The 72,089-nt window shown below is 29.2% G+C and overlaps 4 protein-coding genes across 4 annotated transcripts; 3 read left to right on the top strand and 1 right to left on the bottom strand.

The window, feature by feature from the left end:
- The first annotated feature begins 12,161 nt into the window (after positions 1-12,161).
- On the top strand, positions 12,162-14,598 carry LOC127266286 (glucan endo-1,3-beta-glucosidase 13). The gene is made up of 4 exons (XM_051296476.1): positions 12,162-12,390; positions 12,740-14,008; positions 14,094-14,124; positions 14,215-14,598. Exons 1-4 carry the CDS (start codon positions 12,336-12,338, stop codon positions 14,336-14,338), a joined length of 1,479 nt encoding a protein of 492 aa, XP_051152433.1. The 5' UTR covers positions 12,162-12,335; the 3' UTR covers positions 14,339-14,598.
- Positions 14,423-16,421, bottom strand: LOC127266287 (profilin). The gene is made up of 4 exons (XM_051296478.1): positions 16,173-16,421; positions 15,151-15,288; positions 14,793-14,935; positions 14,423-14,697 (listed from the first exon to the last, which is right to left on the bottom strand). Exons 1-3 carry the CDS (start codon positions 16,293-16,295, stop codon positions 14,801-14,803), a joined length of 396 nt encoding a protein of 131 aa, XP_051152435.1. The 5' UTR covers positions 16,296-16,421; the 3' UTR covers positions 14,423-14,697; positions 14,793-14,800.
- Positions 16,422-29,756: 13,335 nt separating this feature from the next.
- Positions 29,757-31,293, top strand: LOC127266322 (profilin-2). The gene is made up of 3 exons (XM_051296533.1): positions 29,757-30,105; positions 30,582-30,719; positions 30,944-31,293. The coding sequence occupies exons 1-3, from the start codon at positions 29,977-29,979 to the stop codon at positions 31,076-31,078; spliced, it is 402 nt and encodes a 133-aa protein (XP_051152490.1). The 5' UTR covers positions 29,757-29,976; the 3' UTR covers positions 31,079-31,293.
- Positions 31,294-54,459: 23,166 nt separating this feature from the next.
- LOC127266334 (uncharacterized) lies at positions 54,460-57,824 on the top strand. The gene is made up of 2 exons (XM_051296547.1): positions 54,460-55,113; positions 57,102-57,824. The coding sequence occupies exons 1-2, from the start codon at positions 54,548-54,550 to the stop codon at positions 57,775-57,777; spliced, it is 1,242 nt and encodes a 413-aa protein (XP_051152504.1). The 5' UTR covers positions 54,460-54,547; the 3' UTR covers positions 57,778-57,824.
- The last annotated feature ends 14,265 nt before the right edge of the window (positions 57,825-72,089 follow it).

Genomic DNA, 72,089 nt, shown 5'->3' with positions numbered 1-72,089 from the left:
CAGTCGACGAATTCCTCGGCGGACTAACAGACAACGAAGGCGGTGGTTTGAACTCCGGCAGCGACGAACAGCTCCAGCGATTCCTCCGGCCATCCTCCTTAACCGTCCAGCCAGAATCTCCGGTAAGGCTTCTTCACCGGCGGCAATGCAACTCCGACGAACAGCGGGACAGCAACAACTCCCTCCGGTCATCTTCTCCGAGCAGCAACGTCCTCTTCTCCGGCCACAGCGACCTTCTCCAGAACAAACCCCGCGGCATCTGCACCATCTCCGGCAGCGGCAACGTCCTGCCACTCCGACGACGATTGTTTCTCGATCTTTCACCATTGAATGGACGATCAACCAAGGCTCAGAGTCCATGGTGCGAGAATGGCCCGAGGTAACCACACCTTAAGGTCGGAGGTCGGCTCTTCACTCCAAGCTTCGACACCCACCGAAATCGGCCATCGAAAAGAATCCCGAACCTCACCGGAAATTCACCGGAATCCTCTCGCGGCTTCTCTCCCTCTCTATCTCTAACTCTCGATCTCACTATCGGTTTTCTCTATCTCTAACTCTCGATCTCACTATCGGTTTTGGTATCTTACTATCTCTTAATTCACCCCTAAACCCACTCTTTTATATCTATCAAAACTAACTCACAATAACAAACTCACTTACGGTTATAACAAAATCAACGACCTAACTAATTGTGTTTAGGGTAAGATGAGTTTGGATAAATGAATTTGAGTTAAAGATTCTCGAAGCATAACCCAACATATATGTTGACTAGATCAGTATTTTTTATTTAATATACTGTCTCTGTCCAGTTATAAAGTATATATATTTATATTTTGGGACGTCCAATTACAAAGTAACTATTTCATTAAATATCCCATTTTTTCCACAAATACCCCTATTTTACATTACATCATTACTTGTATACCAAAAAGGTAAAGGCAAAAATGTCATTTTACTACTTTTACCTACTCACTATAATTAAAATACTATTATTCCTTAATCTCCGCGCCAAAAGTAATTGTATATTTTTAGCTTGGACGGAGGGAGTATTACAAAAGAATTATATTTTTTATTTAAAATATTATATTAAATATAATTTCAATTTAAATACTTTATTATTTTCAAATTCTTAACACAAATTCAAACCTTACGAAAACAGAGGTTCGATGGATTAAAATTGGAGTGTAGGAAAAGTATGATAGGCAGAGAAGAATAAAGTGAAAGATGGAGGGCTTATTCTCAATATCCAAGTAATATTGGGTGACGTGTGACGACCGTTGTGTTTATTTTGGCGTGTAGCCACAACGTGTAATTTCCAGGTTCCAAAAAGCACCAGAAACAGTAGTGGTCGAGTTAATGCACTCGGGCATATATTCCTCTGTCTCGATATATATACTCCATTCGTTTCATATATAATATTATTTTAGTTATTTTTATTTTATTTTTACTATATCTCAATATAATATTAATATTTCTAAAATTACGTATAAAAAGTAAATGAATATTTGGTTATGAGACGGAGGGAATATATAACTTTGTTTTGTATTTTGAATTTAAGGGTGTGTTTTTTTAGAGAGTTTGAGAAAATTTGAGTTTGAATTTGATTTTTAATTAAATTTTGAATTGAGTTTGAATTTTAACGGTTTTTTTTTTGTGTTTAGATTTGGTTGGAAGTTTGAGGAGTTTTAATATTATTAATTTGATGAGTAATAAATATAATAATATAAATGTATATTAATTTGTATAATTCAATTATAAATTTATATTATATCAATATATATATTTTTAAATTTTTTATTTACATGTATTATAAAATTTTTATTATTTACAAAATGACATATATATTGTATATATTTTACTTTTTTCGTCCCAAAACAATAGTCTTATTTACCATTATTATCCGTCTCAAAACATTAGCCTTATATAAAAAAATATAAAAAAAATAAATAGTAATATAAAAATAATATTTTATTTTAAATTGCATTTTTAAGTAATTAAAAAATATTATATAATACTTTTTTGTTTGCAAAAATTAATAAAAAAAATCGTAAAAATTAATGAAAAAAATAAATTATTTTTTATTTTTGCGGGCATAAAGAATATACGGTATCAATGTATATATATTGGGTTTTGTTATTAAATCTATTTTTTTTAATAAAATTTTTCATAAATATTAAACAAATATAATATATAAATATAAATCCAATATATATAATGTCCATATTCTATTTATATATATAAATTAATAATTTAATACAAAATATTTTTTTTAGTATCTATATAATTTTTTATATCTAATATAAAAAAATATATTTATACAAAAATATAAAATAATCACACTCAATATATGTTTGTAATATTAATAAAAAAATATGCCAAAAAATTTTATTTGAATAACACACTATATTTACTTTATATTATAGGATTATAAACTCCATTTCTCTATAATATTCATCTTACATATATAATTTTTTTACAATTGTTGATTAATTTTTTCAACAAAATAAAGTAAAATTCAAAAATACTATCGAACTTAATACTAAATAATTTATTTATAGCATAAAGCAGTAAAATACATGAAAATAAAAAGTGACCCCCAAAAAAAAATTTGCAATTAATTTGACCTTTTCTAAGAATTTGAAGATCTTTCCATAAACAGACCCAAATCTTTAAATATCCCCTAAAGAAACGTTTTAGAACCTTCGCCTGTTCGATTACAGCAACCGCCGTCAACCGCCCACTAATCCCTCATTTGACACGTGTTTTGATTGTTTTACCAACCGCCCGCCAATTCTAGAAACCAACTGTCTTGACCGACCGCATCTGGTACCTTAACTCCCTACACGGACAGCTAGTCCCGAATGACTATCCAACCACCCAACATGCTTTAATCAAACTGCGGACCGACCGACTGCCACGAAAAACCCCTTAGCCATTTGATGGGCCCAGGGACGGGCCCACATCTCTTCTTATTTTGGGTCATTTACCCTAATTATAAATTTCGTACGTAACAACAATATAAATTTAAAAGTACTTAAATATATATTTTATTTTTTAATCATATATATTAAATTTATTTTAAAACTATCAATTAATTACATTAAAAAATAATAAAATAATATTATATTTTACTATTATTATTTAGATTAAACATTATTATTTTAAATATTGTGTCCATAATGAAAAATGTCAATTATCTTATCAATGATGGAATATTACCAATAAATTTTTTAAAAATGAACATAAGTGATATGAGTATTTTTTATCTTTGAGTCAATACTACTAATTTCACATAAAATACTTTTTTCTGAAAAAAAACTCAATGCAAAAAACAAATAATTACTTTACTTCTTGATCTAACCGTGCTTTACTTCTTGTTCCAAACGGTTAGATGAATGCTTAGTGCGAGTGCACTAATATATTTTACTAATATATATGTTGAGTGAGAAAAAATTAATGTGTAGGATTTTCGAGAATGGACCTATAAAATTGAACTATGGATTGGTGTAGAGTCTAATAGGCCTGTCAATAGTAGTAAGACTTTAAAAATGGATCCAAATATAAGTCCAAACGCTATTAAGAGATAGGTTTCCTCGGGAGAAACCTGTGATTAAAAGGTCGTACAAGGAGATGACGGACGAAGAAGGAAAAACAATATGCACTCAGGTTAGGTGACATATAGATCGGGCAAAAGGAAGTCGGGCAAAAAATAAGACGGCCGATACAGAGATCAGACAAAGTGTAAGGCGGGCGAAAAGAGACGTAGTAGTGGATATGCAGGTCGGGCGAGAAGCAGTTTTAAGGTGGTTTGAAGAAGTTATGACTGGCGAGCGGATTTGGAGGCATGACCTAAACGTGGCGGTTGATATGAGTTTTAAATAGGTCATTTCACGACTTTGAGAAACCATCTTCAATCGACATCAAATTCAGTGAATTATTTTTGGGGATCACCATTTACTTTTGCACTCTTTAGTATTTATTTTCCTAGTTTTTCGTGCGGTGTCTAGGAATTCTTAAATCTCAGGCATTTTATTTTATCAAATTCGAAGATAATTTTTATTTTCGGGTTTTATTTTTCTTATTGAAAATCGACATCAACAATATATATACATATATTAGGGTACAGTATATTATTTATTTAGTACATTGTATTAATGATTATTTGTAGTAAAATTGTATAAAATTCAAATGTGATTTTACGAAATTGCATCAAATTATCCATATTTTCAAAGTTGCGTCATACTTCTTCATGGTCTTAAAAACTTTGCGTCTAATCCATTGGTCGTCCTTATTCAATGATATTTGACGTACATGCATCCAAACTGCGAATAAGTTTCAAAATTTTCATCTTTAAACATTTTAAATTAAAATATACTCATTATTATTAAATTTATCCTTAAGGAACAATAAATAAACTCAAAATTAGTTGTTTTTATCTGAGTTGAAGAGCTTCTTTTATTGTTATTTAAGGTTAAATATAAGAAAAATAAATATATTTTGAAATTCATTCGTAAGTTTGAATGCGTATAAGCCAAACACCGTTAAATAAGGACAATCGAGAGAATTAAATATGAAATTTATAAAACCTTGAGAGAGTCAGACGCAATTTGAAAAGTACGAGAGATTAATGCAATTTCGTGAAACCATTATATTATTTGTGCAATTTAGCTTTTATTTATTTATATTTTAATGTTCAATTTAATATTTATTTTTATTTAAAATTATATAATTTCATTTTAATTGGTTTTTTTTCTTTTTTTATTTAACTTCAATTAATATATTTATATTTTTGACAAAATTTATTAAATAGAAATATATATAATAAATATAAATTAATTTAAATAAATAAAAAATATGTTACTAATATAAAAAAATTTATTTGCGTATTTTTTATATGAGTTATAAAAAAGTATTTTAATAATATAAAAAATAATATTTTATATTAAAATTATTAATTTTTATATGAGTAAATATTTTTATAAAAAAGTATTTTAATAATATAAAAAATAATATTTTATATTAAAATTATTAATTTTTATATGAGTAAATATTTTTATAAAAAAGTATTTTAATAATATAAAAAATAATATTTTATATTAAAATTATTAATTTTTATATGAGTAAATAAAAAATATATTTTTTTTCAATCTCGAACAAATGTATTTAATTATTTTTTACATGTGAATTATTAGTATATTAGTATTTAATATGCAATAATTTTTAGTTTAATTAATTAATTACTCATATTTGAATTTTAATTATTTTTAAATTATTTTATATAATTAAATTAACACTAAATTGTGTCCATCACATTCAAAATATACATAAGAACGGACAGAAAAATCATGATGAACGGTTTTTTTTTTTTAATTATAAATACTCTCACATGCGGATTACTAAACCTACTCTCAGAAAATTAGAATACACCATCGCTATTTGAGAGCAAGGTTTGACAACATCTTCCTAAGGTTCCAGGGTTTGGCAATATCATCCTAGGATTCCAATGTTTGACAACATTTTCCCATGGTTCCAACCACTGATTGCTTGAAGAAGAAGATCTCAAAGACATATTTAAATTTTAGCAATGATTGGAAGTTTATTTAAATTACGTTATTCGCTTCCGCTAACATATTTGATTTGAGAATTATTTCTAACAATAATACCATAGAATGATAAAATAATAATTTACCCTCAAATTTATTTATTTTTAATGATATTATTTGTAATATTGTTTAAAATATATGAATAATTAGTTTTTATTAAAATAAAAAATAAAGTAATGACGTTTAACTAATTAATAATAATATTTTTTTATTATATTTTTTTATATAAGTAGTATTGTTAATAATTTTAAAATAAGAATTAATATATATAATTAAACCGTACAAATAAATAAAATGTATTATTTATTTAATTAATATAAATTAATTTTATAAAAAAATAAGAAGTTTTAAATATAGATAAAAATATTTTTTTATCGAAAATAAATAAAAATAAATAAATTTTGAATGTATCCTATTTGATGTATTGGTATATATTATTGTATATGTAATGAAATTAATTAAATTAATTTATATTTATTAAATATATACAGTTAAATACTAAAATATAAATATTTCAATTAAATGAAACAAACAAACAAAGAAAAATAAACCAATTAAAATGAGACTATATAATTTTTAAATATAAATAAATAGCAAATTTAATATTACCTCTTCGGGTTCTAAATACTTTATTTATTTTTTGTATGTTGATATTTAAATATTAATTATTATATTAAAATCTAGTATAAATTAAGAGAAAAGAACAAAAATATTTCAATTAGTATTTTATAATATTAATATAATCATAGTTGTACAAAAATTATATAAATATAAAAAAAAAATTAATGTTAATTAAATATAAAATGTAACTTTTGAAAACTGACGAAAAAATATTAAAATGTTAATACAATGTACTAAGGGTGTGTTTGTTTTGGGATTTAGATTTTGAGTTTGGAATTTGAATAGTAAAAATTTTAAATTTAAATAGATGTATAATGTGATATAAATAGATGTTGATGTAATATTTTAAATGTAAAATTGATTTTTAATATTATAATATAAAAAATAAAAAAATAAATGTTTGATTTAATTTTTTTTTTTTTAAAAAAATAGAATGAATAATATATTTAAAATTCAATCCTCAATCAAACACACCCTAAATAAATAATATAATTAATAATACCATATATATTATAACATATAAATGGAAGTTTTGTACCTTTGCCACTTGAATTGACAATGTTACCCTTCAACCTATAAAAAAATAACATATAAATGGAAGTTTTGCCGTGATCGCTCCGTTGCCGTTCATCCATCCTTTAACTTTTCACGTTATATACAAAATTTTAGTTTATAATTTAATTACGTTATAAAATTTAAAAATATTATAACTAATTATTAATTATAAAATACGTCCCACCATAATTGACACTATTTTCATTTTTGTCTGTCCCGTAATAATTGACACATTTCTATTTTTGGTAAAAATTATTAAATAAAAAACATATTTAACAAATATAAATCAACTTAATTAACTACATAACATATAACATCATAAATGACGTATGACCCACTCAAAACCCCTTTATTTCTATTTTTCTTTAAAAAATAAATATTTTTATCTATATTTCATTTTTGTCTATCCCGTAATAATTGACACATTTCTATTTTTGGTAAAAATTATTAAATAAAAAACATATTTAACAAATATAAATCAACTTAATTAATTACATAACATATAATATCATAAATGACGTATGACCCACTCAAAACCCCTTTATTTCTATTTTTCTTTAAAAAATAAATATTTTTATCTATATTTAAAACTACACATCTTTTATAAAATTGATTTATATTAATTATAAATAGAAAAATATTTTTGTATTTACTTATATTATAGAAAATTTTATTCTCTACAAAATGATATTTATATTACATATATATTTTAATTGTTATATAATTTTTAAATATTTAAACATATATTTTGATTTTTTTAATCATATATATTAAATTTACTTTAAAACTATAAATATTATTAATTATATAAAAAATAATATCATAACTAATTATTATTAACTAATTAAACATCCTTATCTTAAATAACATGTCCATAATCAAATGATTCAATTTCGGTGGGACGGACGGAGTATAATTTATGTATAATTAAATATAGATAAAGTAATACTCTCGTGGTCCAGTTAGAAAATATACATATTTCTATTTTTGGACGTCCAATTACAAAATAAATATTTTATTAAATACTTCACTTTTTTCCACAAATATCCTTACTTTACATCACATAATTACTTTTACACCAAAAAATAAGGGCAAAAAATGTCATTTTATTACTTTTAACTGCCCACTATAATTAAAATATTACTATTATTTCTTAAACACAACGCTAAAAGTAAATGTTTACTTTGCGTGTGGATGGAGGAAGTATATAATATTAGAAATATAATAGTAATTTTATAAATTAAAAACATAAACATATTTCATTTCCTTCAAAATTCCCCCAATTTTGACAGAAATAAGATAAAGTTCATTTTAATGAGCTTTGGTTGCAGATATGGATTCGTTGGCATCCACTTTACTCGAACCTTTGTCGAAGTTCTGGCTTCTGGTTCACGCTCACAATCTGTTCGACAAAATGACTCTTCATCTAAGTTTTTCCTTTCAACCCCATTTTTCACCCCACTGTCCACTTGTAACGGGTGGGATGGTTCCTCCTCGATCACCTTCCCGTCGGTCTAGCAATTCTTAGACTCCCTCGAGAACTCGCTAGTGCAGCCTCGTACACATCTCTAATGTACACTAAAGTAAGAACACTATAAATGCACCCGGCAAAATAGAATGTTTTATTAACTCTCAAAATTGAAATGAAGTACTATTTCTTATTTATAGCCTGGCGTAGCCTTCACAATATATAAGACAGTAGTCGCCAAGAATCAGCTATTGCTTTCAGATCATTGGCGAAATTTCTCACCTCCAAGATTGGCCCACCATCGCCTTCTCCCCCAAAGGAAACTTCAAGCCTTTATGCAGATTTCCGTTTCAATATTTTTTGTATAATTTACTTACGGTTATTGCTTTTGGGAATGAACGATCGATCAGGCAGATATGAGGAATAAGATAATCTAGAAGTGCAACGGATTGGCGATAGCTCAAATTTGGAATAATGGTTTTACTTTATTCTCAAATTTGATTACGCTAGCACTGGAGTGTGCTGTTGCTATTTTATTTTTAAATTCGATTACATTCAGGCCGGAGTTCAGAGGGTATGCTTGTGATTTTAAAATATTTTTCAGATTTTGAAGCATTTCGTTTTGCATTTTCATTGAACGTGTAATTTTGCACTTCATAACCTCACTAAATACTTACATTAAGAGCATACCATGTAATACTTACAATATATATATATATATTCCTATGCAGATTTTCTTTAGAACTATGTTTACATGTTAGTCAAAATTGATTTTTAAAGTATATTTTTATAAATAGTAATTTGCACTATGAAGGTGAACCATAGAAGGATGCGAGAAGATGAAGCGGGAGTATTTTCAGCAGCTTATTAATGTTTTTTCTATTGCCATAGCAGTCAACATGGGAGTCTTCTATAGATATATAAAGATAGTTCATGCGGCTGCTAACTTATTTCAGTAATACTTAAATTCATATGCTGAATCTTTCTAATGATTACCTTTGACGGTGCAGCCAGAAAACTTTTCTTTTGGATGCTGTTGGAAACTTCAAAGTTTCCGATTTCTGATTAAGCGTTTTGTCCAAACAAGTCAGGTTATATATATATATATATTTATATATCCAAATCTAAAAATTAGTTGAGTTTTATTTCTCACATATATTATGTCCCAAAAAGTTTCTTGGGTTGAATTTTATATTTTTGCCTAAGCAAACACACATATTTGTTATCGAACATTTACAATTTGTTTCATTTTTTCCTTATGTATACACACATTTAGGGGAAATGACATTTTTACCCGCAATACAATATCACACATCATAATGCAATAATATGCGAGTAATGGTGATTTTTCATCCATTGCATATATTGGTTATATTGCTTAATATTGAGAACAATACTAATTGCTAACATTGTTCTAAAGTTAAGTTTTTCAATATTTGAATTCACTTCCTAATGTTTCTCATATTGGTTACACCTCTTAAAATCTCAAGTTAAGGTTCTAGCTTTTCAAGTTCCAATCAAAGCGTATAAATTCCTATAGGAACAAGGCTATCTACCGCTTTTAACATCGAAAGGGACACTAATAATTTACGAGTGAGGATGACACCAACAAAAAAAGGCGATTCAAGAAAGAACTGATACCTTAACTTTATGAATAATACTTCTTTTAAGGTTGTATGTGTTTGTTAGTAATTTATATTTACTATGGTATTTTAACTGAGAAATGGTTTAAGTGGTTAGGTGAAATTGGTCTTATGCATTTTTGCCTTTTTTACTTACATGGTCAGTAACTAATTAATTTAAACCATAATATTTTTTTCTTACATGTAGTTGATTTAAATGAATATACATGCTTGTAGATGTTTCATTACTTACATTTGTGTTTGTTTGGGGGTTTGAATTTCGAGTTGGAATTTGAATAGTAAAAATTTTGAATTTTAATAGTTGTATGACGTGATATAAATAGGTGTTGATTTGATGTTTTAAATGTAAAATTGATTTTTAGTATAATATAAAAAATAAAAAATAGGTGTTTAATTTGATATTTTTTTTTTGGAAAATGGGATGAACAGTGGATTTAAAATCCAATCCCCAAACAAACGCACCTTAAAGAAGATTGGTAATAATCATATAACATATCTTCTTTTTGTGGAATTTACTAAAATATCATATCGTTGTCATCCGCATGTTTTAAATTTTTGGGAATAGAAGATGTCTGTCTTCCTATTTTACTTAGGGTGCGATTGGCAATTAGCAGATAGTTTTTAACTGCTTATTCAATTAGCTGTTAGCAGTTAGTTGATTCAATTAGCTGGTTTGACTAGCTGATTCAATTAGCGGTTTGTATTAAAATGTTTAATAAAATAACTGTTTGACATTAGTTGTTTATATATAAAATGACTATTAAGGACATTGATATGTTATTTTTTAAAATATTTAATTTTGTTCATTTTGATTTGAAATTTATGAGAATTTTTGTTATTAATTATTGAAAATTATAAAAATATTATAAAATATTTATTTTTATTTTTATTATTTAGATTTGAGAAAATTATTTTTACTAAAAAATAATAATTTTTTATTGAAATTATGTAAAATATAAAGTAATAAATCTTTCATATATATTTTTATTATGTTAAATTATTGTTTTAATATATATAAATAAATTAATAACCTTTATTTTTTTAATTTAATTTAGTTTTAAAAATTTATATATTTTACAAATAAAATAATTTATGTGTAATAATTAATAATAGTAATTATTTTAAATTTAAAAAATAAAAATATAATTTAATATTAAATATATTAAAATTAATTAATAAATACAGCTATAAAAATATATTTATATATATATAAAAAATAATTAAGTTTTAAAGGTAAATAAGGAATAACCAAAATTAAAATGAAAAATTCTTTCAAAAAGCTGGATGAATGAGTTTTTCAGAAATGAGCTTTTTGGATCCAAAAAGCTCTTTCAAAAAGCTAATTTGTCAAACACCTAAATTAGCTTTTTAACTGATCAAACAGCTAAAAGCTGTTAATAAGCTAAAAGCTATTAATAATCTAAAAGTTCTATTTCTCATACACCCTCTTAAGCTGAAATTATTTTATGGAAATGGGCGTCTATGGTTTAGGCTTAGCTTTCTTTACTTTCAATCTCACTTCCAGCCAATAGCACTCCTGATCTCTCCAAGTACAGTAAGTGACCTAAAATTTGCATCACGTTTTAAATTAAATGTTGAGGTTGTTTTACTTTGATTTTGTTGCAATCATATCGAACTTGTTTACTTGTTTTATATGTATATGTATATATTTTATACGAAATTATTTTTGTTGTACACACCGGCGCGGCATCGCGCGCGCCGGGTTCGTGTATATATATATATTAGTAAAATATACTGCTGGGTGGGCAACATCCACCAAACCGATCCAAACTGAAAGAAATACATTAGCGACTTTGGAGTATGTTTCTAATCTTTTAATTTGAAATAATTTTTATATAAAAAAAATAATAATATCGATAATATAAAAAATATATTTTATATTAAAAATTAATTTTTTTAAGAATATAAAAATTAGTATAAGAGAAATAATTAAACATTTTTATTATTATAAAGTAATTTATTTCAAAAAATATAAAATTATATATATATTTTTTATTTTAATATAATTTTACATTAAAATATATATTAATATTTGTTTACATAATATTAAATAATTATTTAAAGGTAAACCAACAAACAAACCCATCCTAAAAGAACACAACGTATATTTAAAAATAATATAGAAAAGGGATTCGGAATCAAGAAGCTCTCTTAACTGAAATTGACAAAGCTGTGTGAAATCCGTGTAGCTGTAGCCCTTCCAAACAGAACATAATAACACTAGTAATACCAATACCATTGTCTTGCAGCTGACACACACACACACACTCTCTCTCTCTCCCTCTCTCTCTTCTCCCGACACACTTCTCACTCTTCTCTCTCTCTCTCTCTCGGAGCTCGAGAGTAGTCTAAAATCTTACAGAAGATCCCTTTTCTTTTCGATTTCATTACAATTTCAATTTCAATTTCAATTTCTAGTGTTAAATGGGAACTGGGTTTGCCCTCATCTTTGCAGCCTTCCAGTTGCTAACATTTCTCGGTATGTCCTTATAAGTTTCTTGACTTGATTTGATTTGATGTTCTTTGATGTATGTATGTATGTATGAACTTGGATTGGAAGCACATTTGGGACTTACATAGATTGTCTGATCTTTGGCTTGTCACTGTTGGAAGAAAGAAACTAGGGATTTCTTTAGACCTGCTTCTTTTTATTTCAATTCCTTACCTTATTTCACTCATCTACTCTGTAATTTGATATATATATATATATATATAGTGTTGAGCTTGTCAATGAATGAGAAGAGCTTAAAAAAAGATGTGTTCAATGGCTGTTTGAGATTTGGCGAGTTTCTTACAACCCCTGAAGCAGTTCCATTCTTGCAAAACAGGTTCTTGCCGGAGCGGCGAAGTCGGAATATGCTACGGCCGGAACGCCGACGACCTCCCGCCGCCGGAAAAAGCCGTACAGCTGATCAAACAACACAACATCAAGTTCGTACGGATATACGACTCCAACATCCAAGTCCTAAAGGCTTTCGCCAACTCCGGCGTCGAGCTCATGCTCGGAATCCCCAACTCCGACCTCCTGCCCTTCTCCCAGTTCCAATCAAATGTCGACACGTGGCTCAAGAACATCATCCTTCCCTACTACCCCGCCGCCAAAATCGCCTACATTACCGTCGGTGCCGAGGTCACCGAAGCTCCCGGAAATGTCTCTGCCATGGTGGTTCCGGCAATGCGCAATGTCCTTACATCCCTTAAGAAGGCCGGACTTCATCGGAAAATCAAAGTCTCGAGCACGCATTCGTTGGGCGTCTTGTCCCGATCGTTCCCGCCGTCCGCCGGCGCTTTCAGCAGCCGATACGCTTCGTTCTTGAGACCAATGTTGGAGTTTCTCGCCGAGAACGAGTCGCCATTTATGGCAAATTTATATCCCTACTACGCATACCGTGATTCGTCGAGCAACATTTCGCTCGACTACGCCCTCTTCAAGTCGTCCTCCGAGGTCATCGATTCGAACACGGGTTTGCTATACACCAACATGTTCGACGCTCAAATCGACGCGATTAACTTCGCGCTCATGGCGTTGAATTTCCGGACGATTAGGGTAATGGTGACCGAGACCGGATGGCCTTCAAAAGGGTCCCCGAAGGAGACGGCTGCCACCGTCGACAACGCGCAGACGTACAACACGAATTTGATCCGCCATGTTGTAAACGATACGGGCACTCCGGCGAAGGCCGGGCAGGGAGTCGACGTCTACATATTCTCGTTGTTCAACGAGAATCGGAAACCGGGTCTCGAATCGGAGAGAAATTGGGGCCTGTTTTTCCCCGATCAGACGAGCGTTTACAGCCTCGACTTCACGGGGAGTGCTGTTGACGTTGCTGCGGGTTCGAACGCCACGAGCTCGAACGGGACTTGGTGCGTTGCGTCGAGCGCCGCAACCGAAGCTGATCTTCGAAATGGCATCAACTGGGCTTGCGGACCGGGAAATGTCGACTGCTCGGCGATCCAGCCGAGCCAGCCGTGCTTCCAACCGGATAACTTGGAATCCCACGCATCGTATGCGTTCAACAGTTATTACCAGCAGAACGGAGCCACGGACATCGCCTGCAGCTTCGGCGGAGCCGGGATCAGGACAAACAAAAATCCGAGTAAGTACATTGTCCGAATCCTCGAGTTTCTTGCTTCTTGATTACGAGTTTCGGCACTAATTGTTGTTTCATTTGACGGGCGCAGGCTATGACAATTGCTTGTACGCGACAAAAGGGTGGGTAACAAACACTATACTTTCCCGAGTCGAACATAATCGAAAAACTTACCTTTGTCTTTAACAGTTCATGTCGATCTTTGCCTGCAGGGCAAACAAAACTGCGGCAGCTAATGCAACGGTGACGCCTTCGAAATCTTTGTCGTCGGTATTGAGGGCATCCGTTTCCGTCGTCGTATGTTGCTTAGTTTCGGCTTCCTACGTACTGCACTAATGGCAACATTAGCTTAAGCTTATCCAAATTTTGGCCAAAACCGCTCTAGCTATGGTTGGAATGTTATTTGACAGGAGAATTGAATGATGCCTAAATCTACATTCATTCATTCATTATCGCATCGTATCGAAATGTCGAGCACAGGAAAAGCAGCAAAAGCCATATAAAAAAGAATCCAAATCACAACAGGAAATGCACACCAACCGACAGTTTCTCAAAACCAGAAAATGCAAAAGACAGCCATTTTTCGACTTTAGGCAGCACCACGACGACAGCCTTTCGGAAACACCAAACTCTTCTTGGCATGAATAAAAGAGAATCCCACAACTTCAAATATTGTAGAGTATAATAGATAACATCTGCAAATCATTCCACGGGTGGATGCAAGAACTTCTAAGTTAATTTATTGCCAACATGGTCAATAGTAAACATAGACAAAGAACAGAACCCGTACCGAGCACTTCAAAGGCCCTGGTCGATAAGATAATCACCAATCTTCTCGACAATCATGTTGCACTGCCCTGCAGTCATCGGCTCGTTATAGATGCCGATAACCAAGGCCAATGTAGTTTTCTTCACCGTAGCCCCACCAGATCCCTGAGGCAAAGTAATAGTATTAATGTGATGAAAGCAGATTATGGAGATCAGGCTGTCATTACAACTGCATTTGCTAGCTGGAAAATAACGATTTTTCGAAATTAAAATTGCTTCTTTTTTTCCTTGTATAGTTATGTTTCTATTCGAAGCAAAATTCTCGGGGGACCATGTCAACTCATCCATGAATAATAAACAGAGAGATTTGATGGCAATACCTTCTTCCCTCGGATGACAGCCCCAGGCTCACCTTGAATCACCATGTATTTAGTTCCTCCAATGTGCAATCCAGTAGGAGCTAACGAGCCCGGATTATCAAAGTCATTCATGATAGCAGTTACCTCCTCAGGCTTGAACTGCAACAGCAATTGTTTCAACCACAACATGATTATTCTTAATAACCTATAGCATAACGATGCAGGCGCAGGCACGGGTATTCAAATTTCTAGCTGTTAATGGTTGAGTAATTTCACTTCAAACTGTTGTCTCAATCGCAAAATATCATTTAACAGAAATCAATACACGGTTTTCTTTAGCAGCTATCGAACTTCATATGAAAAGTGGATTCTTTTTGGTAATACTTTTTTGACAGAGAGATTCATCAAAGAGGCTAAGGAAACCTTATGAAAACTTGTCCCTAACAATTCAATCATATATCAGCAATCCAATCAAGTAGAATATTAAATAAATATAAATAAACAAATAACAAGACGATAGCATAGCAAAAACAACAGAAAAATCATCTACGTGCCGGATCTAACCACACTGAGCACTAAACACAACGTTAAGCTAAAAATCGAATCACTAGTCTATAAACAAGAGTAACTTCCATTTAGATCAAAATAACAACCGCATCCAATCTAAGTAAAAGAAACTTATCCCCATCAGATCCGGATATTCTAACAAATAAAGTCAAAAGCAATCGATTAACACGATTTTCGAAGGCAATAGTTCAATTTAAAACCATGACTACAACTGATGCAGAAGCATCGCAAAACTCATCCAATAGCTGGATCAAGCCATTCCATGCACTAATCAGCGCCATACACAACAAAATCCTCAACAGAATCAAGTGCAAACTAACAGATCCCCTACTCACTTCAACTACAGACACTCTCAATCAAAATCGCGGCGAAACAAGCATCCATCCATCAGATCCGCAAATTCAAGCGCGCAAACAACAACAAATTAATAAAAAAAATCGTAAAAAAAAAAAAAAAAAACAACAACAAAACAATACCTGAGGGAAATTAGAGCTCTGCGCCCAAACGCTGCCATCATGACCAAGGATGGCGGCGGCAGTGAGATGACAGCCGTCGATGTCGGCCATCAAGTGATCGTCTATGTAGGTTTGCCACGACATCTTCTTCTCCCGGTAGCGAGAAACAGCAGAGACCAAAATATCTTGGTGCGCGTAGAATCAGAGAGGACTAAAGAAGATAGATGATAGCGTTGAAACAACGGAGATGAAGAAATGGTGCGATTGTCTTGCAACAATTACCACTTTTTATGCTTGCGGTCCCGAAGCTTCCAGATATGTGAAATGTCCTTTATACCCCTTCAGGGTTTAACCTTCCTTCTGTAATTCATTCCGCTCTTAATCCCTTTTAATTTGTAGATTGTTCGTGGTGCATTTGACTGAGGGTTTTACTGTAATTTGGTTTGTATAATATGGTGTGATAATATTCATGGGTGAGTTATGTTTTTTTAAAGAAAAATATGTTTAAAAATAGAAATAATTATTGAATATTATATTTTAAATAAATATATATAAAGTAATTAGTAATTTAGATAATTTGAATTTAGTTTGAAACCATAAATTATTTAAAACAGTTAAATTTGTAAAAAAAATAATAATAATTATTGAATTTTATATTTTAAATAAATATATATAATTAATTAGTAATTTAGATAATTTGAATTGATTTTGAAACCATAAATTATTTAAAACAGTTAAATTTGTAAAAAAAAAATATTATTGAATTTTATATTTTAAATAAATATATATAAGTAATTAGTAATTTAGATAATTTGAATTTAGTTTGAAACCATAAATTATTTAAAAAAGTTAAATTTGTAAAAAAATAATAATAAAAGTATATATATTATATTTAAGAAATTGAGTTTGTCTAATAAAAAGATAAAAAAAAACACACACACACACACACAAATTTTCTCAAGTCTACTTGCAAAATATACAAATTTTTAATTTACATTTCCATTACAAAATAAATATTTTAAAAATACATATATTTTATCACTATATTATTATTTTTACAATAAAAAATAATGATAAAATTATTTTATATTATTTTTAATTATTCATTATAATTAAAATACTCTTGTTTTTAAATTGCGAAAAAAAAAGAAAAGAAAAACTCTATTATTTTCAAATTTGACAGTGTATTTTCAACTTGTTGCCTTGAAATATTAAGGTTGTGTTTCTTTTGATGAGTTTGGAAAAAATTAATTTGGATTTGGTATGAAAATAATATTTGATGGAATATTTTGTAATAGAAAAAAATATTTTTTTTTTGAAAAACACATAATCAAATAATAAAATTTGGGAAAAATTAACTAAATAAAACATACTAATATTTTATATAATATTTGTATAATTTATAATTTATTATTAGTTATACAATCTTTTTATAATTTATTATGTCACAAACAAACCTCTGGTAATATTAGCCGTTAATTATTACTCCCTCCGTCTAGCTATAAAGTATACATGTTTCTATTTTGGGACGTCCAATTACAAAGTAACCATTTTATTAAATACCCCATTTTTTTAACAAATACTCCTACTTTACATCCAGGGATGGCAATGGGTCCGAGTAGACCCGAGACCCTACCCGGACCCGACCCATTTATTTGAAATCGGGTCCAATTATACAGGCATCGAGTCCGGATCCGAGTCGGGTATTGTGTACCCTTATCGGGTCCGGGTCCGGGTCCGGGTCTCGGGTCCAATGGTGGACCCAGACCCGACTCAGACCCGACTAATATATTACTAATATATTAATTATATATATAAATTAATTTTTAATAATATAAATTATATTAGAAATACGTTTTTTAGTTTTATTTATTTATTTTTTATTATTTTATTATAAAATTTTTGAATAAAATATATAAATTTTAATATATGTTGGTCTGGATCCGGGTTCGGGTCCAATTTTAAGTTAAATTTTAAAAATTAAAAAAAACAATTTCGGGTCTGTCGGGTCCATCGGATCTTGTCGGGTGTTATTCGGGTCGGGTCCGGGTATAATCGGGTCCAGTTCGGATCTCGGATCCAACCATGTGTATTCGGGTCGGGTCTCGGGTCCAGCTGGATCCGACCCATACCCGACCCATTGTCATCCCTATTTGCATCACATTATTACTTTTATACCAAAAAGGTAAGGTCAAAAATGTCATTTTACTACTTTTACCTACCCACTATAATTAAAATATTATTATTCCTTAATCTCCACGCCAAAAGTAATTGTATACTTTTAGCTTGGACGGAGGGAGTAATATATTTAAGCTTTACAAGGATTTTATACTCCCTCTGTCTCATGTAATATGATCATGTTACTATAGATATATGAATTTAGATAAAATATAATTAATAAATAATTAAAAAATATATTAATAAAAGTAATTATTGTATAGTAAAAATAATTGTAGATTAAGATTGAAAAAATATATATTTTTTTTTATAGATAAATTGATTTTTTTAGTATCGTAACTAGATTCCAAAAATTTTTAAAAAAATTTTTTTATGGGTAAATTGGTTTTTTTGTCTTTGTAACTAGAGTCTATCGCTAACTAATTTCATAAGTGGAAAACATTCGCGCTTTTAGTCCTTGGGCGCCAGAGATGTTTGCATAGCACCTGTGTGGCTCGCCGAAGCACAAGTGTACGCCTAGCGATACCTGACGTACACGTAGAATTTTTTTTAATTATTTTTTTTAAAATTAATTTATTTATTTTGTCTTTTTGTAAAAATTACTCCTTCCGTCCCATGTAATATGAGTATGTTACTGTAGATACGAGAATTTAGGTAAAGTATAATCAGTAAGTAATTAAAAAATGTATTATTATAAATAATTATTATATAGTAAATAATTATAGATTAAAATAACTAAATAGTTTAATTAAAATTTAAAAAAATATAAATTTTAAAATGTGATTAAAGTGTATAATTATATTTCATAAAAGAAGGACATGATGTGGGGCAGACGAAAATAAAAAAATATGCACAAATTATGTGAGATAGATGGAGTAAAATTTTTCAAGAAAAAAGAAATCAAAATTCACGTATCCGCCATATGTCGTTGACTTAGCGGACACGTGTCATCCGGTGAGTTACATGAGTGCTACCTAGGCATCTCCAACAATAAATGACTAAAATTGCCAAAATTGTACACTTAGGGAACTAATTTGAGACATACTCCAACTGCGTGACTAAAATAATAAAATTATTCAATTACGAGACTAAATAATCAATTTATCATCTTTTTATTTATAAAATAATTTATTTTATTATAAAATAACAAATTAAAACAACATTAATAACTACGCATTATGACTATATATATTCTAAATATTTAATTTTATATTTTTAAAATATAAAATAAAAAATAAGATAATTTTTTATTAAAATAATAATTCAAAATAAAATATTATTATAATTATTGTTATTAATTACTTATTTTAAACATCATTTATTTATATATATATTCTTTAAATAAACAATAAAATAAAATAAGGGAGGGTGGAATGGGGTGGGGGAGGCAAGGATGGGCTGTTCCTTCCCCTTGAATATTTTATAAAATTGTTTTTTTAGTTTCGTATCTGACTTTCTTTATCATTCTAGAATTTTAAGTAGATCATAACTAAAATATTTTCGCTAAAATAATTCTTCAGTGCCGGAATTGTTAATGTGATTAACATATCATCGCTACATAGATGCCACATCAGTGACACGTAATTTTTTTTTTTTTTATAAAATATCTTAGTAAATTATTTTTTATTCTCGCATATGATCTTTTTTATCATTTTTAAAACATTTGAATGAACTATGTCTCAAAATAGTCTTGCAAGTAAATTGTTTTTCTTTAAATGGTCCTTTGACATGGCATGTACGTGGCGATGACATGTCAACCGCATCAACGCCATGTTAGCAGTGGCTGCCAGTGTGGTGAGTCCGGCACCGAAGGACCATTTTAGCGAAAAAAGTTTTACTTACGAGACTATTTTCAAACATAATTCACTTAAAGTTCTAAAATGACAAAAAGTCGGAACTAAAATGACAATTTACCCATATTTTTATGAATAAATATGTAGTTAGATATAATATATTCATCAATAAATGTGTATATAAATTTAATTAAAATCTTTTAAGTTATATAATAAAAAAAAAATTAAAAGAAAATAGCCATTGTGTTCACGGTTATATACATTGAACTGAAAATATTTATTAATACATTATTGTACTATAATTAGGGTTTGTTTTTTTAGTCACCAAATCTCATATTTCTACTATTTGGACTCTGCGTTTTTTGAAAAAAATATATATATTTTTTCATAAAATATCTCATCATACATTATTTTAATACAAAATCAAACTAAATTTTCACAAATTTATCAAAAGAAACATACCCCACATATCGTATACTAAAAAATATATATATTTAACTACATTAAAGATGACCAATTTTTATTTTTAGTGAATTTATTCATTATATTTAACAATTATAAATCAATGTAATTAAATTTCTAATCTCTTACACACGATCCGCAGAAAACTCCTTTATTTCTATCTCTCCTCAATAAATAAATATTTTTATTTATATTTAAAACTTATTATTTGTTATATATTTTGGCCCGTGATAATTGAGGCCTAGAATGCACACAACCAACCCGCCCAAATTGAAGCCCGGACCCGGCAACCCACTACCCGACCCAATCTTTTGAGAGACTCGTCGGTTCGCAAGCTGCCTGGCTTTGATCCGGGCTGGACCGGTTTGAACCGGTCTGGACCGCTGGTCTGTTCTGTCCTATATATATAGGCTGATCCATTGAACCGGTTCACACTTCATTCCAGAACATACGATACATAACAGAACCTTCTCGCGATTCTTCTCTCATGCCCTAGGCGATTCCTTCGTCATCGCGTCTGCCTTCTCCGGTGAATCTGTCCGGCGAGTTGGGAGTTCCTCTTCCCCGTTGATGCGCGCCTCTTCCCTCGGTGTTTCTACGGTTTGGTTTAATCGATTTGTGCCTTTATGTGTGTCTCGCGATGTATATGCTGTTCGCGGTGTGATAGGCTTGAAATCGATTGTGTTTCCGTAGATAAGGGTTCGGGTTTGTGTGTTTGTTGCGTTTCCGTGGCGTGTCGTTTGTAGTTGGGTCTTGGATGTGTGATTGATGTCGGTTGGTTTGATATTAGGGTAAACTGAGTTTGAACTGTTGCTTCCGTAATAAATCAAAGTTTTCTTTAAGTTTTCTTCGATGTTAATTTGATTTCGAGAGAATATAGCCTATTGGATCTTGGATTAGTAGTAACAAGTGGTATCAGAGCTTTTAGGTGGCTAACTCACTGTTTCTTTCGAAATTGAGAAATCTCGGTTTGTTTTTGTTTTGGATAAAACTTGAAACCGTGGTTTGTTTTCTATTTTTTGTGAAAACTTGAGTCAAGTCCTTATAAACTGTTTTTTTTTTTTTTTTTTTAAGGATTGAAACTGTATTTTTCCCAAATCTTGAAAACGCGAGTTGTTCTCTGTTATGTTGAAAGGATTGAATCTGAGTTGATTATGTTCTCTAGTTTTGTCGAAAAATTGACAATAGTCCACTGTTTTTCGAAATCTTGAACTGGATTGGTGTTAACAAGACTGTTACTTGCGTTGTTTGATATGTTGTGATCTGTTTTGTACAAATTCATTGATTATAGTGGGTTGATGTTTCAATTGTTCAATCCTGTAGTTTTGAAATACAATCTGAGAATTGTGCGATTGTTACTTTGAGTGTTTGGAACTTGAATACTATAATTGTGATCACATTGGCCTTAAAGTGAAACCGAAAATTGTGTTTCTTGTAGAAGTCTGTCTTACCTGTGACATTCTTGGTTGATTAGGCTGTTGGTTAGTATAGTCCTGTATTGTGCCATCCAAACTATACTAATTTGTGTATTGAGTGCGCAGTTTAAAAGGTGTAACAGGTTGACATCGGAAAAGATTCTAATAGACAGTCAAACAACTGTTGCGGAGCTAGGAGTGGGTAACGAATAGCTTATCCCTCTATTTTTGAAGTAGTAACTGTTTTGTGTTCTACTTGTGTTGTTTGCTATCTCTTTTTGGGTTGTGCAGTAACTGATTTGTGTGTTACTTGCCTAATTGTCAAATCTATTTTGGTGAAGCCTTGGTTGTGAAAATAGATTGTTGAACAATTGATGCTTTGCCTTATTTCTGATTGTATTGCCTTTGGTCGGTTTTAGATTTAAAAGATTTTTCAATTATTTTGAAAGTTTGTTAAAATCTTTTAAGAATTGTAAAACAACCATTGTTCTTGGTTTTGAAATTGTTTGGAACCGCCACTGTTTTGGTTATATTTGAGAAAATCATAGCTGGTTTGATTGAGAATTGTTAAAATCAAAACTGTTTTTTATTAAAATCAGTTAAGTTGAGTTGCTGTATTTTCTCTTTGTACTTGTACCATTCTTTCTTGTGCTTTATATCCCGTGAGTATATTAAGTGGTCTGTTTTTCCCATTGGCTAATCCCTTATCTCGAAAGAGAAATAGGTTTTCTGTATTTTCCCTTGTTGTTTTTTGTAGGAAAAATTGTTGCTGTGCTTCGAGGGTAAATTCTAAATCCCTTGCCTATTGTGTGCAATTTTCTGTGGTTGTTTGCTTTTGGTTTGATTGTGTTTGTTTTTTAAACAAACTGTTTTTCCAAAAATCTTTCAAAACAAACTGTTTTCCGAAGCTGATTTAGCAAGTAAGTGTGTTAGCCAATATGACAGTTCTTGAGGGAAAGTTAGGGGATATATTTGCTGTTAGGTCTAATTGTTTACCTATGTTAGAAAATGAATGGTTGATTGATTCGGCTTGTTCTTATCACATGACTCCATTAAGATCAATTTTCTGTGAATACAAAATGTTAGAAAATTGCACTGTTGTTATGGCTAATAATCATGTGTGCAATGTGCTTGGAATTGGTAGCATAAATTTGAAATTTAATTCTGGTTTTGTATTGAAATTAAATAATGTGAGGCATGTTCCAGAATTGTCAAGTAATATGTTGTCTTGTGCATCCTTAGGCGAATTAGGTCTTGAGGGTAAATGGGGGCCTGATTTTATGAAAGTTATAAAAGGATCTTTAGTTGTTTTTAAAGCTGAAAGGAAAAATAATTTCTATGTGACCCAAGCTGATCCTATGATTATGCCTGCTTGTTCCATTAATTCTATTTCTGAAAATAAAATGTTTTTGTGGCATAAAAGGTTAGGTCATTTAAGCAATAGAGGTTTAGAAATATTGCAAAAATCTGGATATTTTGGCAATGATATGTTTTCAGCTGTGCAATATTGTGAAAATTGTGTTGATAATAAACAAACTAAAGTCCATTTTTCCTTACCCCATGTTGAAAAACGTGAATGCTCTAAATATATCTTGGAATATATATATTGTGATTTGTGGGGTCCCTCTTGTGAGTCCACTTTTGGTGGTTCTAGATATTTTTTAACCATTGTTGATGATTTTTCAAGAAAAACTTGGGTTTTCTTAATGAAAAATAAATCTGAAGTTTTTGGGTTTTTTAAGAATTGGAAAATTCAAGTTGAAACTGAAACGGGCAGAAAAATGAAATGTCTTCAAACTGAAAATAGTTTAAACTTTTGTAACACCTGGTTTGATAACTTTTGTGTGCAAAATAGTATTAAAATGATTAAAACAGTCCCCATGGCACCCCAATTCAGTGGGGTGGCCGAGAGGATGAGCTGGACCCTTTTGGAAAGGGTTAGAAGTCTTTTGACTTCATCCGGCTTACCCGAAATGTTTTGGGGTGAAGCTGTAGTTACAGCAACATATTTGATAAATAGATCACCCTCTATCCCCCTTAAAGGTGTATGTCCCGAAAGTAAATGGTTGGGTAGAAGAGTCGACATTTCTAATGTTCGTGTATTTGGGTGTTCTGCTTTAATACATGTTTGCAATGATGGTTTTGATTTGAAAACTGAAAATTGTGTTTTCTTAGGTTATGGTGTTATGGGGTATAGATTGTGGCTTTGTTCTAGACCCGGATTTAAAACTATTTTTAGAAATAATGTGACATTCAATGAATGTGAAATGCCATGTTTGAATGTAGAAAAATCTGAATTTGAATATGTTGTTTCTGATTTTAGTGAAATAAACACTGATTGTTATAATACTCGAAATAAGGTGGAGCATGATAAAGTTGAGATAGAAGAGGGAGAAAATGAACACTTTAATTCTAATTTTTGTTCTGTCAAACAGCAGATTAGGAGTGAATCTGAAAGTATACAATTTGATAATTCTGAAATTGTTGATATGGATTCTGAAATTGATTCTTGTGTTTGTTCTGCTGCTGAAACACAAACTGTTTTTAAAAACAGAAAAGTTGATGTTGAGGACAAAAATGTTTCTGTATTTTGTGCTAAGCCTGCTGTAATTCATGAATTTAATTTTGAAGAAATGCAGTCTTGTGATGTAAATACAGTTGATACTGATTGTGAATCAGAAAATGTGCATTTTGATGATTTAAATAATGCTGATACTGATTCTGAATGTGCACTGAATGTGCAATTTGTTGCTGAAATGCATGTTGTAAGTGAAGAAGTATGTTCTTGTGATGATAAACCTCTTAATATTGATCTTGAATCTGAAATTCGTGCTAAATCTGTTGATACTGTGCAAATTGATGTTGAATTTGATTATGAGGTTGAAAAGAATAACACTGATTTTCTTTGCAAGTCTTTTGAAAGTCAAAAAGTTGTTGTTGATTACAAATATGTGCAGTTTTGTGAAATACATGTAGATAATACTTGTTGTGAATCAGATTGTGTGCATTATGACATTTTAGTTAATGCTGATATGATTTCTGATTCTGTTTTGTGTGTGAAAACTGCTGCTGAGCAACACTTTGATTCTTTAAACGAAAATGTTGTTATTGCTGATTTTGACAATTGTGGTCAAAATATGGTGGAGTTAGATAGAAACAGTGAAACTGAAATCTTTGTTGATGATTTTCAAATTGGTGTTGCTGCTGGGCAGCATATTAAGGAAAATTTTGAAAATTCAGTTTCTGAAATTGAAAGCAATGTTGGAACTGATTTAAATGAGAAAGATGAGATTGAAAATTACCTATTTGTTAGAGATGGAGTTAGGAAGAGTCCTATATTGTTCTCTATGTTTGGTAATTTGAAGTTATCTTCTTTAGCTTGTTGTATGTTTGATGACTTACATGTGAATGAACCTATGATTGTTAGGGAGACAAGTAATTCTTGGTATAAGTGTCAATGTTTTGAAGCTTTAAAAGAAGATATGAACTCATTACTTAAGAATGAAAATTTGAATGTAGTTCCTAAACATTATGATTGCTTTGGTGGTGATTTGTTATCATTGATTGTAAATGATATGTGCTCTAGAAAGCTTGCTGTTTTTCGTGTTTGTATATTGTGTGATGCATGTTCTTGTTGTAAGACACAATTACAATGTTTAGTAGCTTTGTTAATTGTTGAATTTGAGTATAATCCTATTGGTGAAGATACAATGCTTTGGAAAGTTGATATGTTTGTATCTTGTGTGAAAATTGTATGCTTTGATACATTTGATTAGCCGGTGCTACTTGTGTGTAGCTGTAGGTTTTATTATGTATCATATTAGGTTTTCATATTGTCTTAAACCTAACTTGATTTCAATTTTCTTTGTGCAGGAGAGTAATTCAACAATAGGCTAAAATGAACTGTTTTTTAAAATGAACTAAAATATAAGGAAGCAATGAAAGTTCGGACCGTGATGACACCCGAGAAAACAATCTTCCACGCCCAAAATAAGGTGGAGATTTGTTATATATTTTGGCCCGTGATAATTGAGGCCTAGAATGCACACAACCAACCCGCCCAAATTGAAGCCCGGACCCGGCAACCCACTACCCGACCCAATCTTTTGAGAGACTCGTCGGTTCGCAAGCTGCCTGGCTTTGATCCGGGCTGGACCGGTTTGAACCGGTCTGGACCGCTGGTCTGTTCTGTCCTATATATATAGGCTGATCCATTGAACCGGTTCACACTTCATTCCAGAACATACGATACATAACAGAACCTTCTCGCGATTCTTCTCTCATGCCCTAGGCGATTCCTTCGTCATCGCGTCTGCCTTCTCCGGTGAATCTGTCCGGCGAGTTGGGAGTTCCTCTTCCCCGTTGATGCGCGCCTCTTCCCTCGGTGTTTCTACGGTTTGGTTTAATCGATTTGTGCCTTTATGTGTGTCTCGCGATGTATATGCTGTTCGCGGTGTGATAGGCTTGAAATCGATTGTGTTTCCGTAGATAAGGGTTCGGGTTTGTGTGTTTGTTGCGTTTCCGTGGCGTGTCGTTTGTAGTTGGGTCTTGGATGTGTGATTGATGTCGGTTGGTTTGATATTAGGGTAAACTGAGTTTGAACTGTTGCTTCCGTAATAAATCAAAGTTTTCTTTAAGTTTTCTTCGATGTTAATTTGATTTCGAGAGAATATAGCCTATTGGATCTTGGATTAGTAGTAACATTATTTTTAATAAAATTAGTTTTAAGTTAATTATAAATAAATAAATAAATTTTTTTATTTATCTGTATTATATAAAATTTTATTCTCTACAAAATAATAACCATATTGTACATATTTTATTGATATATAAATAAAAATATTTAAAATGCCAACAACACTACTCATATAAAAATAATAAAATAATACCATGACTTATTATTAATAACTTATTAATCTATACCTAAAATACCGTGTCCTTAAATAAATGAGTCATCTTGGCCGGGACGGAGGGAGTATTAGTAACCGTTAATCTGTAAAATCGTATTTGTATCAACATTTTTTTTTTCTAATATAATTATTAATTATTAGTTCCATCGCATTAAATTATGATTTTCTCAAATCTATTTTTGTAACTCACACGTGCTTGTGTTTTATTTACAGATATATATATATATATATATATATTTAAAAAGTTGTCTATTTCGTTCTTTTTCTTTTTCTACGCTCTTTCATTGTAAAGATGTTTCTTTGATCTTCCTTTTTTCTCTTTAATAAAAGAATAATTATTTAATGTTTCAATAATAATAATAGACGAGAAAGAAAAAAGACGTAACTTAAAAAAAAAAAAATAGATGCCATTGCTTTAATTCAATTTCGTAAATTTATTGTTATAAAAAATATTATTATTAGGAAAAAAATAAATTTTGGTCCCAATGTAATCAAAACTCATCATTTTTTGTCCAAATATAATTTTTTTTTTTTTTTTATCAATTTTAGTCTTAATATAATAAAAAATCATTATTTTTTTGTGTTAATATAATCAAACTTTATTTTTTTGGTCCAAATATAATCAAACATTATTTTTGGTCTTACACCGTCAACAAACCGACGGAAAATGCTGACGTGAAAAGAAATCAAATCTTATACTTATATTTGAAGAAATTGCACAATCTTGCAGCATTTTTCGTCAGTTTGTTGACGGTGGGACCAAAAAAGATAAAGTTTGATTATATTAAGACAAAAAATGATGAGTTTTAGTTATATTGGGACTAAAATTAATAAAAATTTTATATTGGGACAAAAAATGATGAGTTTTAGTTATATTGAGACAAAAAATGATAGAGTTTTGGCTATATTATGACCAAAATTGATAAATTTTGATTATATTTGATCTAAAAATAATTTTTTCCATTATTATTATTATTACTGAGGTTTCTTATATATAATTCAAATAAATAGAAAAAATATTATATATATTGTAAATTTTGATTAGTTAAACAATTTATTTATTTATTTTTACTATTTAAACTTGATGTAATTCATTCATTAATAATAACATATTGCTATTATTATAACGGTGTAATAATTGTGATTAAATATATGTAATTGATGCTTTGAGATAAATTATAGGTATTATAGCATTATTATTTTATTAATGATACATTAAATATTATATATTTTATTTAGTGTATACAGTGTTCTTTTGTTAACATGGGGTGTTTTGTCTATGAATATTGATTTATGTTAATTATAAATAAACAAAAATATTTTTTTATTTACTTGGATTTTAAAATATTTTATTCTCTACAAAATGATATCTGTATTGCATATATATTTTTTAATTGCTATATAATTTTTAAATATTTAAACATATGTTTTAATTTTTTTAATCATATATATTAAATTTATTTTAAAACTATAAATATTATTAATTATATAAAAAATAATATAATAATATTATAACTAAATATTATTAACCAATTAAATATTATTACCTTAAATACCGTATCCCTAATCAAAGGTTCAATTCTGATGGGATGAAGAGAGTATATAGAAACATTATAAGTTAATTTACATAAAAATAGCCCATGGATTAGGTGCTCTAAATTTTTTTTTAACACCCATGCTACAAACTCTATAATTTTTTAATATTAATTTATATTATTAAATTATATTTTAAATATATTAAAATATTTAATATTTTAACTCAACGCATGATCTATGCCGTAAAAAATTATGTTGATTTTATATTGAAAGTTCTACCGTAATATAAATATCTGATTGTAATGCTTCATTTTGAATAACAAGTTTGTTTGGTTGTATAAATTGGTTGAAATAAATGTTTTTTTAATAATATTTTAAATAATATTTTGATATAATATTATATAAAAGAAAATAAATTATAATCCTTCAGTTGCAACTTAATTAATAATTTTATAATTTTCATTTATATTATTAAAAGATATCATATTTTTTATTCTAGTAAAAATAATTATATTTAAGTATCACAATACCTCTAATTTTTTAAAAATTTTTATTTTTTTATTTTTAAGACACAAATATACAAATAATTTTACAAAATTCCACTAATCAATTAAAAAGTACATTAAACCATAATACAAAATAATCGATATATATATATATATATATATATTATTTTATTAAAAAAAATTGGCTCTCTTTAAACAATGTTTTAGATGAATTGATTTTTAATGTGTGGTATAGAGAATTGTATCAAAAGTATTACATACTCCTCCGTCCAATATAAAATGTAACGTTTGTTTTTTACACGTAAATTTTTTAATATTAATATTATATTGGATTGTAATAAAAAAGACAAAAATACTCTTATTAGTATTGTGTAATATAAATGTGGTGACATTTGTCTAATATGTTGTAAATTAAAAAGATATTTATCAGTACAATTACTAAATTAGGAAATAATATCTTTATTTTGAGATTTTCGAAAATAGAACCCTTCTTATGGGACAAAGGAAATATATTATTTTAAGCTGAATATTTGAAATTTTTTTTTTTATCTTTTTTTAATAAGTATTTGGATTTTTTTTTGATTTTTGTAAAAGAAATTATATTATTTATTATTATTTTTAAGAATTTAAAAAATTAATGTTGACAGAACATAGCGATTCTAATGAATGATATTAATTTAAATTTAAAATGACACTAATAAGCCATCCTATTACGTTAATTATGCAAATTAAAATATAGTAATAAGGAAATGTATGGATTCAAACAAACAAATGGATGTCAAAACGCAGGAAATTCGGTGAACATTGTTCCTCCATAAATGGCGGAGGCTTAAGGGGACGCCATTGGAAGCCGATGGAGACCAGCTCTGGATCCTCCGTCCATTCAGTGCCTTCCTCTCTCTGCTTCAAATACTCCTCCATCTCACCGCATCTCCCATTGCATCGCGCACTATTGCCATTGCTATTCTCTGTTGTAGTTTTTCTGTTTCCATTTTTTGTTCGTCCGTCGCAGTTTCCGATCCACAATGTCGTGGCAGACGTACGTCGACGATCATTTGATGTGCGACATCGACGGCACCGGCCACCAACTCGGCGCCGCAGCTATTCTCGGCCACGACGGCGTCGTCTGGGCGAAGAGCGCCGCATTTCCTGACGTCCGTACCTTTTTTTATATTACGCAGTTGCGAATCTCTGATGAAGATTTTGTTTATTATTTTCTGTTTTACGATTGAAAACCTAATTTCGTGTTGCTCTGAATCACTGGATCTGAACTCTGAAGTTCAGCTTTCGATTGAGTGTTATCTATATCGATTCTTATCTGCTTAGAACAATTCCATAGGTTTTTGCCGTTTCCCCTAAATTGCTGTTGAATTCCCCAATTTCTAATCTGCTTAATATCCAGGAATAATTCTAACAACATTGCTTCTGTTTTTGTTGATACAATTGTGAATCTGTAGACCTGAGAAATTTATCTGATTTGATTGATAAGCAGCAAGTCAGTTCTTAAGCATGATTTCGTGTTCGAGCAAATCATTAGCCATCACATTCCACATCTGCATTTTTTTCCACACATAGTTTGCAATTTGTGTTCACAATGTGCATCTTTAATCCAATTCTATTACATTTGCAGCTCAAACCAGATGAAATCAACGGTATACTGACTGATTTCAACGAGCCAGGACATCTCGCCCCAACCGGTCTGTTCTTCGGCGGCGCAAAATACATGGTGATCCAAGGCGAACCAGGCGCCGTCATCCGTGGAAAGAAGGTATACATAAATATTTAACCCCCCCAAAAGCTTGTGTGAAAATTACATTTACAACTCATACAATGTAGATAGATTATTACCAAAGTTATTGATCGAATCTTGCTGGTTTTGATCTTCCTAATTTGATCAAGAACACTCTCTTATCATTGTAGCGAACCTCCCATAAGTTAGATGAGTGCTAAAACATTCCACAAAACTTTATTTACGAGTTTGAATTTTGGCAGGGGTCGGGAGGGATAACCATCAAGAAGACGGGGCAAGCGCTAGTTTTTGGTGTGTATGAGGAGCCGGTGACGCCGGGACAATGCAACATGGTTGTGGAGAGGCTGGCGGATTATCTGATCGACCAGGGGATGTAGGGCGATTTGTCTTGTCGAGGAAAAGCTTATGGGCAGGGGAGTTTAGTGATATGATATGTGTATTTGCATTTGGTGTTTTAGCTATAGCTAGGATTCGAAAAAGGTATGAAATTAGGACAAATAATTGAGCACCCTTTGTTGGTGATTTTGGAATTCAGACACAAAACTATGTTACTTCTACTTATATCATAGATGCTTACATATATCTTAATACATATTTATTTGTTCCTAGTTTTCTCTTGTAACTGTTTTATGAATTTGATTCCTCAGCTTGTCTTCGGCATGTTTTTTTCTTAATTGTTGCAAAGAACATTTTGATCTTTATTTTATTAATCATTACATATATAATCCGTACAGTCCGCTTAACATGTCCATATTGTCATTTTTTTTTGACATATTTTAATCTTAATTTATAATTATTTATCCTTATTATACTTATTATATATTCTTGATTATTTACTAATTATACTTATTTTAAATTAACATGTTTACAGTAACCTGGACATGAGAACGGATATGTACGCATATATAATGTGTATGTATATGTGCATGTATGCATATATATATATATATATATACACACACGGTGGTAAGGCAATTTCCTTCCAATTTTATTTCTCATCATTTTCATGGAAATTACTACTGCTACAATAAAGATATCAAGCCGAAATTTTGATTACAATACAAGCCCCCTTTGTCGGAAAATTGGAGAAAAAAATTATAAAAAACAATGAATTTTTGAATGAGAATTATTTTTAATTTTTTCCACTCCAATTTGAACAGTATAATTACTTTGGATAATTAACAATAAAGACCTATCATAAAACTATTTCCAATGATATTTATTTTGTAAGAGATGTTCAATATTTTTTCATGAAAATGACAAATTGAGTATTCTCTAACACCCCTCCTTAATTTGTAAATTTCAAGCCTTTTTTTATCTCCTTGAATTTCTTTGCAAACCTGACTTTGGTAAGGAAATCCATAGACTGCTTGATAGTTAGAAATCGCATGCGTTTTATATTCATATCATATGCGATATTTGGATGATTTTGATTGGATTCTACCTAATTTATATGCGAATTGTTTATTTGCTGTGTGCAGAGGGCAAATATTAAATTTGACATAATTGACAGAAAAAAGAAAATAAAATTAATTAAAGGCCCAAAAGCCCATTTGCAAAATAATTAGGGCAAACATTAAATAAAATGAGGGATCACACGTTTCAAAAGAAGATAACGGCTAGGACAAAAAAAAACGCACAGGAGCGCGCAGGAGCAAATCGACAGAGAAGATTCCCCCTCCCGCTATGACTTTATCTTTCTCTTTTGTTCTTTGTTATTTGATTATGGAGTAGATACTTTTCTGGTTTGAGGGGTGATAATGTTTTGGTTCTTTTGTTTTGGAGATTCTTGATTTTCTTTATAAAAGTTCTTTTTTATTATCAATATTTGTCTAATTCTGAGAATAGCGTTTGTGATGTTAGATTGATTGAATATTTAGGTACCGATATTTAAATTAGTTTGATAATCTAAAGTCAATTTAGGTAGGATATCCGTAATTGTGTTCGCACTTGAATAGGTGACAACCGGGTTGAATAGTTCCTTCCCGGGGATTAGACAATCAAATCTAATTGCTCCTCTTAGGTAGTAATTATTTTGAATTGGGTTTTTCTAGATTACAATGCGGTTAGGCAATATTCTTATGGGCGCACCTAGGTTTGTTTGCTTAACTATGGGTAGTTAACGGTCGTACCTTAATTACCTACACTGTAAGGAAAAATTGGTTGTCAGAGCTTGTTGATAACTATAACCAATTTATTGATACTTTAATAAGAATTAATTTTATTGAATTAATGATAAAACACAAGTGCCATAACTGCATCATCCCTTGAGCCAGACATCCCCTTGATAGTCAGTTCCCCTTAATTTAATTGCTTTGTTATTTTATTTTCATTAGATACTAAAAGAAAATTCCCTCTTTATTTACTGCATTAGAACACGAAAGAGTGAATCACACAATCCATGTTGAGACGATCCCTTCCCCTATATTACATTAAATTGTGATCACGGAGTAGGTGAAATATTTGATTGATCGCGCGACAAGTCACTGCTCTTTAGTGCTAAAAAATGTTAGAAAAATATTTTCTATATCTAAATATAGACGAATAATGTATGATTATATTAGCTATTTTGATTGACTTAGATTACATAATCTAATTATAGAAATAATCAATAATTTATTTGATTGACTTAGATTATGAGATTTGATTATAGAAACAATCAATTATTTATTTGATTAACTTAAATTAGGTGATCTAATTATGAAATAAATCAATTACTACCTTATTGATATATGATAAATTGAGCAGATACCAAATAGCTAATCAATTAGGTGATTATGGGCGGCCTATTGATCACTATATAAAAGACATTCGGTTATGGTCCCCAATACACCAAATCAATCATTGTTCTCTATTCTCCCTATCGGAATTGACTACGAATGACTCATTAGGCGATTTAGTTGAGGAGTGCCATAATACCAACTGTTCGAGTTCTCAATTCCGCATTAAGGAACTCGATAGATCCAAGTATGTTAATAATGTGGTTTTTATCATATAAATCGCTATAGGATATATGGTTTGAAGATATGTCGATTGCATTATTAATGAAATTTTCCATCAACAAATTCCACCATGATTTTTTCCTTGTTCACCATGTCGCGAATAAAGTGACAACGTAGCTCGATGTGCTTCATTCTAGAATGAAACACAAGATTCTTGGTCATAGCAATCGCTGACTTATTGTCACAATTAATAATAAGTGGCCCTTTTTGAGTTTGATGAAGATCAACAAACAACCTTCTCAACCAGACAGCTTCGCACGTAGCTCCGTTACCGAAATACATTCCGCTTCAAATGATGATGCCACTGATTTTTGCTTCTTGGAACTACATGATATCACATAAGAACCAATGCAAAATATGTCACCGGGGGTAATTTTTTATCATCTGACTAACCTGCTGACCACTATCATTGAAACCGACCAAATTGAAATTATTTCCTTTACCATATTTGATTCATATTTGCTTGCTTCCTTGAGGATATCTCAGTACTCTTTTCGAAGCTGCAAAGTGTCTTTCACTTGGGTCGCTCATAAACCTTGAGATTATGCCAACCACATGCACAATATCTAGACTTGTGTTTGAAAGATAAATCAGAGAACCAAAGAGAGTTCTAAATATTGTACTGCCACTTTTCTTGTACTATCATCAATTATAAATTTTTTGCTTCTAAATTTTGTACTAGCCACCTTCCTTGCACCATCATCAATTACAAATTTTTCATTCGCCTTGGGAGTAGAGACTGGATTGCAATTCTCTATGTGAAACCTCTTTGAAAGATCTTCAGTATATTTTTCTTGAGAAATGAAAACTTCACCATTTTATTGCTTTACTTGAATCTGAAAGAAGTGTTTCATTAATTCCAAATCTTTCGTTTTCAAAATCTTTAGGGTGTGTTTGTTTGTGGGTTTTAGTTTTTGGATTTGGATTTTTTAATAATAAAAAGTTGAATTTGAATAGTTGTTTGATGTGATATAAATAAAAGTTGATGTGATGTTTTGAATGTAAAATAAATTTGCAGTGGAATATAAAAAAATACAAATAATAGTTTGATTTGATACTTTTAGAGGGAAAAAAGAATTTGCATAGTAAAAATATTTGGTAAAATCCACAAAAGAACACAAAATTAGTGTTTTGCTTGAAGGATTCAACTGTTGATGTCGATGTTCCAATGTAGATGGGATCATCGACATAAATGCAAACGATTAAAAAATCATTGCCTTCTCTTTTCACATAAAGAGACAGATCATTTGGGCTTTGCTTAAGTCCTTACCTGAAAAACAATGAATTTTATTGTCCTAGGCTCTTGGAGCTTGCTTTAATCCGTAAAGCGCTTTCCGAAGATGATAGACTTTGTCCTCCTTATCTCTCACCTTGAATCCAAGAGGCTGCTCAACGTACACTTCTTCTTCAAGATCTTCATTGAGGAATGCTAATTTTACATCCTATTGATATACTTGAAGTTTGAGCTGGGCAGCAAATGAGAGGATGACTCGAATGGTTTCCATTCTTACCACAGGTGCGAATATTTCGGTAAAGCTTGTCCTGGGTTGCTACGAATAGAATTTTGCTACAAGTCTCGCTTTACGTTTTTGGAAGCTTTCGTCTTTGTTGAACTTTGTTTGATAAATTCACTTCATTCCAACAACATCTTTGTGCTTTGGATGATCCATCAATTCTCGTGTTTCATTTTTTTCCAATCATGTTGATTTCTTCTTTCACCGCTTTCCTCCATACATCCTCATTGATTGCATCTTCATAACTTTTAGGGTCACCACAGAAAAATACAACATCACAATTCTCATAAACATCTTATAATGAACGAGATTTTAGTACCGGAGAATCGGGATTGAAACTGGAATTAATTATGCCTTGTTCCCTTAGTATCGGTTTTTGCTCGTCAATTGCTGCTGGCTCCTCAAAAAATTCTCCCATGTTGGAAGGTTGTGATGTATTCACCATCCAATTCTATGTTGTCATTTCGTAAAAAATTATATCTCTAGAGACAAAAGCTTCCGGTTGCAGGACTGTAAAGGCGAAACACTTTTGATTTATCATTGTACCCAATAAATATAGGTTTTTTTTTTTTTTTCACTTTTCTTATCAAACTTATCTTTTTTTTTTTTGGTAGGAATGTGCGAGTAGGCAATGCTACCACAAATCCTGATATGATCCATGGCCGGTTTCTTTCTATGCCACGCTTCGAAAGGGGTTCAATCTTGGACTGCTTTTTTTGGGCAACGATTCAGGATATATACTGCCGTATGAATAGCTTTAGCCCAAAAAATTTTGGGTAGCCTTTTCCTTATCAACATACTTATTTCTATTTCCACAATCGTCTGATTTATTCTCTCGGCGACACAATTTTGTTGCAGGCTTCTTCAAATAGTGAGTTGCCTTTGAATTCCTTTATCCTTGCAGTAGTTCATAATGGTGTATAGATGAACTCACCACCATGGTCTATTCGAAGATTTTTTATTTTACGGCCACTCTGATTTTTCACAAGTGCTCTAAACTTGATGAATGAAGGAAAAACTTCGAATTATGCTTCAAGAGAGTAGTAGACCCACATAATTTTCCTACAGTCATCAATAAATAAAATGAAGTACCTCTTATTTCCAAGAGAATCAATTCTCGAAGGTCCCTCGATATCCACGTGCAGAAAGTAGACCCATATCATTTTGCACTATTCACAAATTTTAGCTTTCGTATCAACTTTTGAAAGTCCAACAACCATACCCTTTTTCTTGAGAAGGTGCAACCTTTTGCTAAATACATACTCATATCTCAAGTGCCATAATTAAGATCGATCAATGTTTTCTCCTTGATAAGTCATTTCTACACTGGGCAATATCATTAAGGGAAACGCTCTATTAGAACACATCTAGATAGAATCAATGGTGTTATTTCTTCTCTTGTCAATAATTTTTTGCACATTTGATCATCAAATTATAGCAAATATCCTTTCTGCAGTAGTTGGCCGATGCTCAATAAATTTCTTGTCAAGTTTGATACTTAGAGAACATTTAAAATGAATTTTTGAGCTGCTCATTAGGTTTGCACTGCGACATGTTTCTATCCTTCTTTTTTGTGCATTCACCCATCACCAAGTTTAACTTCATAAGTGGCACTTTGGTCAAGTTCGACAAAAATGCTCTTGTCTCCCATCATGTGGCTGCTACGTCCGCTATCAACATACCAGACCTTTTGTGATTGTTGTTGGCTGGACATGCAAGAGAACAATTTTTCTCCTTCCTCATTTGTGAAATTTGCATCCTCCTTGTATGGTTGTACCTTGTACCAACAATCCCATGAAGAGTGATTCGCATTTCGGCATTTCTTGGATTTGAGCTAGCAATCCTTCGTGTCATAATTTGTCTTTTTGCAAATTTTTTAGCAAGTTTCAAATTTTTTTAGACATGTGTGGGATATTGATTACGATTTTTGTAATATTGACAATTTTGTCTTACCACTATTTTGAAAGAATCATATGTGCTGTATATTTAATTGAAAGATTGAAAGTTGTATTGTGTTTCTGATGAAACTTGAAACTACATTCTCTATATTTATACACCATTTTATCTAATTCCTAAAAAGTTGTCAAATTAAATGGCGGAATTGGTGGGAATGCAGCGACATTTCAGTGGTAGCAAACATCGAAAGAAAAATACACCCGTTAAGAACTTGAAAGAAATAATTAAAGCGGTAGATGGAGCCATTGTGCCAAGAGGATATCTGGAACGCATATCTCATTGGAGTTTCATCTGCACGCAGAGGATAGTCCAAGTCTGCATACAACATTGATGCAATTCACTTGCTTGAATTAACGATAAATGCTTTCTCGTATTGTTAAACATAATATTGCCAGGTTCTTTCTCAATGAAAGCCAAGAGAATATCTCAAGTCCATAAATCTATAGATTTCACTTAACTCTCATCTCTTGAGCTTTTTTTTTTTTTATTTTTTTTTATTTTATTTTTTCATTTCAGGCATGTTATAGTGAATTAAATGATACTTCAAAATATTATTTCTATCTAATCATCTTAGGTATTGTATTTAAACTTTTCAAAATTTATTTGGAAACCTTTATGTAATTAATGGGATGAAATTCTCCTATCTTGATTATTAATAGTATTTATTATTGTTTATTTGCAATTTGAATCATACGTATGATCTTTTTAGTAGTGTGAAGTCATTTGATCTTTTTTACTATTTTTGTGGTCAATGAATATTTCAAGAAATCAAAGTAATTTGGTACTTGTTCAAAGTGATGTTATTTATTTTTTTTTGATATTTTTATTAAATTTTTATATTCTTTCTACTAGTTTTGAAAATGCCTAATTCTAAATATGTCCAATAACTAATTGTTTTTTTTAATTATTATTTTTACACAAATAAGTTTCATTATCCATAAATAAATTATTTTTAATAAGAAAAAAGTATAATTAGTACTCTCATCATAACCATATATATATTATACGGCGCACGTAAAGCATGCTAGCCAAGCACATGTATATATATAAATCTTCTAAGAATTATGTATGTCATGGCACTTTAAACATGATTGAACTATTTTTTTTTAATCAATAATTTAACAGTTCCAAACTGCATCTAGTGAATGAATAAATCACTCTAAGGGTGTGTTTGTTCGGGGATTGGATTATATTTTTACTATTCATCAAACTTTTTTTCTCAAAAATATCAAATCAAACACTTATTTTTCATTTTTTATATTATACTAAAAAATCAATTTTACTTTTAAAACATCAATGACTTACCATTTCATATAATGAAGGCCTGTAATTCTTAATTGTCTTTGTTAAGACAATTGTTCAAGAAATTTTTTTATATCTTAATATGTAATGCTAATATCCAAATATGAACTACATATTTAAATATAATAATATATTATTAATTTATTATTTCTATTTAATGTGTTGTTGTAATTGAAAATATATAATAATTAGATAATAAAAATACAATAATAATTAATTTATTCGAACTTGAGATCGGGTGTGTTGCATAGAAGGGGATTGCATCACGCAACTCGTCCATGTTCGCACATATGAATCTTGTGACTAATGCGGCGCAATGTCTTCCTTGCTAACCAATAATTTAGATAGTTTATATATGATATTATATATATATATATATACACTAATTTATATTAAATTATATAATCTCTATAAAAAATTTAAAAGAAAATAAATAAATTATATTCTATTTCATTACTCAACGTGATGAAATATAATAAATAACATCTAATTAAAATTAATAGAATTTGAATATATAAATTATATTTCCTATAAAGCCAAATAAAAATATATTTAGTTTTGAATTGCATCATTTTAGGAATAATAAATATTACGAATTAAATTTTAATTAAATCTATTTATCCATACATAAACCTAAGTTCAAATATATTTAAATTGCACAAAAACATCTTATAGAAAAATATAGTGGACACTCCCATTTACTTTTATTCACAATCACATCTACTCACCCACCTATTTTAGAAAACTCACTTGTCAAATTGCGCTACTGCAAAATATCTCTGTTGTCAGACCACCTTGCTCCTCCCGCCGGAGAATCTTGTTGTCATCATTGGATCCATCATTGACACCGCCAGAACGACCACCGTTTGCAATCGTAATATCTTATATTAAAAATAATTTATTTTTTATTTCAATTTAATCCAATTTCAGAAAATGGCATAAATTAATTACTCTTGCATTAGCCTGTTTTATATTGCTAATTCGGTCGATTTTCTCTTGCTTAATTGATTGAGTAGAGACAAATGATATTCTTCTTATTTACCACACCAAACTTTATAAACGATTTTGTTGCACTGATATGAATTTTCTTTTCTTTTTTTTTTTTTTTTTTTTTTTTTATTGCATACCTGATTCAACTGGAGTTCTAAAATTATGCGTTTTCATTTTTTTTTTATCTGCAATTTTTTTGCAGTTTTATTAGGATACTCCATACATTGGAATAGGCAATGGATGTGGATTTGGAAAAAGGGATTGTGCTGACTATATAATTTGATAGAATATTTAAATTGGAAATCGCTCATATCCGTAGAGGTTTATCACATCCTCATTCATGTAAATGCTGCAGGATTTATTATTATTATTATTATTATTATTATTATTATTATTATTATTATTATTATTATTATTTTGTCGCAGCGGCAGAATTTTAGTAATTAGTTAGGTAAATATAGAACACATATCGTATAATAATTACTTAATATTTTTAAGTGATTTATCTCTTCGCTGTTTGCTCGATATGAAAAATCGACCGCCACTATTTTCGAATAATAATCCGAGTGATGCTCCGAATGATAGTAATAGAAATGATCCATCTATCACTCTTCATCCGGATAATGAAGTTATCATTCAATGATGAACGCACTCTTATTGGTCCATTGGTATTTGAGTAAGAATATCTATTTGTATATATATAATTCTTTTTTACAATTCCAAACTTTCTTATAGATATTTGACATGCCAATACATTTTATCATAAGTCATTTCACTTCTTATGAACTAACAAGAATATATATATTTTTATATAATAGTGCTATCAATGGTTTGATTGGTCGAATACAAAGCATTATGATCTCAAATTGCAATCTCGTGGATCTTTTATTCAGATATCCTAAATTGGAAAATGGATAGTGATTCATATTTTTAAGGTAATATCTTTTATCGTTTGGATTACATTTCAAATTTTTTTTGTATTTTTTTTATTAATTACATTTTTTTAAGCATTTCTTTCGTTAAAAAATTGTTCATGAACATGCAATTCGTGAATAATTCAATAATAAGTGTTCAGACGCAGGCCCGGCCCTGAGCCAGGGCCCATTCCCTCTAGGGGCCCATAAAGGGCCAATAATATATATACTCCTATATATTAATATATATTATTATTATTATTTTTTGTAGAATGTATAAAATAAAATTTAAATAAAAAATTTATTTTATAATTATTTTTTAAATAAATAATTTTTACATTAATTTTTAAATTATTTATTTGTATGTTTTAGTGTGTTAATTTAATGGTATGATTTTATATTTTTTGTGAATTATGTAAAATTAAAAAGATATGATAGAGTAATATTTTTGTATTCTTATTATTTTTATTTTTATATTTATATGTTTAAATTTGTATATTTTATTATATTTTTTAGTAGTAGTTTTAAAAATATATGTATTATATAAACATTGAGTTTGTTTATTTATGGCGTGTTTGGCAATTAGCTTTATGGCGTGTTTGGCAATTAGCTGATAGCTGTTAGCTGTTAGCTGATTCAATTAGCTGTTAGCTGATTCAATTAGCTGGTTTGACTAGCTGATTCGATTAGCTATTTGTATCAAAATGTTTGGTAAAAAAACTGTTTGATATTAGCTGTTTATACGTAAAATGACAATTGAGGACATTTCTACTTTATTTTTGTTTCTAATATATTCAATTATGTTCTTTTGAGTTTAAAATATTTAAAAAATTTTGTTATTAGTTATTGAAAATTGTAATAATGTTATAAAAGTATTTATTTTTATTACAGTTAGATTTAAAAAATAATATATTTTTATTAAAATATATAAATAGTTTTTCTATTGAAAATGATGTAAAATATAAAATAATAAATTTTTCGTGTATATATTTATTATGTTAGTTATCGATTAGTTCATTATATTTATAATTTTCAATAAATTTAATTTATTTAATTTATTTTTAGTATAAAATTTATATAATGTAATTTTAATATAAAAATAAATTATTAATATTTATATTTTCTATTTTATGTTGATTATAATAAATTTATATATTTTACAATTAAAATAATTTTTATATAAAAATTAATTATTTTAAATTTATAAAAGTAAAACTATAATATAATAAAATATTATAATATAATTAATAAATAATCAAAATATATTTATTTGTGTAAAATGCATAATAAATTTTTAAGGGCATATAAGGAATAAAAAAAATTTTACTTTTCAGAAATTAGCTTTTTAAGTCCAAAAAACTATTCCAAAAAGCTAATTTACCAAACACCTAAATTAGCTTTTTCACAGGTCAAACAGCTAAAAGTTGTTCAATAAGCTAAAAGCTCTTCAAAAAACTATTTGCCAAACACCCCATTAATCTAAACTTTCTAATTTTTACTATTAGGTCTATGCGTTTCTCTCTCACAAATATTTCATCAAACATTATTTTAATATCAAATTCAAACAAAATTTTTCCCTAAACCAATCAAAAGAAACAAACCCTTTATAAATATTTTTGTTTGAAAATTTTCTTTTAAAGACTTTTGATTGTTTATAAAAATATTCTTTAAAAAATATTAAATCAAATATATATTTTTTTTAACTTTTTATCTTATACTAAATATGTCACATTAATTTTATATTTATATTTTGATCTTTTAATATATAAAAAAATATTTTATTAATACATTTATATTAATATATATATTATATTATTATTATTATTATTATTATTATTATATAAGAAATATATTTAAGGGCCCAATATTTTAATTTTGTCCCGGGTCTAATAAAGGTCAAGAACGGGCCTGCTCAGACGTATTACAAAGTGCTTTAAAGTTGCCACAATCAGAGAAGTAAGTCCCGCAATGGTTAAATCCCATTTACTTTCGTGACATGATAAAGCAATGAGAATCACAGAATTATCGCAAACTTAAAAAAGAAAATAGTGACAACCGTAATAAAAATCTTGACGTAAAACTAAATTAATACCGCAGTAGATGCTTGTTAACCGGTCTCGTTAGGAAAAAAATGGTATTGTAATTCATATATCAATGCATTTTTATTTTCTAATATTCATTATGTTTACATAATAATTTAGTATGAATCTTATTTTTATTTGAATATGACACATTGAAATATTAGTTTTTATAAACTTCTATGACCTTACACTATGTTTAGATTTGTATTTATATCTCGAATGCATGGTATAATTATAAATGGTTATATATATATATGTGCCGAAATAATTTAATGATGATATATGTAGTAGGATTCATACACATTCGGCCGATTTTTATTTTTTTTATGTGCTGCATTTTCTTTATACGTTGCATACTTCTCTTTCTTTATTATTATTATTTTTTTAAAAATGCTGTAGAATTTATATATGTGTTGCACGATTTATATGCATGTGATTCATCCTATTATATATATATATATGATGTGGAACTATTGGAATGTTAATATCCTAAATGTTATATAGTTATTTTTATAAAAAAACTTGATGAATTTTTGTTGGTCAAACAATTGATAGTGAACATCAGCTTCTGTTTTTTTTTTAGATTTTTTTTTTTGATTTTGTGTAAAGTTTGTAGTTAAAGAATTAGCAAAGCTGTATAAGATATAATCACTAATTATTGTAATGATTGAGTTCTATACAATTTATTTGAACACATCAATGTATGATTTTGCTAATTGTAATTACAAATATGAATTGGACTTAGGCCGAATACCCAGAGCTTGAAATGTACCAAAAATGTTGGCGAAAACCCGATGACACATATGCACCAAATCGGCGGCTGAAGTCGATGTAACTTATTCACTTAGTAATTTCATTACATTGCACAATTTTATATATTTTTCGTAATATTTTCTTCTACATATGGAGAACTCTTATTAATTCCACTCAAGGTATCCAAAATAGCTTTGTTCAAGCATCTCCAAAGAATCTTGTTGATGCATACGGGGGATTAATCTTAAAGGTCCCGTGTCAGGGTTAGGATCACGTGGAAAGACGGCTAGGGTGGTGATTCGTAGTTCCCGTTCTCAAAGTGAGAGGTCAATTATAATAGTTAGAAATTGCTATATTAACAACTAATAGGATATATAACGATTATGCCGAAATACCGAAATTTAAACGGTATCAATTTATACCGTATTATACCGAAATATCAAAATTTAAACGATATCGATATATATCGTATTATACCAAAATACCGAAATTTAAACGGTATTGATATATACCGTATTATACCGAAATTTAAACAATCTTGGTATATACCGCATTATACCGAAATACAACTTAAAACAGTAAGTCAATAACATATACCGTACCATACAAAATAATAACATATTGTTTATTAAATTTTGTATTTGAGACAGTCCTATATCGAAAATACCAGAATATAAAAAATAATTCGCGGTATATGCCGAAATACCGAAAATATCGAAAAATCGAAAATGCATACCGTTACCGTACCGAATATTTTCGGTACGGGATCTACTGATGTCACGTGCCATATCTCACCGTCCTTTGTCTGCAACGGTGTTTTCGGGTGATAACCGATCCCAAACAGGTGTCTTCTTCGAAAGGTCGCTATTCTGGCCGAGCCTCTTGAATACGGTTCTTCGAGGCGCCTTTTGGATATCTCCAAGCTGCTAACCAAACCAAGCTACTCAAATAGAACAAGGAGCTCCACTAAGAAGAGGTATTTTCACTGTTGCTGCCATCAGGCTATATAACTCATATTGTACCGAAATTTACGGTATGCTGAAAATTCGATATTGTCGGTATATTTTCGGTACGATATATGCGGTATGTCGGTATTTCGACATATTTTCCCACCCCTATTCCTACAAATTAGGTGCACCAAATTATCTGCCACCTCCTTCCACGGATCATTTAAATGAAATTTTCTCGACACAAAATAAGTTGGCTGAGACAAAAAAAACACTCGAGGAGCTTAGTTTCATATCAAATAACTCATTTGATTATTTTGTATTTCATTTTTATAAGATTTTATTAGTAACTTTTTCATAATTAAACAGATGGTGAAACAAATTAAGGCTCTATCTTGATGGGTTATGAATATTTATAATCCTCATATCCATTTTAGCGAAGACATTGCTCTTTTTCAACAGCTGATGCAAGCCTGAAGCCATATGAAAGATTTACCACTTTTAGATGAGAATGAACATATTGGATTTATTCCAACATATTAACAAGATAATGAGGAAGAGGATGGTGATGATGAGGAGACAATAAATGGCTCTGCGTCGCACTATGAGTGATGGTTTCTAATTGCACTCATTACAAATTTAATACGTTTCTATTGTTTTATTTTTTATACTTATTACCATGACAATTTATAGTTTTATTTTGATGTGTGATAGAATAATTTTAGATATTGGTTTTATTTATTATATTCATATGCATTCATTTTGGTGAAAATATCGTGGGAAATGAACTAATCTAATTAATTAATTTGTTTTTGTATTAGATTGTGCACAACGTAATTTCATATGTTGTTACAATTATTTTGAAATGAAATATAGTACACGATTTCAGTTATTGTCATGATTGTTCGAGACAACATATCGTCTCAAAAATATAGTCTTGGAAATTATGGTAGAAAATATAGTCTTGATAATTGTCATTGCATTTTGAGGCAATATTTAATCTCGAAATTTGGAGATAAAATATTGTCTCAAAATGTCACGGCGGTTCAAGACAACACATGGTCTCGGTTGTTGTCATAATTGTTTGAGACAAACTAAAGTTTCAAAAATTGTCACGACTGTAGATGACAAAATGTAGTCTCGGATGTATTCACGGTTGTTGAAGACAATTTAAGGTCATGAAAATTGTCACGAGCGTTAGAGTCAAAATATAGTCTCAAATGTTGTCATGGTTGTTCATGATAAAATAGAGTCTCGAATGTTATCATGGTTGTTCATGAAAAAATATAGTCCCGGATGTTGTCATGGTTGTTCAAGACAAAGTATATTCTCGATGGAGTTTGCAGGAATTTTTGAGATAATCTCTCAGTCAACTTGACGAAACAATATGTCTTGTTATTTTGTGACTTTCCATATTGTCACGAGCAAATGACCACGACATTTATTTTAAGACAATTGTCGAGATTATTCAATTAATTGTTCCGTATTTATAAAAATTTCGATATAATTTTTCTGAGACAATTTTCTATTATTATAACAGTGTTAATCAACCAACAAATTCCAAACTCTATGTAGAGGTTTTTTTTTGTACCGGTGATATAGAAATCTATACCTGAATTATGTAGGGTAGACAAAAACTAAAAGCATAAAAAATTATGATCACATATTTACTCAACATGGCTATGTCATCGTCTATAAGAAAACCACAGTTTGTTTGTTTTCTGTTTTGATTAGAGAGATTTTTATTTATTTTTAATATAAAATCTAAAAAATTATGTTGATAATATAAAATATTAAATGTATATAATATGTTAATTTTTTTAAAAAAATACATTAAGAAAAAATTTCATAAAGCAAACAAAGCCCATCTTTGCATTAGAAAAATAAAACTATGGAACAATTGTGTTTTGAGTGCTGTTTCCACTTAAACACTATTATTTAATAATCTCTATTAAAAATATCACATTGACATATTTGTTTTAATTTTAAAATTAATTATTTGTTAAAATATTATTATTATTATTATTATATTAAATAATTGTTTCAATTTAAAATTTATTATTTCAAAATTTCAAATTTAACTCCTAAATTACAACTAAATAAGAAAATTACATATTAATGTCTGTTTACTTGTGTGTTTTTCACATTAATTTTACTATAAAACTTTTTTTATCTTAAAAAATATCAAATCAAACACATATTATTTATTTATTATATTACATTAAAATTTTATTTTACATTCAAAATATTACATCAATACATATTTATATCGCATCAAATAATTATTTCAATTCAAAATTTTACTATTTAAAACCAAAATTCAAAATCAAAATCTTTCGAATAAATATTATGCAAATTAAATCAATATATAAGTTTATTATAAAAAATTATCACGCTTAATATATTTTTTATTTAAATTACTATAAAAACTAGATGGATTTGTTTTGTATTTAGGTTTGAAGTATATATTTTTATATGTAATAAAAAAAAATTATGCAGTGAATATAAAAATAATATTTTATAATAAATATTGATATTTTTCAAATGATTAAATATAAAGTATATATTATATTTATTAACAAACATTTTATATACTTATTCCAAACACTACATTTAATTATTCTCTTTAAAAATATAATATTTTCTCCGTCCTTTAACAATCTATCTATTTTTTTATTTTGGTCTGTCCTATTACAAAGTATTTATTTTTTTTTAGTAATTGTATTATCTATCTAATATTACAAATATCCTTCTAATTTACAATATATTATACAATTGTCATTAACTTTATATCATACAATACTGATAGGGTTAATTTAGCTTTTTTACATTTATTTCTACTTTATCCCAATATAATACTAATATTTCTAAAAGTCCGTGAAAAAAAATAAATGGATATATAGATATGAGATAGAGGGAGTATATTGAATTTTACTACTCCCTCCGTCCCAATACAATAGTCTTGTTTACTATTTTTGTCCGTCTTAAAACAATAGTCTTGTTTACTATTTTTGTCCGTCTTAAAACAATAGTCTTATGTCTATAAATAATCATATCATTGTATAACTACCCTTATTCTTTCATTATTATTATACAATTGTCACTACATTTTACACTAATACACTCACAAGGGCAAAAATGTATTTTACCTATATTTTTTATCCACTATCAATATAATATCAATATTTTTTAAATCTCATGCACAACACAATCAGACTATTGTTCCGGAACGGAGTCAGTATTATTTAATTGTTTTCTCAATTAAACAATATATATAAAAATGTCCGAAAATACGAACCCCAAATAATTAATGATGCAGACATGTGCATAATGATGATTAATTATATATAGGGAAAGACAGGATTTAACATCATTAATTTGTTGACAATGGAAAGTGCATTCACACTTACTTCTAAATAAATAATAAGGCCAGTTTAATGACCTCTTAAATTAATTAATTAATTGTGCTTAACATGATGAGTTTGTTTGTTTGTTTGTTTTTTTTTTTTTTTTTAGACGTGGGAATTCGCAGCCGCTACCCGAAACTGCGCATTGGGTAAACCTTCGGCCGAATCTAATGCGCTGCAAATCAGGTTCGACAGAAAAGTCACGCTAGACGAACTATGTGTTTTGATTTTGGTTTGAAAGTCCTAGGTAATTATATAATTAATATAAAAATAATAAATATATATAATATTATTTTTTTAAGAAATGTATTAGGTATTTTTGACCAAACAAAAACATACACGCACATCATGAAATCCTTATATTTGGATTTTTAGAATCTGGTGTATTAAATTCAGACTTTTAAAATTCGAAAGTATTCAATTCTGAAAAGTTTTTAAAATATCGGTGTATTCAATTCAAAACTTTTAAAAGTCTTTTCAAATAATGAGGTATTCAACCATCTATATACTTTTAAAGTGATTTTATTGGATTTTGCTAGACAATTATGAAAAATTTGTACAATAAAAAATCTCTCCTGAAAAAAAAGATTTTGATGGATTTTTAAAATTATTATTATTATTATTATTGCTGTTGTTAATGATGATGATATACAAGCTATAAATAATATGATAATATTTATTAATAATTATAGATATTTAATAAAAAAATAATTTAAAATTTAAAAATATTAGCAAATTATTATTAACATTTTTTTTGAAAATATATATTTTTATATTATAAAATAATATTTAAAAAATACTACTCCCTGTCCAGCTAGAAAGTATACACATTTTTATTTTGAAAAATCCAATTACAAAGGAAACATTTCATTACATATCTTACTTTTTTCCACAAATACCCTACTTTATATAAAAAAACAAGGGCAAAAATGTCATTACACTACTTTTAACTACCCAGTATAATTAAAATACTATTATTTTTTAAACACTGCGCCAAAAGTAAATGTATAATTTATCCGTTGACGGAGGGAGTATTATTATAATAGATGTATTACATTTTTTTTTAATTTTCATTTATCGAATATACTACTCCTCCGTCCCATGTAATATAGATGTATTACTGTAGACACGGAAATTTAGGTAAAGTATAATTAGTAAGTAATTAAGAAATGTATTAGTAAAAATAATTATTATTTAGTAAAAATAATTATAGATTAAGATTAAAATAAGTAAATAATTTAATTAAAATTAAGAAAAGTATAAAATTTAAAATGCGATTAAAGTGCATAATTATATTTCCAAAAATAAAAAGGACAAGTTATGTGAGACGGATGAAAATAGAAAATAGAGACAAATTATGTGGGACGGAGGGAGTATATTATCGGTAAAGTTAATTAGATATACATATATTTTTTTTCTTTCAACCGTTACTTATATTTATTTACTTTTTAATTTTTTATTTCATTTTTTTTCAAAAATTGTAAATGCAATTTTTTATTTTATCAATATATTTATTTTTACGTAAATAATAATAATAATAATAAATTGATATATTGAAGATAATATAATAAAAGTTATAAAATTAAAAATATTAATATACAAAATAATAGTATTATATATGTTACAATATTTCTACATCATTAATATTTATATATCCTTTGTCCCTTAACAATTTATCTATTTTTGTATTTTAGTCCGTATCGTAACAAAGCATCAATTTCTTTTTTAGTAACTGTATTATCTACCTAATATTACAAATACCCTTCCAATTTATAATATATTATACAAATGTCATTACCTTTATACCATACAATACTAATAAGGGCAATTTAGTCTTTTTATCTTTACTTCTACTGCATTCCAATATAATACTAATATTCCTAAAACTCCGTGTAAATTGTAAATTGATATATAGATACAGGACGGAGGGAGTATTACTTACACAATTCTCTATACATCACATAAAAAAAATATCTATTCAATCTCACTAAATAAACACACGTAAGATAATAAAGGGTAAACTATTTTTGTAGTCTTATAATTAATCTTCTTTATCATTTTAGTTCTGTAATCGGAGCTTGTTTTGAAAGTCATATAAGTGAAAAATTTTCGCACATATGGTTCTCCGACGAAAGAGATACATGCGTTGCACGTCAGACGACATGTGTCTACCATGTAAATGCTATATAGCGGACACATGAAATTTTTTTATTTATTTTTTATTTTTTTCTAAAAGACATAAATTTTGGAAAATATATTTATTAATATATACTCTTTTCGTTCTAATTCAAAATCTATTTTTACTATTTTCGTCCATCTTACTAAAAAATACTATTTTTTTAAGTAAAAGTAATTATACAATAGTACCAAAATATCCTTAACTCTTATCTAAATTACAAACATACCATCACATATATAATTACTTTATACAAAAATTTAAATGACAAATGTCTTACATACTTCCACTTACCAATAAAATACTATTATCTCTTAATCTACTGCAAAAACCCCAAATGACTCTTTTCAAAAAGGACATAAAGAGTATTATTTTTTATATTTTGTATTTTATATATTTTTTAAATACATCAATTTACAAAAAATAAATAAATAAATTTTCCATGCGTCCATTAGGTGAGGCTTACTAGACGGGCACGTGTCATCCAGCGTGCCACGCGGATGCCATGCAGATATTTTCGGTGTCTTATGATCAAATGTACGAAAATTTTCTATTTACGGAGAACTATTTCAAGATAAACTCTCTAGTTATGAAACTAAAATGATAAGTGAGAGTATCAAATAAAAATAAATAAATAAATAATTTGCCCAATAAGAAATATATCCGCTTAGACAAAGGTTTTTGAAAAGTTTTGAAATTTTGAAAGTTTGGAAAAAGAAAAAAGATTGGTATTTGATTTGATATTTTGTGAGAAAAAATATATTTGATGTGATATTTTTTTTAAAAATAAATAGTATTAAATGAGTGAAAAATTGTTAAGTAAACAAAGCTTGAAAATTGTAAAAGAAAAAAAGAAAAAAAAAACCAAAAAAATTAATATAATATTTACAATTTCGTATAAATATACAATATTTTTCTAATAAAATATAACACATATTTATTTATTTATTTTAAAAAAACACCATATCTTAGTAACTTTAAAAGTAATAATTAATAAATCCAAACCACGTCAAATTATGCTTTATTTTCATAACACATTTTCACTCATTTAATATTATTTATTTTTAAAAGAAGACCACATCAAATATATATTTTCTTTCACAAAATATTAAATTAAATACTAACTTTTTATTTTTTTTTCAAACTTTCAAATTTTCATAAACCTCAAAAAACTTCTCTATAAACAATATAACTCATGACGCTATTAATCAATATATATATATATATAATTTAAATTTAAATAATCTTTTAATATAATATTTTAAAAATAAATAAATATATTTTTATTAAAAATGATATAGATTGAATTATAATAATTTTAATTTAAAATTAAAATAAAAACATCTTGCAAAGAATCAAAATCAGATTTATTTAATTACAATTTTGAACTTAAATAAAAAGAATCCTTTAATTTTTCACAAAAATTAAAATAAAATATTATTTAAACAAATATTCAAATCAATTATTTCATTCCACATCAATCTCCAACCATAATCAAACAAATTAATTTTTTTTTTAAAAGAAATATTTAGATCGAAGTTTAGATATTTAAAATTTTTAATTTTTTAAAATAGTAAACAAATTGAATATTCAATTTCTATAAAAATACACATTTAATATTATACATAAAATTTTAATATTAATAAATAATGTTAAATTTTTTTAAAAAATACTCTTGCTTTTGCTAATTTTAGTCTCATTTCATTAACCGATAAAAAATAAAGAGAGTATATTTGTGAGGTTTTTGTTTTGAGTTTTGATTTTGAATAGTAAAATTTTGAATTGAAATACTCCATTTGTCTCAATACAATAGTCATATTTACTATTTTTGTTCGTCCCAAAATAATAGTTTTATTTCAATAATTAACTGTATCACTATAAAAGTACCATGATTTTTTCATTAATATTACACAAACGTCACTACTTTTTATACTAATACACTCACAATAGTAAAAAATTCTTTTACACACTATCAATATAATCTCAATATTCTTTAAATCTCGTGTCCAATACAATCAAGACTATAGTTCTGGGACGGAGGGAGTAAGTGTTTGATGTGATATAAATATGTATTGATGTGATATTTTGAATATAAAATTATATTTTAATGTAATAAAATAAATAAAAATTAAGCATTTAATTTGATAATTTTAGAGGAAAAAAAATTGAAACAGAAAAATCACGGTAAAATGTTGCGAGTACACATAGCTATTATTGATAATTAGTGGAGAAAAAAAAATTAAAATTAATAGCACACACGTAAAGAGAACCATATTAATGATACAGCAATGTCAAAAATAAATTTATATAAATGTATTCGGATAATTCATATTTGTAGTACTCTTTCCGTTTCAATACAATAGTTTTGCTTATTATTTTTATTTGTTCCAAAAAAAAAATAGTCTATTTTCATAAATATTCATCTCACCATCAAATTATTCATTATTATTACACAAATGTCATTACATTTTACACTAATGCACTCATAAGGGCAAAAAAAATTTTATTTATATTTTTTACCAACTATTAATATAATATCAATATTACTTAAATCTTGTGTACTCCCTCCGTCCCTTAACAATCTATCTATTTTTCTATTTTGGTCCGTCCCATAACAAAGTATCCGTTTCTTTTTTTTAGTAATTGTACTATCTACCTAATATTACAAATACCCTTCTAATTTACAATATATTACACAAATGCCATTACCTTTATATCATACAATACTAATAGAATTAATTTAGTCTTTTTACCTTTATTTTTATTTTATCCCAATATAATATTAATATTTTTAAAATTACGTGTAAAAAACAAATGAATAGATAAATTGAAGAGGGAGGGAGTATATGCCAATGGAAATTTGGGTTGGTGAATAGTGACAGCCTAGTCTAGCTGTTTTTGGGACCATCTCAACCAACCAATTTATCGCCATTTTTCTCGCGATATGTAATAAAGATCTTCGTTATATCTATCTATATCTATTTTACCAATATTATTAGTATAAGATGTCAATAATTTTTTCTTCTTAATTTAAAATAAAATAATTAATAATTAGTTTTACGTAAACAAATATTTTAAAAATATGCATATGAAAGAACACGTCCTAATATATATATATATATATATATTTTTAAGTCGTTGGAATGTATTGTGTTAAATAATGTGAAAAGAAAAAGTATAGTATTTTGATATTAGTTGAAAATTACTTTTACTAGAAACAAGAAAAAAATAAGAATTTTTTATTTGGACATACTAAAATTGTAAAATATGAAGTTTACTAATGAATACAGAAAATATTATTTTTTAATTTATTATAAAATTTCAAAAATATGCATTTGAGTGAGACGAGGGTATATTTGTTTTTTAATCTACTAAAAATTTTCTACTTTATTTTTTATCAACATTATTTTTATATTAAAATATTATTATTTTTAATTTTTTTAGTTCGAATAATATGACATAACGAGTTTAAAAGAAAAAAATTATTATTTTTATATAAATTAATAAATTGAAATGAATATTAAATACGATAAAATTTTTTTATCAATAACAATCAAACAAAAAAAAATGCAAAAAGTATATAGTCAATAAAATGTACTCCCTCCGTTCCCAAATATATATTTATTTGTTCGGCGCACAGTTAGTAGGTAGTACTATAAATTAGTAAATTTTTAATAATATTTTATGATATTATTTTTTATTTTTTATATGAGCAGTGTTGTGATATTTTAAAAAAAATAAATTCATATACAACTTTGTCTCGTAAGAAGTGTATCATTTAATTTTTGTATTATTGTATTTAACATTAAAAATATTTTTATATTTATATAATTTATTCCACAAATATTATTGTATTTTTACTATAAAATACTAATAGAGGTATTTTTGCTATGTTCTCTTAATTTTAACTACGCATTAATATAATAAAATGTTAACAAATTTATACACAAAAAATTTATGGTACTTTTCTTTTGGAAATGATATAGAATATGATTAAAAGAAGTTTTAAATATCTATTTAAATATTTTTAATATTATATCTCAATAAAATATACATATAATAAGGATATCATTTAATAGAGATAGTAAAACTTTATACTAATATATAAATAAAAATATTTATTTATAATAAACTTAAATTAATTTTATAAAAAATAAAAAATTTTAAATATAGGTGTAAATATTTATTACTCCCTTCGTCCCATAATTATGTATCCGTTTGCTTTTTGCACGGAGTTTTAGAAATATTAGTATTATATTATAGTAGGAATAAAGTTGAAACAATTAAAATAACCTTATTAGTATGGTGTGATATAAACGTAATGACATTTGTGTAATATATTGTAAGTTGTAAGGGTATTTGTAATATTAGGTGGATATTACAGTTACTAAAAAGGAAAATGGATATTTTGTTATGAGACGAATATAGTATTAAAAAAAGATAAAAAAAATTCAAAGTAGATCTTAAATATAAAAAATTTAAAAATTAAATTAAATTAATTTATATTCGTTAGATATATATAAAATAAATAAATTTATTAAAAATAAAATATATATAATGAAATAAAAAAAAAAGAAAAAAAAAATCACGTGAGTAATATACAAATGAGTATTTAAAAAATTTTTTTAATAAAAATACAAAATCGAACTTAAAAAATACGTTATAAATAGACAAAAACAAGTAACAGTCGAAGCCGACAACATTCTCAACTCATTCGCTGATTCGATGAAAATAAAAAATATATAAAATATATAAATATAAGTCTTAAGATTTTGTGTCGTAAGCTCAATTTCATACTCCCCCAATGGATCCTTGCCCCTTCGTCCGTCTCATCGCCGCCGTCAATCTCTCCGGCGCCGCCGCTTCCGCCGGCGCCGCCGCTGGCTCCGGCGGGCCACCGTGCTACGCCAAGCTCAAAATCAACGACTTCCCTTCCCAGACGACGGCCCTCCTCCCTCTCTCCTCCACCGGAGATCCGCCGTCGGCGGTTTTCCATCTCGGCCCGGAGGCCCTCCGCCGCCTCTCGGCCCGGCCAGTCGTCGCCATCAAAATCTCCGTCTTCGCGGGCCGCGTGGGCCGGGCCTGCGGCGTCGCGGCTGCCGGAAAACTCCTCGGCGGAGTTCAGGTCTTTGTTAATCTCGGCGATGCTCAGGCGAGGGGATGCGTTTATCACAACGGGTGGGTAAAGCTCGACGGAGGAGAGCCGGCGGCGAAGCTGCATTTGACCGTCCGGTCTGAACCGGACCCCCGGTTCGTGTTCCAGTTCGGCGGCGAACCGGAGTGCAGCCCGGTGGTTTTCCAGATTCAGGGGAAAAGACGGCAGCCGGTTTTTAGCTGCAAGTTCAGCGCCGACCGGAATCACAGGTCACGGTGAGTCCACTAACATGAGCACCCCCACCATTGCGCGCTGTAGAAAATGATTTTCGTCCTTGCTAAAATGCGCCATGGGTCCTCTTGCCCAATCGCTCTTATTACTTTTAGTTGTCATGTCCTTATTGTTTCCTTCCTTTCTTTTTTCACCTACACTACCCCAAATTGATGCATATAATAATAATAATAATAATATATAAATAAAATAAAATAAAATAAAACATATATATTCTTTTTTATTTTATTTTTTATTGGTAACATATTTGTAAAATTTTGTTTATATACATATTGTTAAAATTTTAATATTATTTGTTAATTTATTTTATTTTTTACTACAGTACATCCAATCATAACCTTCTATTTTAATAAGCATTTTGGAAGACTTTTGGGAACAGGGTAAACTACTTTATTTATTTTATATTATTTTATTCACATTTAAGTCAATTTTGATGTTTCACAGTATTAATTTAACAGGAAAAATAATTCCAGTCCCATTAAAATTGGGTCACTATATAACAATTAGTTCAATTATATTCTTTCGGATTGTTTACATTTTTCGGTTTAATTCGAATTTTGATTATTTCAATTGGGTTCAGATTGATTTTTTTTTTTTTTTTCAAGAGATTCGAATTTTTAAATTGGTTTGAATTTGAAAAAGTCAGATCCGAAAATCCGAATGCTCCCTCTAATTTTTAGATTGATTAACCTATGTTGGGGCTAAAAATGCATTTTACCTAATTTATCAGTCGTTAAATTAGTTCAAATTTAATTTTTACTTGCCAATTCGATTAAAATTATAAGGTGTAGGGGTATAAAATTAAGTACAACTATTAATAACAAAAATAACATAATCATTATTATTATTATTATTATTATTATTATTATTATATGTAAGAATATATTAGAGAAATACTTTATATTAATTATGGACAAATCGTGAAATATATTTTAAAACAACTACACATACTTCAGTGACTTTTATTTCATTTGTACTTTTTTTTTTATTATATATGAAAAAACACAGTCGATAATATAAAAATAATATTTTATATTAAATTATTAATTATTATTTTTTTTGTATGAATTATAAGAATATTAGTGTTTTAGTTTGAGATAATTTCTTTTACGTGAGGTATAAAAAAAAATACTATTTTGAATTAAATTATTGATTTTTGTGAAAGAATAAAATATAAATATTATACTATATATTAGGAATTGTGTCAAGAAAAAAATTAGTTGGGTAAACAAACCCTGTATTATATACTTCTGGTTGTTAGGTATAAAATTATTTTTGACCCAGGGTTTAAAACATAATACTAGTATTTTAATTGCAACGAATAATTAAAAATAATTTAACGTCTATTTTACCCTTATTTTTTTAACGTAAATAATAATATGATAGTAAAATACAAATAATTGAATTAAATAGCAGATCTACAATTACTAGAAAATAAAATGTATACATTAATGCAAAAAAGAGAGAGTAATTATATAAATATATATATGTATTATATTTTTATAATATTAATAGTAAAATATGTCGAAATTTTTTTATTACGTGAACATACCTATTCGCTTTGTATGACATGCCTTGTTGGCCTTCTCCAGCTCCACGTGCATCACTAAAAAATGCTCTATCTTTACATACACATTTCTAATATTTTTTTTATCACTACTAATAAATAATAGTTATAAGAAAATATATTATGGACTATTAAATACTTCTTTCTTTCTTCTTTTTTTTTTTTTTTATATCTAATGCTTCCTTCTATTCCTACTTTACATCACATCATTACTTTTATACTAAAAAAGTAAAGGCAGAAATATTATTTCACTACTTTTACCTACCCCAAAAGTAAATATATAGTTATTTCGTGGATGAATGGAGTATTTAATATTTTATTATCATTAAAATTTTCAATAATTTCAACGAATTTAGATCATATATATATATTTTTTTGTAATATTTGTTATACATGAAATTTCAGATCTGTTCCTTCAGATTTCATCGCCGCCGCGAACCGGACATGGTCACGGACACTTTCCGGCGACCGGGAGCGGGCGGGGCTCGACCGGAAAGGCTGGATGATAATCGTGTACGACCTCTCCGGCTCGGCGGTGGCCGCCGCATCAATGGTGACTCCCTTCGTCCCATCCCCAGGCTCCGACCGCGTCTCCCGATCCAACCCTGGCGCGTGGCTGATACTATCCCCGGCCGGCGCGTCGGTCGGAAGCTGGAAGCCGTGGGGCCGCCTTGAGGCGTGGCGGGAGAGCGGTCCGGTCGACGGTGTCGGGTACAAGTTCGAGCTGATAACAGACGCCGGACTCAGCACCGGCGTTCCGATCGCCGCAGGGACGATGAGCGTGAAGAAGGGCGGTAAGTTCTGCATCGAGGAGCGCCGGAGGAGAGGCGCGGCGGCGGTGAGGGTGGTGGTGCCGTACGATCGGCGGCGGGGGTTCGTGATGGGTTCGAGTGTGGAAGGAGAAGGGAAGACGAGCAAGCCGGTGGTGGAAGTCGGCGTGCAGCACGTGACTTGTATTGGAGATGCGGCGCTGTTTATTGCGCTGTCGGCGGCAGTCGACCTGAGTATGGACGCCTGCCGCCTCTTTTCGCAGAAGTTAAGGAAGGAGTTTTGTAGCGACGAACAAGAATTGTTACCTTAATTTTTGTAATTTTTTTTTTTTAAAAAAACTTCAATATATATACGAGAAATTCATGGCTTTCGTGTAATTAATTAATTAATTTATTATTATTATTAAATTTAATTTTTTTTTAATTAAATATATAATTGCATAATTGTTAAAATGTTTTGGTATTAAAATTTTGTGATTCATATAGCTTCGGTTACTGTGATGATTAAGTCAAATAAACAAGTATTGATTTAATTAAATTATCAAATATTCACAAAGAATAATAGCAAATACTGATGTAATATATAGCTTATATTTTAATAGCACATTATATAATTATATATGTAGCAAATAATATATTATGATTTCAACAAATATATTATGATTTTAAAACAATAGTAATTTGATCTAATAAACTAATGTCTATATAAAAAAAGTAGTAAATATTAATATAATACTTAATACATTATATAATACAACATATGTTATTTTCCTTGTGAGGATTTGCTAATTGTCTAGAGTTAATGTATTAATTTGGCAATATGCTATTGCTATCCGTGTGTACTAATTTGCTAATTATATCAAATTAATTTGCTTATTGCAACATCCTAACCACCACCCATACATACACATTTGAAACTCACATGAAGAAATAGGTAGCAATTTTTAAATAAATGTAAAAATATACTCCCTTCGTCCCTTAACAATCTATCCATTTTTTCATTTTGGTCCGTCTGATAACAAAGTATCCGTTTCTTTTTTTAGTAATTGTACTATCTACCTAACATTACAAATACCCTTCTAATTTACAATATATTACACAAATGCCATTACCTTTATATCGTACAATACTAATAGGGTTAATTTAGTCTTTTTACCTTTATTTCTACTTTATCCCAATATAATACGAATATTCCTAAATTCCCGTGTATAAACAAAATGGATAAATAGATTTGGGACGAAGGAAGTATGAGATTGTATAATTTTAATATTTATAATTTTAAGGATTTTGCTTGTAAAATATGAAATTATGAAAGTATTACAAATAATAATATTTTATATATATTTCTTAATTTTTCTTTATCATATGTATGTTATATTTTGTAAAATTTTAAAAGTGTTGTATACAAACTATACACAATTTAATGACGCAGATAGTGTGCCTGTTTTGTTGGTTACTTTCCTAACATTACATTCATTTCTTCTGTTGCATATATATTTATGGTTTATATGAATAAAAGTTCATTCATATTCTCCCAAAATCCCTCTTTGCTCTCTTCTATACACTTATACATACATACATTAATATTATTGCAGAATATATATAGACGTATACATATATATTTATATAGTTACCAATATATTATAATACTACATCAGTCCGGTTCTAAGGATCCTATTTACTTTTTGCTTGTTGATATTTGAATATTAATTATTATATCAAAACATAGTGCAAATTAAGAAAAAACTTGAAAAAATACTTCCATTGATTTCTTATAATACTAATAGAATATTTATAACAAAAATTATACAAATATAAGAATATTTTTAATGTTAAGTATAATGACACAAAAGATAAATGTGACCTTTAGAGGAGGACGAAGGGAGTATTATATTATTTATATAACACGTTATCAGCACGAAAATTCTTGCCCATTTTATTTTTGGTAAGTTTTATTTTTATACTATCTATATTATCTATTTTCTACGCTATGGAAAATTTTGCGAAATTTTCTTTTAAACCTTTATCTCTCACGGCAATAATTTTCTGATTTGGTCTCTGGATGTATAATGCATTTGGTTTCTATGGATCTTGTTCATACAATTTCCAGTGAAAATACGACTGCAAGCCAAGATCGGGCTAAGACTATTATTTTCATTCGTCACCATTTGGACATTCCTCTACCGTCTGAATATTTGACGTTGAAAGATTCACTTGATTTGTGGAATGAATTAAGGGAGAAATTTGGGCACTTAAAATATATCACTCTTCCGAAAGCCCGACATGATTGGCTTAACCTACGATTGCAGGATTTTAAAATTATTACAGAGTACAACTATGCTATTCATCAGATTACATCTCAGTTGAAACTCTGCGGATAACTTGTTACTGAGAATGATAAATTAGAAAAGACTCTCTCTACCTTTCATGCTTCTAATGTTATGCTGCAGCAACAGTGTCATGAGAAAAATTTTCAAATACTCACAGCTCATTGTACATCTTTTATTAGATGAGCAAAAGGTGAAAAACATCAATCCTGACCCACTTGTTCCAGTCCGTTCCCTAAAGCGAACGTGATATTTTATGAACGAGGTCGTGGACGTGGTCGCGGTCGTGAGAGTCAATGCGGTCAATATACTCCTTACAATCACAGAGGTTTTGACATTAACAGTAAGTAGAGTAAACCTCAATATAGGGATGTAGCCGAAAAGGCTAAACAGGGAAAGATGCAAATCGGCATTTGTAATCGGTGTGATATTGAAGGTCATTGGGCCAATGCTTGCAGAACAGCTAAACACCTAACAAATCTTTATCAAGCCTCACAGAAAAATAGGAAGAAAATCGAGATTAATCACGTTGATAATGATGACGACTCCGATGATGATCTTCTGGATTACGACACAACGCATCTTGATATAGAGGATTTTGTCGTACATCCAGTAAACCTGCAGTGACAACATACTATGTCATTTTACATTATGCTATTTTATATTTTGTAATATTTAAATTATCGCATATTACCTTTTTGTAATTCATTTGTAATATTTATATTTGCTTTTATTAATACTATGTTTATTTATATTTGAAGGTTAAATGGATGCCAATCAAAATGATGCAAATATGTGTTTCATTGATAGTGCAACGACATATACTATATTGAAACACGAAAAATATTTCTCTAATTTGAAAAGAGAAAAGATGAATGTCAATACAATAAGTGGCAGTACAAAATTAATTGAAGGCTCTGGAGAAGCCATTATATTTCTCTCTGCGGGGACGAAAATTGTTATACAGTATGCACTGTTGGTCACTAAAGCTCGAAGAAATTTCCAGAGCTTTCATTATATTCGAAAAAATAGTTATCATATTGAAATTATGAGTGATGCCGATAGTGAATTTTTATTGATCACCAATATCATTGATAAAAGGAAATGCATCATTGAGATATTACCCTCAATCTCTATTGGTTTAAATTATGCCGGATTAGGTGTTGTTGAAATACACCTCACGGTAGATAAAAAGATTATTGATTTTCAAATATGACATGATCGCCTTGAGCATTCTGACAGTTTAATGATGAGGCGAATAATTAAGAATTCGCATGACCATTTATTAAAAGGTCAAATAGTGTTAAACTCAAATTGATTAGCCTGTGTTGCCTGCACTAAAGAAAAATTGATAACCAGACCATCGCCAGCTAAAGTAGGTATTGAATCACCTATATTTCTGAAAAAAAAAATACAGGGGGATATATGTGGACCAATAGACCCATCATGTTGGCCATTTAAATATTTTATGGTGTTTATTGATTCATCAACTAGATGGTCATATGTTTGTTTACTATCTACTCACAATATGACATTTGCGAGATTGCTTGCCTAAATTATTAAATTACGGACAAAATTTTTCGATAATCCAATTAAGACTATACGTTTGGATAATACTGGTGAATATACATCGAATGCATTTGATGATTATTGTATTTTGATTGGAATTAATGTAGAGCACCCAGTTGCTCATATTCATACACAAAATGGCCTGGCAGAATAACTTATTAAAAGATTACAATTGATTTCTAGACCATTACTGATGAGGTCTATGTTGTCCGTTTCAGCTTGGGGGCATGCAATCTTACATGCAGGAACCCTTATAAGAATGAGGCCGACAAGCTATCATAGCTATTCCTCTATGCAATTAGTATTTGGTCACGAACCAAATATATCTCATCTACGTATGTTTGGGTGTGTTGTTTATATTCCTATTCCACCCCCCAAATGTACAAAAATGGGTCCTTAACATAGATTAAGCATTTATGTCGGATATGAATCTCCGTCAATTATAAAATATCTTGAACCTATGACGAGTGATTTATTTACTATAAGATTTGCAGATTGTCATTTTGACGAATCATATTTTCCGACATTAGGAGGAGACATAAATGAACTGAAAAGGGATATTAATTGAAAAATCCCATTGAATTTTTGTGATTATTGTACAAAGCAGTTTGAACTAGAAGTTCAACGCATTATACATTTGCAAAATATTGCGAATCAGTTATCAGATGCTTTCAATGATTCGAGCAAAGTCACTTGATCATATATCTAAGCTACTAATGCTACGGCTAAAATAATTGTTTATGATGGACAAATTGCAAGTGCCAATGAATCAGCAACATGCTTAATAATTGAGGAATGAATCAGCTACTAATGCTACGGCTAAAATAATTGTTTAACAATGTAGTAGACTACTCGGTTCCAAAGACAAACATCTTCGAAAGAAAAAAGAGGAATGAATGATGATAATCATGAAAATATCATAATTGACATTGATAAACCTCAATCTAATGAGGAAGTCAACCATGAAATACTTGATTTAGAAGAGCACAATCTTGAAGAACACGATGAGATTATCGAAAACTCAATCAACTATGTTACTTCAAGAAAATGTTGGAACCGTAAAGAGACAATTATTAATAATGTTTTCGCATACAGTTTTGCACTTGATATAATGGAAGAAAATGAGGATCCAGAGCCAAAATCAGTTCATGAATGTCGGCAAAGAAATGATGGGAAAATGCGATTCAATCAGAGTTTGCTCATTAAACAAAAGGGAGGTCTTCAGAGCAATTGTTCAAACACCGGATTGTATAAAATCACTTGGATACAAATGAGTGTTTTTACGAAAAAAGAAATAAACATAATGAAATTGTGATATATAAAGTCTGTCTTGTAGCTCAGGAATTCCCACAAAGGCCTGGAGTCGATTTTGATGAAACATACTCTCTAGTTGTTGATGAAATAACATTTAGATATATTGTGAGCCTAGCAGTGCGAGAAAAACTCGACATGCGTCTTTTAGACGTAGTTACTATATATCTTTATGGATTTTTGAATACTGATATTTATATAAAAGTTTATGAGGGATTCAATATACCTAAAACATAGAAATTAAATCCAAATGAATCATATTCCATCAAATTGAAAAAGTCATTGTATGGACTTAAACAATCAAGGCGAATGTACTATAATCGTCTCAGTGAATGTTTAATAAAAAAATATTATACTAATGATCGAATATTTCCATGCATTTTTATTAAGAAAAATGGATCAAATTTTGTCATTATTGCAATATATGTTGATGATTTCAATTTAATTGGATCTTCCGAAGAGATCCAAATTGCAGTTGAATATCTAAAGAAAAAATTTGAGATCAAAGATTTGGGAAAGACAAAATATTGTTTAGGATTACAAGCGGATCATGTTAATAGCAAAATATTTATCCATCAATCTATTATACCCAAAATGTACTAAAATAATTTTATATGGATAAATCTCATTATCTGAGTACACTAATTGTGGTCTGATCTCTTAATCCCAGTAAAGATCCATTTAGGCCAAGAGAAGAAAATGAAGAAATACTTGACCCTAAGGTACCATATCTCAGCGCTATTGGCGTATTAATGTATCTTACGAATTTACTGGCCAGGTTTAGTGCAACCCCTGCAAAGCGTCATTGGAACCGTATCAATCACATTTTTCGTTACCTCCAAGGGACTCATGACTTAAGTCTATTTCACTCGAGTGAATCTCGAAATAAATTAATTGGTTATGCTGATGCTGGTTATCTGGCTGATCCACACAAAACAAAATTTCAAACTGACTATTCTCAAGCGATGAGCAATTGACAATGAAGAAACCGACGGTGGCTTCTTTGGACAAACAGATCATGCGTCCAATCAACATTATCCGATAAACAACACTGAAGTTCAACCGGCGAAGAAACGCCTCTCCTCTAGCAATTTCCAACGAAAAACTGCTTGGTAGCAGTGTCTCCATCCCAAGAAACTCTGATCAACTTCGAACTTTAACGGTCATCGACGATCTCTTTCAATTTTGTTTGTTATCACTCACATTTTCAATGAAGGGGATGACAATTTTCAACTTAGACACAAGGTAAAAAGACCCATGGTAACCACACCTTAAGATTGAAAGTTGGCCATCACTTCAAGCCTCGACATCCATCGGAATCGAATGATAAGGAAGGGGTTCAAAATCTCGTTAGAATAGTCACAAAAAACCCACTGAAAAACCACTCGAAAGGTTGCTCTCTCTCTTTTCTTTCTCTCCCCTCTTTCATTTCAGTTTTTTCTTGTGGGTGTAATCACTCACTTGCTCAAACCTACCAATCTCTAAAACTAGCTCACATAGTTTTAACTCTTCCAAACTAATACACGGTTATTTATCAATTTTTGGCTAAAACCACCTAACAAAATAACTAATGGGTTGGACTTGGGCTTTGTGTAAAGGGTTTGGGTTTGAGTTTGGTTTCAAGGGTTTGGCCTGAATTCGGTAGATCGAGCTAAAGAATGAACCAACTTTTAATATCATCGAGGAACGAGTTTAGTGAGACCACGAAGGACCAGAATTCCAAACATGTGTGTTTCTTTGGCGTAGAATTTCCAAACCTCACTATCAAAACACTGGCCGGTTGAATTTAAGCTCCAAAATTTCCATAATAAGACAATTTCTGCAATTTATATGTTGCTCTACCAACTATGTTTTGAATATTGTTCCTATGATATGATAAAACAAAAAAGATATAATATGTCCTGTGAGACTGTGCCGTCAATCCTCTATTTTTCTGTTTTGGAGTTTTTCTTTTTTCTTTTTTTACTAAATAGTGATTATTTTGCTTATAAGCACAACCGTGTATGTATTCAAAAGCTATAAATGACGTCTGCAAGAGTTTATGTTATTATCTGTATGTTAACTTATATCAAGAGTAATGCATCCTCTTTGATCGATGTTATGCATTGCCTTCCAAAATCGTCGTATGATGTTTTTGTTGAGGTTGATCCTTTGGTTAAATAGTTTCATGTGTTGCTGAATATTGCTAGGTCGATTCGTTTCAATTACATAATTTTATTTGTTGTTATCAATCGACATATATCGAAACACATTTCGAAATTGTTTCTTGAGATGTAAATAAATAAATAAATAAAATCACTACAGAATGCATATAATTTTTTTATTTCATTTAGGGTGTGTTCTTTTTGTAAGAAAAGCACACGTTTTAAAAACAAATAATATATTACATATCTATTATTTTTATATTATTTATATAAATTTTTATATTTCATATAAATAATATTCTTTCAAATTATTTTATAAATAAACATATCCTTACTTTTTTAATAAAAAATTTCTATAATATAAATACAACTTTTCATTCTATAAACTTTTTATTTTAATATAAAAATAATTGAAAACCTACACGGATTTCTCCTAAAAGAACATACACAAGTAATTTCATCTAAAACATTTTTTACTAATAAAAATAGATCACAAAGAATGGGTTTGTTAACTTTGTGTTCTCGAATGAATGTATTTTTATATATTAGTAATGAAAAATTGTATTGATATATAATAATAATATTTTATACTTAATATGTTTCAATACAATAATCTTATTTATTATTTTTTTTCCGTCCCAAAATAATAGTTTTATTTTCATAAATAATCATATCACCGTAAAATTACCCCTACATTTTTCATTTTTATTACACAATTGACACTACCTTTTACACTAATACACTCACAAAAGCAAAAATGTCTTTTACCTATACTTTTTACCTACTATCAGTATAATACAATATTTCTTAAATCCCGTGCCCAACACAACCAAGATTATAGTTCCAAAACAAAGAAAATATTAAATTATTAACTTTTTATAAGTAAATAAAATATATATTATATTTTTTTATAATATTTATAGAACTCGATCATACCATAAAAAAAAAAAAACATTACTAATATAGGCTTATTTAACAAATATAATCTAATTATTATATAGCTATTTAAATATTTTTAAGTTGTAATTATCACTCAGATATCATAAGAATTATGGAGTATTAATATATGCGTTTCATATTTATTAAATAAAAAACCGCTTATTAGTCATTTATGTTCACTTTTCTTCTTCTAACTGTTTAAAAATATATATATTTCTTGCGCTCCATTTCAAAATACAACTATTATTAATTTCGTAGGTATTATTTTCTATTTTAATAAAAGTAATTATACTTTAATTAATATCAAAATACCATTTACTTTTAGTTAAATTAAAAGCACAATATTACACATATAATTATTTTATATAAAGAGTCAAATGATAAAAATATCAAAATTTCTTACACATTTTCACTGATCAATAAAATATTACTCCCTATGTCCTGGCTACGATGTTCCCATGTAAACACAAGAATTTAAGATAAATATAATTAATAATATATTAGTGAAAGTAATTATTGTATAATAAAATAATTTTATATTAAAATTCAAATAACTAATCATTCTAATTAAAATTAAAAATTTTAAAATGAGATTAAAAATATATAATTTTTGTTTTTTAAAAAAAAAGTAACATAATAAGTGATACAAAAAGAAATAAAAAAATGGACACAATAAGTGAATTGGAGGGAGTAGTTTTTACTCTACTACAAAATTTTAAAAGTGTTCATTCGAATTAGATAGAAAAATATATATTTTTTACTTTTTTTTTTAATAAAAAAAAATTATGCTATAGTATTTTGTATGTTTTAGTATAAAAATAATAATAATTACAACCTCTCTTTAAAAGCCACGCTCAAATGTTTGATTACGGGAGAATTAATTGATTACTCAAACTATTTAGACAGCTTCAGGTCAACGTAACACGAATAATCTACATAAATAGGAGTAGTATAATAACGCACTAACGTGAAATTACATGCATACCCTCGGTTCCACGTCATCACCACTTCCCACATACTATTATATTAAGACAATAATTGCAGAGGACGATTCAAGCCATCGTGGCCGTCCGATCAGAGAAGTCGGAGGCGAGCTGCGAAGCGACGGCGGAGTGATACATAGAGTCATGAAACGACGTCGCATCGCGCGTCATCCTCCGGAGCTGCCTCGCTTTCTCCTCCGTGAAATTCCCCGGCCTGAACCGGCCTGGATTCGGATCCCGCCCGGAGACGCTAATCTTCTCGTCGACCCGGTTCGAGTAGTCCGGCTCGGAGGAGAATCTGAAAATCGGGGACCGCCACTTGGGCGAGGAAGCGGTTCCGGTGCGAGGCGGTTTCCGGTCGTCGGTTGAAGTGTTTTGAGCTCGGATCGTAACCGGCTGTAACGGTAGGATCGCAGACGCCATTTCTGCAGCGCGAAGAAGGTTCTGCAACGATGACTCTATGTCTAATAATTTAACTGTAATAGCAATCATGTCGTAATATAATAGCAAGGCTCTAGTTAAATTAATATAATATTTCCCATTGACGTATACAAATATTTTTTTGGCATGGAGTTTAGAAAATAATAGAAATGTATCGTTATAAAGAAAAAAAAATAATAATTTATTTGCTTGCTGTTTATATTTATATTATTTTAAAAAGAACAATATATATTTTTAGTACGTAATTGATATTTTATTATTTTTAGTTCTACAATTTAAATTTGTATAGAAATCGTTTTGTAAATGGAGAATGGTTAAATCAGCATCATACTGTCAACGTTCGTAATATATACAAACAATACACAATTTTATTATAGCATGTATTGTTAGTTCATGTGTTGTTTTTATATTATATTAACAAATACGGTGTGTTGTCTGTAATATTACCATGTGTTGACAGTCAGCACACGGTGTGCCGTCTACATGATGTTGAATTTTAAAATTCAGCACCGTAACCACCGTCCTCGTAAATGATATTTCTTTAGCACAATTGGTGCTCTGGCGTTGAAAATGAACACATGGCACACACCTGACATGCCGGAATACGCGTATCTGCCGTGTAAGTGCCACCCGGCGAATTTGTAATTTTTTTTTTTAATTCCATAATTGATCTCATTATCATTTTAATCTGTAAGTAACCTTTTTTTTGTGTCTATCTGGCGGACACGTGTGCTCTAGCATGCTAGGCGGGTGCCACACACACATCTTCAGGCCGAAGGACCAATTATGCCAACAAATTCATTTACGAAACGATTCCTACATACTTCAGTTACTAGAGTAAAATGATAATGAAGTTTGCTACATGATTAAAAATAATAATTTTTCTTTTTAAAAAATATGTGTTTGTTTGGGGGGTCTAAATTTTTATTTGAATAGTAAAATTATGAATTTGAATAATTGTTTGATGTGATAAATCAAAATTTGTGATATTTTAAATGTAAAATAAATTTATAGTATATTATAGAAAATAAAAGAATATATATGTGATTTTATATTTATTTTAAAAAAAATTATAAATAGTAAAAGCAAAATCAAATCACCAAAACGAACACACCCTATATGGTATGTTTGATTTCTATTTTAAACACAAATGAATATTATTCAATTGACATTATTCTCGATAAAAATATACTTTTTAAAAAATAAAATATCACATCACTATATTATTTAAAACAAAATTTTAACTAAAACTTTTGTTGTAATTTTTTAACTGGATGGATTTATTCAAATAATTCTGATAAAACACAAAAAAATAAAATAAAATACGAATCAATTAGTAGAGGCAAAATTGAATAAAACCTAAATTAAATTGAACCAAACATGAAACCAAAAGGATATATATATTAAGGCCAAAATTGTATTATGGAATTTGGGAAAACATATATTGTTGAGTAAAAAATGGGTTAGCTCCAACACAAATTGTGAAATATCGTATCCAATTAATACTAAAGAAAATTCTTAATTAATTGGATAAAAAATGAAACTCACTTAAAATCTAATTTTCGTAGACTCTTATTGTCTTTGTTATAGAATTTTTCCAGAAAAAATTAAGCACAATAAATCACCACAAATGTAAATACCGAAAACACTAAAGCAAATTAAAAAAATACCATATTTAACGCGGTTCGGAAAATTAATGTCTACTTTCTTAGACCAAACCAAAATTACATTAATTGAAAAGATAATAAACATAATACAATTAGAAAAAGAGGATTGTATTGTGAGATTTGAACAATTGTGTGAAAGGTTTAATTTATGAAATGAATTCCTCCACCCATCCAATTTTCTATCAATGTGGGATGGGAGGTAGCCACCATACTTGACTTTCAATAAATCTTTATCTTGGTGACTTTCAAAACTCATCTAAAATATATTTCTCAAAACTCTCCCGTTATAGAGTTTGGCAGGACTTTCAAATGAAATTTTCAGTGCCAATTTCAAATTCGTAAAATATTTATCAAGTTCAAATAATGTTTGAACTTGATACTTGTTGTGGTCTTTGTCATATTTGTAGGATTCTCTGTGGTCTTAATCATTTGCTCTCTGACTCCAGCTCCTTTAACTATTTTCCGCATAAAATGGTACCGTACATCAATATGCTTTGTTCTAACATAATATACCTGATCATTTGCTAGGTGAATGACATTATAATTGTCACCGTAACATATTTTTGTCTAACTCCTAAGTCATCCAACAATCCCGGTAACCAAATTTCTTTTTTTAATAGCCGCAGTAATAACCATGTATTCTGCATCCGTTGTTGACAAAGAAATGGTTGATTGTAAGGTAAACTTCTAACTAACTGGTGAATTTATGAGAGTAAACACATAACCAATACTTGATCGTTGCTTATCCAGATTTCTTGCATAGTCTGAATCACAATACTCAACTATATGATCACCAGTATCATTATTCATTTGAAATATCAATCCAATATCTAAGAATTTCATGATATACTTTAGAATCCATTTACAACTTTCCAATGATACTTGTATGGATCATACATATACCTGCTCACAATTCCAACTGAATGTGAAATGTCAGACCTTATACAGACCATTGCATACATCAAACTACCCATCATACTTGAATAAGGAACCTTTTCGCACGTACTCTCACTCCTCTCTTGTTTCAGATACTGTGAAGCATTAAGATTGAAATGAGAAACAAGTAGTGTACTCATAGGTTTTGTTTTGTTCGTCATGCCAAATCATTGGAGTACATTATTCAAATATTGTTTTGGGGTTAAACACAAGGTGTCTCTCTTTCTATCTCTCATTATTTACATGCCGATAATCTTCTTTGGTTCACCGATATATTTCATTTCGAACTCCTCACTGAGCTGGGACTTTAACTTGCTTATCCTTTCTCTAATTTACGAAGCAATAAACATCTCATCTACATAGAGAAGAAGGTAAATAAAAAATCCATCATGTAGCTTACAAAAAGGTACACAACAATCAAAGCTACTCCTAGTGTACTTCAAGCCAGTCATAAATTGATTAAAAATCGCTTATATCACATCCTTGGAGATTATTTCAATCCATAAAGAGATCTGCTCAACCTGCAACCCACTATTATTTTCTAGCAACTTTGAATCCTTCAAGTTGGATCATATAGATTTCCTCCTCCAAATCATCGTATAAGAATACTGTCATTACCTCTATTTGAACTAGTTTCAAGTCATACTGTACTACCAAGGCTAATACTTGGATTTCTCTTCTGGTCCTCCTAACTACAATTGGTAAATCTTGTTGTTACTGAGGTTTTTGGATTAGGACCTCTATTACCTTAGACTCTTCTTTGGTAAATGAACCATCATCTTCAATTGATTGACCATCTACAAGTTTGGTCATAGATGCTTTGAACTCTAGTTGTTGAGGGGACCATTCATTTGCTGCTAGGTTATCTTATTTAAAATTTTTGATTTGTTGAAGATAACATCCCTGCTAAAGATTATTATTTTTATTAATTAATTAATTAATTAATTAATTAATTAATTAATCTCCAGGCACCATAAGTGATATCCTTTTACGCCATATGATATCCCTATAAAGATAGTTTTCCTTGCCCTTGGATCTACCTTCAATTCGTTCGTGTGATAGTATGGAGCGGACCAAACACACGTAAAGAATCATAATAATTTGCAAATTTTTCAAATCACACCTCTAACGGTGTTTACCTTTAAGTGCAGCTGATGGTAGTCGATTGATTGAAGGCTTACATATGTAAAAACTTCAGTGTATAATTGTTTGTCCAAATTAACATTGGATAACATACATCGAACTTTTTCCAGTAATGTCCGGTTCATGCATTCAACCATCTCATTTTACTATGGTGTGTCCCGCACTGTGAAATGTTGAAAAATCCTCTCCTTCTTGCAAATATGAAAAATTTTATTTCGATATTCCATGCCATTGTTAGATCAAAGAACCTTAATCTTCTTCCAGTCTGGTTCTCCATTATTTTCTTCCAAATGAAGATTTTTTGAATGCTTCGTCTAGTTTGCATGGGATACACTCATACTCTATTGAAAAAATAATCAAAAAATTATAGGAAGTAATGTTTTCCTTCTAGAGAAGCCGTTTTGATTGGTCTCCACATATCTGAGTGAATATAATTCATAATGCCTTTCGTATTATGGATTGACGTGCCAAACTTTACTCACGCCTCATTTTTAAAAGTACATTGCTCGCAAAAGTCAAGTTTGCAAGTCTTTGCACCATTTAACAATTCTTGTTTTGCCATACTTCATGTGCCATAGTTTGATCATCTCTTTTTCTTTGTCTTCTTTTGATCCTGTAGGTGCTATGCCAATTACCATGTTGCCCTGAAAGTGATATATAAATTATTTTTCATTATACCTCTCATGACGACAATTGCTCTTGAGACCATTTATAGAATTCTATTTTGAATGTTGATGGAGTGGACTTTGGATTCCAAAACTCCCAATAATATGAGATTTTTTTTTTCAAATTTTGATATATACGAAACCTTCGTTAGCATCTTGGTTTTTTCATCGTGGCTTTTCAGACATATTGAGCCAATTCTAGCTATTTGCAAGGTTGATTTTCGGCAAGTTAAACAATTCCACCATAAAAAATTTCAAAGTTAACAAACCTATTCTTCTTGGAACACATGTGGAATGACTATTCTGAGTCCAATAACCAATCGTCAATGCAAGTTACCAGTGAAGTACAAGCTAATAAATAATTTGTCTCATCATTATCAGTAACACATGCTTCAGTTACCGTTTTCCTCTTTTTATTTTGCAGCTTGGCACAATATTTTTTCAATGTCCTTTCTCGTGATAACAAACACATTAATCTTTTGCTACTATACCTTTTGA

The sequence above is a fragment of the Andrographis paniculata genome, unplaced genomic scaffold (genome assembly GCF_009805555.1).
Source record: "Andrographis paniculata isolate CXL003 unplaced genomic scaffold, ASM980555v1 Contig75END, whole genome shotgun sequence".
Classification (NCBI taxonomy): domain Eukaryota; kingdom Viridiplantae; phylum Streptophyta; class Magnoliopsida; order Lamiales; family Acanthaceae; genus Andrographis; species Andrographis paniculata.
Note: the sequence above shows the minus strand (reverse complement) of the source record. Positions and strands in the feature narration are given on the sequence as shown.

What these genes read in the sequence shown, in the direction of transcription:
- LOC127266286 (XM_051296476.1), top strand. Translation starts at nt 12,336, where the DNA reads ATGGGAACTGGGTTTGCCCTCATCTTTGCAGCCTTCCAGTTGCTAACA. An exon ending in CCAGTTGCTAACATTTCTCG is followed by an intron (nt 12,391 to 12,739) that starts GTATGTCCTTAT and finishes CTTGCAAAACAG; the next exon opens with GTTCTTGCCGGAGCGGCGAA. An exon ending in CAGGACAAACAAAAATCCGA is followed by an intron (nt 14,009 to 14,093) that starts GTAAGTACATTG and finishes TGACGGGCGCAG; the next exon opens with GCTATGACAATTGCTTGTAC.
- LOC127266287 (XM_051296478.1), bottom strand. Translation starts at nt 16,295, where the DNA reads ATGTCGTGGCAAACCTACATAGACGATCACTTGATGGCCGACATCGAC. An exon ending in AGAGCTCTAATTTCCCTCAG is followed by an intron (nt 15,289 to 16,172) that starts GTATTGTTTTGT and finishes TTGCTGTTGCAG; the next exon opens with TTCAAGCCTGAGGAGGTAAC. An exon ending in CTGTCATCCGAGGGAAGAAG is followed by an intron (nt 14,936 to 15,150) that starts GTATTGCCATCA and finishes ACTTTGCCTCAG; the next exon opens with GGATCTGGTGGGGCTACGGT.
- LOC127266322 (XM_051296533.1), top strand. Translation starts at nt 29,977, where the DNA reads ATGTCGTGGCAGACGTACGTCGACGATCATTTGATGTGCGACATCGAC. An exon ending in AGAGCGCCGCATTTCCTGAC is followed by an intron (nt 30,106 to 30,581) that starts GTCCGTACCTTT and finishes TTACATTTGCAG; the next exon opens with CTCAAACCAGATGAAATCAA. An exon ending in CCGTCATCCGTGGAAAGAAG is followed by an intron (nt 30,720 to 30,943) that starts GTATACATAAAT and finishes GAATTTTGGCAG; the next exon opens with GGGTCGGGAGGGATAACCAT.
- LOC127266334 (XM_051296547.1), top strand. Translation starts at nt 54,548, where the DNA reads ATGGATCCTTGCCCCTTCGTCCGTCTCATCGCCGCCGTCAATCTCTCC. An exon ending in GACCGGAATCACAGGTCACG is followed by an intron (nt 55,114 to 57,101) that starts GTGAGTCCACTA and finishes ATGAAATTTCAG; the next exon opens with ATCTGTTCCTTCAGATTTCA.